Here is a 69,932-nt window from a genome sequence, read left to right on the forward strand (position 1 = left end):
TTGTCTGGCGAGAGTCTGGAAAGTTGTCTGGAAATTGTCTGGAGAGAGTCTGGAAAGTTGTCTGGAAATTGTCTGGAGAGAGTCTGGATAGTTGTCTGGAAAGTTGTCTTGAGAATCTGGAAAGTTGTCTTGAGAGTCTGGAAAGTTATCTGGAAATTGTTTTGAGAGTAAAGAAAGTTGTCTGGAAAGTTGTCTGGAAATTGTCTTGAGAGTCTGGAAAGTTGTCTGTAAATTGTTTTGGGAGTCTGGAAAGTTGTCAGGAATGTTGTCTTGAGAGTCTGGAAAGTTATCTGTAAATTGTTTTGAGAGTCTGAAAAGTTGTCTGTAAATTGTCATGGGAGTAAAGAAAGTTGTCTGTAAATTGTCTTGAGTGTAAAGAAAGTTGTCTGTAAATTGTCTTGATAATCTGGAAAGTTGTCTGTAAATTGTTTTGAGAGTCTGGAAAGTTGTCTTGAGAGTCTGGAAAGTTGTCTGTAAATTATTTTGAGAGTCTGGAAAGTTGTCAGGAAAGTTGTCTTGAGAGTCTGGAAAGTTGTCTTGAGAGTCTGGAAAGTTGTCTGTAAATTGTTTTGAGAGTCTGAAAAGTTGTCTGAAAAGTTGTCTGTAAATTGTTTTGAGAGTCTGGAAAGTTGTCTGTAAATTGTCTTGAGTGTCTGGAAAGTTGTCTGTAAATTGTCTTGAGAGTCTGGAAAGTTGTCTGTAAATTGTCTTGAGAGTCTGGAAAGTTATCTGGAAATTGTTTTGATAGTCTGGAAAGTTGTCTGTAAATTGTCTTGAGAGTCTGGAAAGTTGTCTGTAAATTGTCTTGATAGTCTGGAAAGTTGTCTGTAAATTGTCTTGAGAGTCTGGAAAGTTGTCTGTAAATTGTTTTGAGAGTCTGAAAAGTTGTCTGAAAAGTTGTCTGTAAATTGTTTTGAGAGTCTGAAAAGTTGTCTGTAAATTGTTTTGAGAGTCTGGAAAGTTGTCTGTAAATTGTCTTGAGTGTCTGGAAAGTTGTCTGTAAATTGTCTTGAGAGTCTGGAAAGTTGTCTGTAAATTGTCTTGAGAGTCTGGAAAGTTATCTGGAAATTGTTTTGATAGTCTGGAAAGTTGTCTGTAAATTGTCTTGAGAGTCTGGAAAGTTGTCTGTAAATTGTCTTGATAGTCTGGAAAGTTGTCTGTAAATTGTCTTGATAGTCTGGAAAGTTGTCTGTAAATTGTTTTGGGAGTCTAGAAAGTTGTCTGTAAATTGTCTTGAGAATCAGGAAACGACAACCGCCCTCTAACATGAATACTCAAAGGTCAGTTGCCCTGCACTGTCACATTATGATATGTACTAGGAAGTAAATACTGAGGCAATTTTCTGGTGTATTCGATGGAAGGCCTACTGCCGTGATGTCATTCAAGTAATTCTGTTCTTGCTGAAGAAAATTGCAGTCACTGGAGTTAAATAAGGTTTAGGCGTAGGTGGAGGTCGATGGTTCTTCGTGCGTCAGTCTTACGCCTTTGTGATGGTATTTTAATCATTTCTGGCACATTTGGTGTCCTTAGATTTTTTTTTATATATTAGGATTTGATGTTGTTTGATGTTCTTTTTCCTTAGTCTTCCTCAGGGTGTGGGCAGATGATCGGTGGAAGGAGGCTAACCTACAAAACTGAACTTAGAGCTAGCTCACCCGCTCATTGTCAAAGTGAGAATATCGAACCCTCTTCATTTTTGAAAGATGACTTTTCTAAGACCCGGTTAGTGGAATTCAGATTGGCCACTCTACTGACTAAGCCCAGCAGGGAATAGGTGAAATCAGAGGTACATTACTTGGGGTTTGCAACTACGGTGACATGATACCAAGATCCTGTTACAATCTCGCTCTCGCATAAACGTTTCAACTCAGAAAAATGCGAATGCGCATGCCCGAGGTAACTAGGATACTGGGATGTCCAGGTGGATCAAAATAGCTGCCCACGATATGACGGATTACGAGAACTATATTTTCTGTACATTTTCGATGTATTACATTTTTCACTAGTGGCAAGAAAAGTTTTATTTTTTCATTACAAACCTTGAACATTGATATATATCATGTCAGAATGTCGTAGCCTCAGTCTCGCTATCTACGAGATGAGACTTCAATGGGATCTTGACATGATGTCACCATACAGTACTATGCGAAAAAGATTGGCCCGTCATACCATATGCAGGCGTACCAAGTGAGCCATGTACACCCACCTTACCAGATTATCGGACCACTATTTATTTGGAAAGTGTGTTATATAACATACACATGGAGAATCCATGAATAAAAAACCTCAAAATTAGCGGTATAACACACTCGACCAAAATACAACATGTACAGTTTCTTTGGTAAACCTCCTCACAGCTGTGAGCATCATAGTTTTACCAAAAAAATCTACAGCCTATATCCGTAAACTTGCTCACTCCCTGTTGCTTAATGTTTAGTACCTGTCGTGATCATCTTTTTCACTGCATTGTGGGTAATGAGTACATCAATCTGTCAAACTTTCGGCTGTACCATGGAAACATCTTTGTGTGATCAAAAAATATTGTCGCCAACTCTGATGTTCACAATGATGCACAAACTCAATGTTGTGTGGTTACGTATACATATATATTTACTCATTTATTAATGTATTAGCTCGGGTAACTTCAATACCCATCATTAAAGAATTTGGATTTAGAAATAATGTCATCAAATTACGTCAAGTTCGTTGCCCTCTACAATCACCATTCTACAGTTCTAAGCGACAGATAAAAAGCGCCCTCTGGGGTCACTCAATCTCAAATCTTATTTGCAGTCACCCAACCACTAATAACGCGGTATCTATAATTTTGCAGTGTGGGTCATCCAAATGTCAGAGCTGCAGTCTCCACCTGGGTAACGGATTTCGTGAGCCAAGACTGGTCCCTCGGGTTCGTTGCCAAAGTCCACCAGGAAGTCCTTGTTAAGAGTGAGTCCCCCAGTCGCTGTATTGACATCGATTTGCAGCATCACACTGCCTTGTCTGAAATAAAGTAATAAATTTATTGACTACAGACAAGTTGTATTGAAGATTTGTGCAATGCACTACAACTACCTTGATGTGATGTAATAGAGTACGATATCCCTAATGCAATGTACACATGTACTGATAGGATATTATGTAATAGAATGTTCTATTCCATAGTGCAATGTACTCGTATACTGACAGGATATGATGTAATGAAGTATGGTATCTCAAATGCAATGTACACATATACTGACAGGATATGATGTAATAGAATGTTCTATCCCATAATGCAATGTACATGTACTTGTATACTGACAGGATATGGTGTAAAGGAATGTGCTATCCCATAATGCAAAGTACTTGTATACTGACAGGATGTGATATAATGGAATGTGCTATCCCATAATGCAAAGTACTTGTATACTGACAGGATATGGTGTAAAGGAATGCACTATCTCATAATGCAATGTACTCGTATACTGACAGGATATGATGTAATGAAGTATGGTATCTCAAATGCAATGTACACATATACTGACAGGATATGATGTAATATAATGTTCTATCCCATAATGCAATGTACATGTACTTGTATACTGACAGGATATGGTGTAAAGGAATGTGCTATCCCATAATGCGAAGTACTTGTATACTGACAGGATGTGATGTAATGGAATGTCCCGTCCCGTCCCATAATGCAAAGTACTTGTATACTGACAAGATGTGATGTGATGTGATGTAATGAAATGTCCCATCCCATAATGCAATGTACTCGTATACTGACAGGATGTGATGTAACATAGTGTGCTATCCTATTATTGGAACTGTTTGTCGCATCCTCTGCAAAAACAAAGGTGCATGCTTACTTGACCATATCAGGATAAAACTGTTTGTCCCATCCGCTGTATAGTGACGTGGTGACGTACAGTCGTTTACCATCCAAGCTGAGTTGTATCATTTGTGGTCCTCCTGCAACTCGTTTACCGTTCATGTACAATGGTTCTGGCTGTGATGTCAATTCTTTGTCTTCAAGTACTTTTACACCACTGTCTGTTGTTATACTGCCGCCAAGGAAAATCTGAAAAACAAGAAAACATTTGTTTTTATTGCCATATTACAACGCAAAGGTTGATAGATTGATGTACTCATTACCCACAATACAACAAAAAAGTTGACAGATTGACGTACTCATTACCCACAATACAACAAAAAAGTTGACAGATTGACGTACTCATTACCCACAATACAACAAAAAAGTTGACAGATTGTTGTGCCCATTAAACACTCATTACGCACCTGTCCAACCAAGCGTGGATTGCTGGTATCAGTGACATCATACTGACGTATGTCCCCATGTACCCAATTGGAGAAGTACAGATATTTGTCGTCCAAAGAAAGCAGTATGTCGGTTATCAAACCTATAAAAGATTCACAAAAACTATATTATTATACATCTGTCACCGTAACGCCATAACTTGCAGTGTGCCGTAAGTTTGCGGTATTTTACGGGATATTTTCATCCTACCATATTAGGAAATCGAATTCTAAATATGGAATGATTACGCGTGTCCTCTAATAATAAAAACAAACATGGCTGCCACAAAAGACCTGCCTCCACACAAAGAAGTTCGCTGATTCTGTTCTAAACATTTTGGATTTTGACATTCCCATAATGTATCCTTGGAGGGAAAAGATGTATAATAACAAGGTTATTACGAGAATACCTTACGAGAATACCGCCGCGCATCGACCTCTGCTGCGCATCGGTCGATACTCCAGCTGTACTGTCTTCGTGCATACTTTGAGGTATTCTCGTAATAACCTCACATTATTGATATATTCTGGTAATACATATCTGAAGGTTCAAATACTGTGTAATGTGCCGTTAATTAGCCGATTAGTTGTTTGCTTTCATTCAGATTGCAAAATAGGCGTTTGAATGACAAAAGATTACTGATATTGACTACGTACTTGGCATTTCTGGGTAAAACCAGCCCTCCACTTTCTTGGCAGGTATGTCAATCACTTTTTCCGTCGCATATTTACCATCCTAAAAGAAATAACATTTGAAACAAAATAACGTATATGGCACTGGAACAGGCATATATTTCGTACAATTCGCCGGTTTGAAGTGAGAGTGTTGTATTTGTCGCTTACAGTGACAATTTGAGTAACAACAACAAATCACTGACAAATATTTTGAATAACTCTGGACGTCTACAAGTGAAAGTATAGTAATGCCACGCATTGGCTGGTTCCCGCCTCAAGTGTCATGGCGTACAAGCCACAAGAGGTCGGTAACTAGTAACGAATCGGGCATTCTGATTGGTCCATCACTTTCTCGTTGCTTGTCTAAGCAGGCAGAATGTATGAGCATGGCTTTATTGTAGTAATACAGACACGTTTACGCAGAACGGAACTTGGAATGTTTTCAAATTACGTCACTCAGTCACGTGCCTTCCGGCCGGAAAACCAACCCAGTGGAACAATATGGCGATTACTAGTTACCTGCGTCCTACTTGCCATTCGCAAAGGACGCCGGGAACCAGCGAATGCCACGCAATGAAAGGTATTTCAAAATGGCGCCGTGGTCGTGATTTATTAGAAAGTCAAATTGTTACTCACGTCTGTTTTAAAAAATCGAATTATGTTACTAGAGAATGCGGCGCCGACGAAACCTTCTGTAGATATGGGGTCATGCAAAAATCGGATCTCCAATGGCATGATGCCGTCAGGTCCAAGGTCAATGTCCTGGATTCGTTTATGTGTGGTCCAATCCCATACGTGCAGTGACTGGCTGTACTCGCCTGAAAAAGGGATATTGCGTTTTATATTAGTTAAAGCAGGAGGGTCGTCACCTGCGCACGCGCGGGAATTGAATCCCAAGCGACTCCCTCGCTTTAACCGTTTTAGCGCTTTAATTTTCACTGACTAAATGCTCATGATGACTTTGTCAATTCTGGAAACAGTTTTGAAAATTATAGCCAAACAAAAGTTGTGAAAGATATAGATTAAAATGATAAGTTAAAAAAACTGATAAATTGATGAATTACTGCGTGCCAAAGTCATGTGCGAAGATGCGATCGTATATTTTACGTAATATAGCAAATTTGGAAATGGCCGCCGAGGTCTCGCTGAGAGCGAGAGAGAGAGAGACGAGATTTGTTTTTGTCACCTTCGCGTTTACTGCTACAAAAACCATGATTACGGAATAGTCTCAACAATTTAGATTATCATTTCGGAGCGCAACTATAGACGGTGATCTATTTTGATTCAATCTGATTCGATATTACCCACCTTTCTTTATGTCTTCCGGATCAAATCCACCCATCAGGGCCCTTGGGGCGCCCCAGCCAGAGCTGATAAGAACGTTATGGTATGGTTGGTACCAAAAATCATAACCAAATGGGGCTGCGTCTCCGCTGGCTTCCCAGTTACCTTTCAAGTCGTTGTTTTTGTTTTCGCCGTGAAGAAGAATAAAGCCACCTATAAGATATAATCATTACTCAATCAATCAATCAATCAATCACACACATCATAGCAACCATGACGCACACGTACGTCTACGTGCAATGAATTCTCGCGAATCTCGAGACTGTATGAACGTACACAGTTTGTTCTTTCATTTTTTATTTTATTTTTTTTAGTAATTTTAACCTTTTCCGCCTCCTTCTCCGTCTCCAATAGCGCTGATCATAATGTCACCGTTACCAAGGCAATGAGTTGTATGGGGATTGCTCAGACCTGTCTTTGATATCACTTCTTCTGGCTCAATTACCTGCAAAGAAATACAACATATTAAAATTATAATATGTAAAGTCGCAATTATAATCTATCTCAACCATATGTCATATCACAGCCTTAATATATTAACATGATCAAATGTTACCTAGTCCACTTTTTTTGCAAACGCCCGCCGAGATCTCGTTGAAGTCGAGAGAACCCCACAAGATGGGTTTTACCCTCCAACTGAATAGTGTTCTATCATCTGCTGCTGTTACATCTACTGTTCCACTTGCTATGCAACAACGTAACAGTGGAGGTGATTGCAGCAGAAAATGAAAAACTATAACAGGGGAAAAAACAAATCGCGTGGCTCTATCTCGCTCTCAACGAGACCTTGGCGGTCATTTTCCACTATGATCTATTTTTTTCACAGCTCAGTGCGACATCACATATCGACGATATATAAACAAGATTGTGGTTTATCGTTATCTCAAACACGTTATATTAAAGCGGGGGAGTCGTCAACTGAGCATGCGTCAGATGGCCATAGCGTGTCATTGTTTACAAAACATGCGTCTATCCATGAGCCTTTGCGTTTTTAGCGCGTGTTATTGTCTTTTGGGACTCAATTCCCGCGCGTGCACAGGTGACGATCCCTTCGCTTTAACAACATAAAACGTAATCGTTGTAGGAAACATTGAAATTATAGATATACGCGATACTTTTTGCCAATCGGGCGGGCGAAAATTAGACGCAGTTTTGGCTATTGCACGCCATGTGGTCACGCAGTCGGCGAGATATGACAGAAACGTGAGATCTTACCTTTGCGAGTGCTGGACGCCTTGGATTGGTTTCCACGTCAACCAAATAAATTCGACTCGAATAAAGCGACGGCAGCACCAAACGGTTTCTTTTTCTGCAGCAGTTGTCATAGCAACTACTGCATGCATTCCAACCACTGTGATGCAATTCATCTCCCACATATGGCATGGGTAAGCGATGGATGACCTGGTGAATTGTGGGTGAATGGGGTTAGTCACGTGGTACAACTTTGACACAATAGAAGAACGTATCAGAAGAGAAACGGATAAATCACATCATTTGCACCACATACGGGCATTTCGTCTTCCTGGATTATGTATAATGTAGACAATGCTATAAACACTGCGGCTCATTATTAATAATAACTTCCGAAACGCGAGTTTTGAATGTTCGGCACCATTCGGAACATATACGTAAATCTTTCAGAATCGAAGTAAAAAGAACAGAATCGTTCACGCAAAACACAGCATTCGTCGTTACCAGGGATTTAGCCTTTTCAGTACCAGACTTTCTCATCAAAATGTGTCTGCCCTTTTTTCTATTATTCTTCAATATTTCTGGAAATAAACCCCAATTTTTGAGCCAACAGATATATTTGGGTCAATTTTCAGTTTTTACTCAAATAATTTGGCTATTTTTGTTCAAAACTTTCGAGAAAAAGTGCAGACTATAAACGGGTCTTTTTTGGGAATTTGTAATAAAACGAAGGAACTGATGGTTAAAAGATTAGTTGAGTCATGTGACCTGGCTTCTTTTAGACTGTTGACGAATGGCTCACTTACATACCTGACTGTAAGTGCTTGACCTAGGGTCAACATCAACGGTAGCCAGGTAATCGGGTTTCTTAGTCTCAGTGTTGCGATAGATACACGGCAAGTAAACGATCTCCTCTCTGGTTCCAGACTTGAACGCCGCCAACGGTGTGGCATATCCCGGTCCACGTCCTGGGTGATTGACAGCTGAAAAAAAAAACATAACACAAGACGTGCTTGATCAGTCACGTTTAGATAGCCCGCTACCTACTGTTCAATATAACAGTTTAATAAGGGACGACGTCAAAAGATCGATGTCGGATAAAAAACTTATTTCCTTTAGTTTGGGGTGGGGGTTTGGACCTCAAAAAGTTTCCATCCTACAAAAACGATTTTATTTTTTAATGAAGTCAAAAAAATCTTGGAGTATTTGTAGTTCGTTTTTTTCTACTATCCAATCATGGATAGAAATAACCGTAAAGGAAAAAAAATATCCAAGACGAGAGAATGGTTTGGTTGGAGTGTAAATCTGTGCGTCAAAAGAGGTGCATTTGTAAAATCTTTTTACACCCACCCCAATATTTATCAATTAAGTTTCAGTGGGGGGTAGGGGGGTTTGGAAAAAAACTAAAGGAATTAAGTTTTTTATCCGACATCGATCTTTTGACGTCGTCCCTAATAAAGTTCAGTATTTGTTTGTATCGGATTCGATTCGTCAGTCTGCCGTGGTGTGCATCGCCTGTCTGAGTGGTACTGTAGTGTCGCAGCTTTGCTGGTTCCCAGCGTCTTTTGCGAATAGCAAATAACGCAGTTAACCGAACAGTTCGATACGCGTTACTTATTATTATTAGCATAGAGCTCATTTGCATATTTGCATAGAACTCATTTGCATATTCGAATATGTTCCCTGTCGGTAAACATAGTTTTGTTCAAGTCATCCAATTACCCAAATCAGTTTTATAACATGTTTTACGCCCTAATTCTGAAATAGATGTTCGGTTAATTTAATTTAATTTAAACGTACATGATTCATGCTAGCGTTTAGTGTAACACGTGCGTCATTTCACTACAGTAACATTACATTGCACAAAATAGTCCGTGCTAAAATTGTTGGTATTTACGTTTCCACATAAGTCAGATATTAATAAATAGTTCGGCTGTCACAAACATTTTTCCACGTTTTAGGGTAAAAAGCCTAGTGAGGTGATTGGCCACAAAATTGAAGGCTGCTTGAGGCAGAGTTACTATTGCGTAAAGCGCAAAGACTTATGGGAAGGAGATTGGCAGGTAAGGCCACACCGACTTAATTTTATGGATGACATCCACGCGCACATTAGTTTTCGCCTGTTCTCAAAACAAAACAAAAAATCTCCGACGACGAGTCTCTACAGATCGGTTTTCTTTCCGAAACTTGCCGACTCGTATTGTCGCAAAGCGCCGGCTTGTCGTAAAACTGTTTTTGGACTATCTAAAAACGTGCCAATTTTGTCGTAAATGATCTTCTGGAAATGCGTATTGCGTTGCCGGGAATACGTGAGCATAAAAGTTCAGAAGAAAAACTGAGGGATTGTTGTAGACTGGTACGCGGCCAGGGAGATGCGACTTTTACACAGCTATACGAGAGATTGGTTAAAGCTAACCCCTACTGTGTAGAGAGGAGCAAGCAAGGACATTTCTGTATCATTGCAATGGTTAGTTAGTTATTGTCATAAAGTAGTGATATGTACATTCCGCCTTGACTTGTACTGAAAATGATGTTCATGTTGTACCTTGAATGCAGTGTTTTGACTGAAGGTACTTCATCATGACTACATGTACTAGAGCTTGTCTGAAATGGTTATACCTGTGACAGTAATACAGTACGAGATGTGTATATCAACATGTGCCTCCTACAAATAAAGACTTCTTGTTGTCTTTAGATACATTGTGTTCTGTGGTTCAATTCGTAATAGCAGCTCCGTAGTCCTGTGGTTTCAGCGGGATTTTTTTTTTTGGCATGATTTTTTTTTCGCCCTCTCGCATTAGTTTTGGGGTCTCCAGAGGATGTCATCCATAAAATTAAATCAGTATAGCCTAACAAGTAATCGCCATATCGTCAATCGCTTGGCTTGGTGCGCCATGACGCTCCAGGCGAGAACCAGCCAATGACGCAACAATCGTGTGCCGACTGAGGGCGCACTCGACAATTTTCACTGTCACGGTGATCGCATTCACCTAATGTCGGTGGATTGTTGAATCCAATCTATTTACAGGGATGGACCCGGCCACACCCTTCTATCATTCCCATGATTATGCTCAGTTAAAAAGATTACTACAGATCACGAAGTTTGCCAGACGGAAGTCGATTTAAAGTCTTTTTCATTTGCATATTCTATCATGCCGTGGGTTGTTCTAATTTGAATACACGACACGTTAAAGCGGGAGGGGGGGGGTCGTCACCTGCGCATGCAGCAGACGGCCATAGCGTGTCGATGTTTTCAAACAAACGTGCATTGTTGGCGTCGATTGGAATGTAATTCCCACGCGTGCGCAGGTGACGATCCCTGTGCTTTTAATACCACAGTCGGACAGGATGCGAATCCGTATTTTTTTCTGAATTGTCACGGATGTTATAATTAATTCGTTCCAGCGTGATCAGCGAAATAAATGTGTTTGTGCCAGGCGACAGTTCTGGACATTGGGTGTCACTGCTGTCTCTCCTGACTTTTTTGTATGTGCAAATGCTAGTGCTGACACATAGTGCATTTTTGCCAAAGAGGTCATCTCTTTGTCAAATGGCAAATTTAATGCGCTATCCGGGCATTAACCAGGCTCCGTCGAACACAAGAACCTGCGGACCTTAACCAAGGTTCCCCCAAAGTCACATTCGTTAGTGAATGAATCTCAGCCAGTGGAATTGGCCATCCCATTGAGTCTGTGGCACACTCACCCAGGGTAGGGGTCGACCCTTTTGATGTTCAGCCTAAGGTAGGATTTGAACTTGGGTCTAGCGATCATGAGTCTGATGCGACAACCTACCAGTGACCGGAATGCCTTCAAATATGACGCTGGTAGCAACTGATTGGCATTTACCAGACAATTTCTAGACAATGCGATCTGTCCGGTTGACTACTACCCAATCTTGACCAACGAACATTTGTGTCATGGTAACCCATTTACGCCGCGGAAGCTTTTCGTCACTAGAGGGCGCGATTGATAGGACAGGTGTATTGAAAGAGGGTCATTAATGCTACTGGCTCACTTTTGTCAAAGTGAAGTCGCCCTGGCTGATCAAGGTGAAGGACGAAGTGGGAAACTAACCAGGTCGTTATTCACGGTCGACTGCTACGTTTTCACTTTGACAGTCTTTCATAAAAGTGACCTCTGGCCACGTCAACGGAATAACATGACGAGCGTTCTAATTTTTCAAAAAGGCCGTTTTTTCTTGAAATAAAAACGTAATTTAATAAAAAAAAAACGAGGTCGTATGGCTGCTTATATGTATAAGTCACCATTTAATAAAAGGAAAGAAAAATGAAGAAAAAATTACCACGAAAGTCTACTACATCCTTAAATGGGGTTGACTGTTAGAGGTTTGGGAACGTCAGCTCATCATACGACTTGCATGACTGTAAAACCATTGTTGCGTTTAGAATATATTCTCTTGAACCAACAACGGTGAGGAATAATGCATCTTAGTACGTGCCTACTAGATTTTGTATGGGGTCTATCTTAGTACATTATCATGATTTATATTTCAGTCAGTTTGACAGTGGTTGTCATGACATATACTGATAAAGGTTAATGACAAGACCAGATGGCGAGCTGGTCGAAATCAACCAAAAACATCTTATGACTCTGCAGTTTTTAAGATACAAGACAGTAGCTGTAATTCTAAACCAATGTTGTTTGCGAGTTTAAAAAAGGTAGTATCTTGGTGGAATGTTAGTGCGAGATTATTACCCCATCAATATTAGTTAGTGTTGACAATGTATAGAAATGTTTTCTCTAGACAGCTTGACGAGTAATTAATTGATTATGATGTGTAAAACTTTCATGTGATTGGTTGTTTGTTGGAAGGCAAGGCCTTGGAGTCTCTTATACTGATTGTAATTGGTTAAGGGGTGACAAGAAATAAAAATGGATTTAATGCTGTCTCGGGTGAAAACCAGGGACGTGGCAGAGAATCGTTTTGGGAACATGAACGAAGCTTGTGTGTGTCTTTTGTCAGCCTAGCGTGGAAACGACCGAATCCCGGTTACCTAAGTGAAAGGTTTTTAACCATCAAAAATACCTATCACACGTGGTGGAGAACCCGGGCATTGTGTTCAACACAAAACTCATCCTGTGAAGAAAAGTGAAATGACGAAGAGGTGTCTTTCTTGTGAACCGAACTAACAGCTCCATGGCAGAGACGACTCAGAAACCGCGCTCGAAGACTAACACCGTTACCAGTATGGCACCGATGTACAACGCTGAAGAGATGAAGATTTCAGAACCCCTTCGGAAGGACCAGTACCGGATAGGACTGTATAATTAAGAATTGTGTGACATTAAAGACAAGAAGAAGAGAAAGAACGACCCGGACTAACGCGACGAAAGAAGAAGACGCTATATAGACTTTGAATTAGAACTTTAGCTATCTGTGTATTGCTTAGAGAACTGCTCGCTGGACACTGTAACTGACACTGTGTAACTCAAGGACGTTGAACTCTTTTCCAGAACCCTAACCCTATTGCTCAGTAATGTAATGTATTGCTTGCTTTTCTATCTTTTTTCTTACCGTTTTTTGTTGTTGTTGTTGTGGTATTGAATTGTATGTATGCTCAGAGACACAGAGATGAATAGTAAGAATAGCGGATATTTTGGTATCGAAAAGATTATTAAGGGTAGGCTAAAGAACGGTAGAAAAGAGTATCTTATTAAATGGGTGGGGTACCCAAAAGATCAAAATTCTTGGGAATGTTATGAGAATTTAAACGAACAGGCGAGATTATTTTTAGAAGACCATCCGATACCCCTTATGGGATCGACAAAAGCGAACAAAAGAAGGCGGGAAAAGTTGATTAATGGTTTAGAAGTATATTAAAAAGAGATTAGTGTGTGACAAGACGAGTGTTATTTAGGCCCTGGGACGCACATCATTCATTACTAACGACAATACTTAACGAATTCATTCATACGAGATAATTTCTCAAGGAGCGTGGAAAGAATCCATGATAAAGCCTAAGTTTAAATTACATGGAAGTGTTATGTCCGCACTATAGCTACGTACGGGTTTGGTGTTGGGGGTCACACTTTCATGAAGACGCCGGGCGGTGACGCCATGGACAATTTGATGAGAACATAGGAACGCTTTAGGTGGGTACTTAATTCTACCATTCGACCACGCAAATTGAGAATTGGCCACGAATTTTTCATTTATCATGTGTCATACCCCTTTCTTTTCATTTCATTACTAATTTATAGTGCGTCTCCCGAGAAATTGATGTCAAGATGAGAATAGCGTTGATATTTATTAGTGTATTACTGGTCGTACGATGGAAACCGTCTGTGCAGATGAGAGATTATGTTCTGCGCCCCAATTATGGAGTATTGTTTGAACGGGTAGCAAACATCGATAACAGCCTAACGTACTGGCATCATACGTTCGCAATACCTTATTTAGATATTCCTATGATGAGTGTGAATGAGTCATTATGTTCGAACGAAACAGTTCACCTCATTCCGAAGTTTTGTGAAGAATACGGGGAAACTTTGAAGTTAGTCGAACAACAGAATAAGTTCTATATGTATCATATTTCGAGAGATGAACGAGCGATTCGTGTGTTATTTCCAAAGATAGAGAAAAGGAAGTTGGGAAATGAACGGCAGAAGAGGGGATTATTAGACTTTGTAGGGAAGGTATCGAAATCTTTATTCGGAACGGCCACGTCGAACGACGTAAATATTTTGAGACGGCATGTAGCGGCATTGGAAAGTTCCACCGAGGTTATGACAGATCAAATTGTTGCGTACGAAGATGATTTAAACTCATATGTTTTCACAACGAATAAAAGAATAGGGAATGCTCTGAATGGGATTAAGGAAAATCATGAGGCCATTTATTCGATCGTATCTGATTTATCGCAATGGAGAAAGCGCTTGAACAGAATGGAACTAAATCAAGAGGCGTTAGAAAAAGAATTAAATTATGAACGGCGATCCACACATTTAATGTTTCGATAAACTATCCAACGCCTACAAGCGTTACAGTTACTTGAAAGGGAGACACAACGTAGGGTGAGTTCGATTGACGTGTTATTACAAGAAAGGTTACCTTTGCAGTTGGTAGGACCGAGAGTGTTAGGGGATGCTTTAAGGGCAGTGCGAAAGAAACTACGAAAGAAATATCCTAATTTTGATATAGCATACACGAATTTGAATTATTATTACCATAATGCGAGAGTGACATTTCGGCGTACAGACAATAATGTGTACATAAAGGTTGGAATTCCCATTACTATAAAAAACGACATATTCGAAGTGTATAAAGTGATAGTCATGCCTATGCCCCTCCCTTATGATTTAGGTGATAAACCTCAGCATTTCGACAATAATACAGCAAAGAACGGGCGCACGAAGGTAACGTCAGTTGCAGAGTATTTTGGGGTTAATGAAGATGAAACTTACTACGTTGAAATGAGTGCAGACCAAATTTCGTCTTGTACTGGTCTGACAGTAAAAGATTGTCCCTCTGTGATTACCATGATAAATATGCGTAAGTCGTCGTGTACGAAGGCTTTGTTCTATGATAATAAAGAGGAAATTCGTAACACATGTAAAATAGATTTAATACTCAACCCAGTATACGACCCTAAGATTCTCGAAATCGGACAGGGGAATATTTTGGTAAATAGCAATGATACTAAATGGTTAATAGCATGCGGGGATAAAAGCCCTGAGCCTATTGAAGGTTGTACAATGTGTATAATTAAATTGCCCTGTGGATGCGCTATAAATTCCGACAATCTCTATGTATCGCCATTGTTAACCAGTTGCACAGAAGACGAGGCCCCCACGTTTCTGCATCCGGTAAATTTGCCATTCTTAATACCCTTTTATGACCCAGATGATTTGACAGAAATTACGGGGGAATCGATGTATGAAAACCCGTGGCGAGTACAACTCCCTAACATCACCATTAACAGAGGGAATTTCGAAGAAATTGTACGTTCTGATGCACGTTTGGTGGTAGATTTAAACAGAACGGCAGATTTATTAAGAAAAAATAAACCAATTTATTATTCAAAAGTAGACAAATTATTTAGCGACATTACGGATGAAACCCCTGCCTTACCGTTTTTGGAAGTCAAAACTATTACTATAATTGAAACCATTCTGGCTATTATAAGCACAGGGTCACTGATTTTGTCAGTATATACAGTTTGTAAGGTGAGAACTTTGAGCATATTGATTGCAACCCTTCCCAGGGCCCGGGCTAAAACGTTATATTTGCCAGTAGACGAGTTAATTACGGACCACCCCTTGCGAGATTTGAAGAGTTCCATGATCCAACTTCGAAATGAAACGTTAATTCTGATTTTAATGTGTTCAGGATTCTTATTAATATTGGCGGTTATTCGATTGTGCAAGTGTTATCATAATCGCTCTATAATGTATCGTGCACCTAAATTGCCCCGTACTAAGTTAATTTTAGAGATATCCAATGACAAGCTGTATGTCTTGGTAAATGTTATGACCCTGTACGTGTCTCCGAGCCATTTGGCCTTTGCAAAGCGACCCGTGATCGAGAATTTAACAGTTGAACGTGGTATAATTTCGTCCGTGTTGAATATCGAATGGGGTGATTTAAAATACAAATTTCATGGTGTAGAACGTGTAATTCCTTTGCCCAAAGCCGTTAAGATACCAAAGTGGAAAGATAGTAAGTGCATGGCTGTGGAAGGGGTAGGGAATCATTATAGATTATTGGTAGGTCTATCTGAAGTATATACCGAGATTCCCAGGGATATTATTAGTATGCAGTAGATAGGGAACCCAATACTGAATAATTGGGATAGCAAGTGAAGTGCTGGCACCTCTCCTTGATAGAGTAGGATATTCGAAAATATAACCAATGTATTTAACCTCATAATCTTTTTATTTAAATATATATAACTATTGTATTTTAGAATCATAACAGTAGTGTTTAAATTTATAGCTTTTTATTTGAAATTATAATTACCATATGTAATCATTGTATTTACTCATTTGAAACTATGTATTTTGTTATATTAGAGTGTATTTTACTTGCTTAACAATTGTTGATGTATTTGACGTGTGAAATATAAATGTGATGACATCCTTGGTATTGGAACGGTATGTTCGGAGAACATGCAGAATGTAAAACAGGGGGTTGTATCATGATTTATATTTCAGTCAGTTTGACAGTGGTTGTCATGACATATACTGATAAAGGTTAATGACAAGACCAGATGGCGAGCTGGTCGAAATCAACCAAAAACATCTTATGACTCTGCAGTTTTTAAGATACAAGACAGTAGCTGTAATTCTAAACCAATGTTGTTTGCGAGTTTAAAAAAGGTAGTATCTTGGTGGAATGTTAGTGCGAGATTATTACCCCATCAATATTAGTTAGTGTTGACAATGTATAGAAATGTTTTCTCTAGACAGCTTGACGAGTAATTAATTGATTATGATGTGTAAAACTTTCATGTGATTGGTTGTTTGTTGGAAGGCAAGGCCTTGGAGTCTCTTATACTGATTGTAATTGGTTAAGGGGTGACAAGAAATAAAAATGGATTTAATGCTGTCTCGGGTGAAAACCAGGGACGTGGCAGAGAATCGTTTTGGGAACATGAACGAAGCTTGTGTGTGTCTTTTGTCAGCCTAGCGTGGAAACGACCGAATCCCGGTTACCTAAGTGAAAGGTTTTTAACCATCAAAAATACCTATCACAACATTTTGGCAATATTTTTCAAAAAAAAAAGTTTTAACATTTCAGCTCTAAATTATGAAGATCAGAAACCTCCCAGTCGAACACAATAAAAAGTTGCCAATGGCGTAGTCCGAAATATCGGTAAACAACTATAATAAGCACGACCTTGACCTGACCTCTATCCCTCTCTCTCTCTCTCCCGGGGTCGAATAATGAAGTGTATCACAGTGCATCAGTACGGAACGTTATTAACCAAACAAAGCTATCTGCTCTGATTTGTTCAGCCTGTCAAATGAACAAGAGCGCGCGTGATAATTCATAACTGGTAGCATGCCAATTCCCTGCACGTATCACGTAGTCACCACGTGTTTACGGAGTTAAAAAACCAGGCAGAACAATGTGCCTCAGCAAATCACGAAAGAAATCCACGGGGGGGGGGGGGGGGGTCCTCCGGAAGCACATAGGTTGCGTTCATGCAAATCTTCTCGGCATGGATTAAAGCCGGTTTGTACGATAAGATTCAACTACGTCAAATTGATGTGATGCTTACAAAAGTTCACACGATCGAAACAGCTTTAACAAATTGAACATTTCCGATATTGTAAAGAGGGTAGGTCTGACGTGTTGGAACTACTTTATTGCATGCGTCAGAATACCTAATCTTGTAATGGTGTTATATGTCACCTGATCACCCGAGTGTATTGATATGTAAAAGTAGTGCCGCTGGGGTAACTGAGATTGGCGTAATAAACAAGAAGTTAAACTTGAAAGCTCTCCGGTTTTTTTGATGTTTTTTGTGTTCCTAAGTCAACACATCACAGTAGGCAAGGGGTAATTTGTAAGATGTAATCAGTTGTTTTCAAGTTATTTTCGTTATAATGTAATTTAAATAAATAAAAAACGTAAATTTGTAGACATGGGTAAAGTGTAAAATGTAATCAGCTATTTCATTCGTTCGTAATTTGTACAAAGATATTATTTTTTTGTAAGCGTATAAAACATTTTCCGAATTAAATGTCGTAATTCGTACACAATTTCCTATTTCGATTCTTTAACACAAATTATCAAAAGTATTATAAAAATGTAAAATGTAATTAGGAAGTTTTTTTTTTACTGTTAAAATGGACCTTTCATTTTATTTCACGTGAAAACGTAAAATGTCGTTTTTATTTCCTGTAACCTATACCATCTATTCCCCTGTAATATTATCTGATTCTAAAATACTGTTTACGCGATCAAATGAGATTAAAGCGGGCGGGTCGTCACCTGCGCACGCGCGGGAATTGAGTCCCAAGCGACGATAACAACACACGCTAAAAACGCAAAGGCTCACAGGCAGACGATTGTTTGTAAACAGTGACACGCTATGGCCATCTAACGCATGCACAGGTGACGACTCCCCCGCTTTAAACAAATTGAATATTTCCGATATTCTAAACATTAAGATCAGATATCAGATTATGTGGTTCACACGGACAAATTAATCTCAATGATCAGATAAAACAGAAGCCAAAGTTCAAGTACGTCCGATTTGTTTACAAATCCGTTCAGATCCTGAACAGATTAACGCGACAAGATAAATCTGATCGTGTAATTCAGTCCTTAGAGGTCAAAAACGTTAGCCCGTCATTGGTCAATCACTTTAGTTAACCTCGGAAAACATATAAGTAGCAGTCACATGGTACTACATTTTGTATAAAATACAGTCGAGTAAAAATACTAATTAAGCTATATACGAAAAAATGAAATAGATTACATCACAAATCATGACATAGCGAGATAAGAAAGTAATAAAAGCACAGCATGCACGCTGCACAAAATTTACAATGACAGTCAATAAACGTGCTATGAAAACGACGTGCACGGACGCTAAGTACGGGCTGAGAAACGTCAGATACAGGCCTGGGGGTCACTTAATGCAAATCGCATTTTGGGGTCGTAATTTTTAGCTATTTGGTCTAGAATGGGGTATAGATTTGCTTGCCTTTTGGTTCAATATCAGGTTTCAGCGAAATTAAAACCCACCGATAGAATAACTGACAATGTTCGAAAATAAGACCGCCGATAGAGGGCGTAACTTGGCGACTTCCATGTTGACTAACGTTCTGCCTACACAGAAGTTTTTATAGAAAAAATCTGTTTCTGTGAGGCGAGATTTATACAACCCTACTTTCTCTGTACTGCCTTTGTGCATACTTTGAGGTATCCTCATAATAGCCTCATAGTATTTGTACATTTGTACATTTCATATTGGGTATTTTTTTAGTGAGTTTTTGTCAAAATGCCTTAAAGATGCAATATGGACGAGAACATGAAATTTTCCTTTTTGTTTTTTTATATTGTATATTGAAGATTATATTAATCTTAAAAAGTTATAATAGTATTCATTCGATGAAATAGAAACATTCTAATACGCATGCGCACCCGTTATTTTGGAACATACAATAAAGAGTTATTGCATATGCGCATTAGGGGTTTTGATTTTTTGAAGGAATAGTTCATGTGCCCTGTGAACGCAAGATTTTCAGTAAAAAACAAACATTTAAAACTGGACAGAGTAAACTGTTGTCAGTAAAAGGGAATGTTGTCGTCTTGGGACAATTATTTGAAATTATGAGGGCGGGCGGTAGATTTGTTAGCAACAGGATGCAAGCTAGGCACTGAGGCAAAACAAGATGTATGCACATAATACAACGCGAAATAAATTGTACTGGTCACCCTCTTCCAGCCTACTCCCTCCCCGTGATTCCAAATGGTTGCCTTCTGATTGTTTCGTATTAGTGCGCTCCTATCAAACTGACACGCAATTGAGAATATCTAGGGCACTCGCTTGAACAGGGGGGGGGGTCACGCGTTAGGCATGGGTGCAAATCATGATACTAGTATATGCTTACCATTGTTGTGCATACACTGTGCCCCCATTATTAAGGTCACGCATCGCTAACAACCTTCACGGTTAAAGGCCAACTTCGCCTGGTTACAAGATAACCGCTCTGATTGCTCGTCAGTGGACGCGCAAGACGTTGATTGGCTTAAAAATATAGCATGTTGATAATTTGAATATGCTAATTTGATGACAGTTGTGCGTATTCCAGCCAGGCGAGCCAACTCGGCTGTGACGTAATGTTTAAGATAAAAATAAGTTGCTCGAAATAAATAAGCAATCAGTCTGTGGTAGAAAATATCTAATTTTGGAGGGAACCCCCGGCTGTTTACTAGATAAGATATGCAATAGGGGTTAAATTGAGTTTACCGAGCAGTGCTATTTCATCATTTTTTTTTACACAACGAGAATTTCAAAAGATTCGACGTAACTGATAAAAAAAAAAAATATGTCGAACTGAAGCAGAAATTTTTCACCGAACAATTTGACGAGGTAAGGTGACGTGGCACCTCACATGTGCCGGTCACTGGACTCACGTGCATAAACAGGCACGACTATGTCAATTCCAGAGACAATTACAGTTAATTTCACGAAGGCACCATTGCATGCATTTAGCATTACCCATAAGTCTTTGCGAGTTTACCGCCTATTTAAGTTGTTTTCGGTCAAATTGATTTCAATCGTCAATTTGAATATTTTATATATGAGAAAATTTACAGCTTGACATTTTAAAATTGAATTATATTTTTCCAGATTATTCGCACGGTCTGTCGACATGTGGTTTTCCATATACTATACTTAGACTATACAATATTAACTTGAATGTTACGGCGGACGAGCAATGAACTTAGCTCCGTGAAGTCAATAATCACGGAAACATCGTAGAGCCCTGTGGTTGTCCGCAGTTCTACTTTATTCATCTTCGTCAGAAAAGTCCTCCTAATTCGGTCTCCATCCGATATACTTTCGCAGATTCTATTTGTTTAAATAGAGCCGCTTAAAGTCGACAAGGCGCCATTTTGTGTCACGTCCATCGCCACATGGTAGGACAATTCTGATTGGGGTACAAGTTTTAGAGACGCTTCCAATCAGATCTATGTAGAAGCAAAGCACCCTGGGATTGAGCTGAATTCACTTAACTGTGAAATTTGCTGACCTGGAAGTTGAATACCACTTCGTATTAATTTGTGAATATACTAAGAATGAAAAATGTTTCGAACAGTATAGTAATTAAAACCAACTACTATTACATTCCACCAGTTAATGAGCTCAGGGCATTATATACAGTTACGATTTTGCCGTTTTGTGTACAGGGCAATCTAGAAGAAGTTATCTCAGCATTTACAATTACTCCGATGTTTGTTTTCCTAGTTATTTTTTTATCGTTGTGTTTGTGTGATTATTGTGATTGTGGGAAATTATATGTACTTATATATGAACCAGATGCCTTAGAACGCAATATGTACATTTTTATTGTATTGTATTTTACCGAGGCCGAATGCCCGAGACTTCAATAGAATCACGTACGGGTTCATGGGGGCAGGTGTTTACACCGAGTTCACTAAACCTTGCGATTTAGACAATGGTTCTTATTTACCACCAATCTATGCAATGTTCGTGTGAACTTTCGCACTGCGACTCAATGGATCACGACACTATATTTTGACCTAAATCATGCCGGCAATTTTAGAGAAGCAGTCATGTAACGTTACGCCTCGGATTCTGAGATAAATCTCTCAGCCAATCAGATTGTTTTAATTTTAGCCTATCACAGGCGAGATGTTATTGACCTATCGTACACATTCCCGCCAATTTATATTTGCGTTACGATTACTACTTTATAGAGTTGTGTTTTCTATCACGCTCGTTCAGAGAGTATATATACTCAGAATTTGTGTATTTCACGAGTGTTCATCTGTTGTTACTACTTACTATATCAGTCTATCTGGCAATAAACCACCACTGTGTTTTTTGTATACAACTGATCTGTCTGGTTCTGTTCCGGTATAGTCTTCCCGAATCCTACCCCGGGGAGTTAACTGCTACACCCTACATTTACTCCCCAACATTTTGGTGCCGAGACCAGGATCTACAAGCAAGATGCCGGAGTCAGAACAACCCGCCGGGCAAGGAGAAAACGCCAATGGTGATCAACAAGCTGCAGCGTTACAGAAACTAAAAAGATCGCGTCGAGGTCAACGCTCACAGATGACCAGACTATTCAACAAAGCCGATGCACTCACGGCCAAGTACGAAGAAGACAGCACCGATAAACAGGCCACGCTCGACACGCTGGAAGGGCTTAATGATCAACTTACAAGTAAGTTCCATCTACTTGCCGACCTAGAAGTTAACATTTTGGATCTCACCTCAGACGAAGACTTTGATGCGGAAAACGAAACGTCCGGTGACTATCAAGCTGATATATATGAACGCAATCACAATATCGCCATGTTTGTGAGAAAGAACAGACTGAAGACGACGCCTGAGACAACAAACAGCAGTAACACTCAACCACATCCAACGCGGAAAACAGTCGCGCTACCAAAGATCGAATTACAAACCTTTTCCGGTAATGTTTTAGAATGGGCAAGTTTCTTTGATATCTTCAAGTCATCCATTCACTCTGACACTACCTTAGATAACATTCAAAAGTTTGTTTATTTACGAAGTATGTTGAAAGATGAAGCTGCAAGAACTGTCGGCGGTTTGACGCTGACGGATGCTAACTACTCACACGCAATCGAGCTACTAGAGGAAAGATACGGACAAAAGCATCAAATTATTGACGCCCATATGACTGCGTTATGGAATCTAAGTAAACCCGTGGATGACGCGAACAGTTTGAGACACTTCTATGACTCACTCGAGAGTCACGTCCGAGGACTACAATCGTTGGGGAAGGATGAGCTTACCTATGGCGAACTTTTAGTTCCTATGATAAGAGAGAAACTACCTCCAAGCATACGCAAACAGATTGCCAGAGATCATGGTAGTTCAGCCTGGACCTTACCTGACCTACGCAAAGCAATTCTACGTGAAATAGACACACTGCAAGCCGGTAAGCCAATAGACGGTTTATTCACCATGAATGATACATTGCAGCCGGAATTAACCGCTGCGTTTCACACAACAGCACAGTCAACGAAAAAGAGACCGCAAACTTGTCCCTTTTGCAAGGGTACGCACTTCGCATCGAACTGTACGATAATTACTGATACACGTAAGAGACTGGACATTGTTAAGAAAGATCGACTTTGCTTCAATTGTTTCGGTAAGCACAGAGTTTCTGAGTGCAAATCGAAATACTCGTGTCGCGTCTGCAAGAAACGCCATCATACCGCTCTACACTACGACGCGAACAAGCCTGAACGGTCATCTACATCGTCAACTACTACTTCTGAAATCACCGTGACCCTGACCAAAGCTAACCCTTTGCTAAATAAGAAAACCGCCATCGGACCCGTGCTGTTGAAAACCGCGCTTGTGCCGATATCAGCCGGGAACGGAAATCCTATACGCGCTGTTGTTCTTTTCGATGAAGGGGCAAATATGACATTCACAACAGAGAAATTTGCCCGAGAGTTGTCCGCGAAAACGACACGCCGCGAGCACATCAAACTATCAACATTTGGCGACAAAACGTCCAATGTACGCGCCATGGCATTCACTGAGTTAACCGCACATGAATTGAATGGAAATACCTCGACGATCGACGCAATGATTATACCTGAAATATCTTCGGACTTGACTAATCACATTTCCCAGGAAATTCATAACATGAGCCATTTGAAGGGATTACATTTCGCTCATCCAGTTTCTGATGATGAGAAACTTCCTATTGATATATTAATAGGGGCTGATCAATATTGGAATTACGTTGGATCTCAAGTAATTTCTGGTATGGTCGGTCCAACCGCCGTATCCTCCAAATTTGGATATTTGCTCTCCGGGCCCTCTGGAACTACTAATACAGTGGATCCTAATGTACGTATGCTTCACGTGATTTCTACTCCGGACAATTATGTTACCAAGAATACTATTGTAACGGAAAATGGCCGCGAAATTGTTGATAACGTGGATATTCAATATACTCGCCGAGGCGACGACGCAAAAGTCCAAAATGTGTGGGACTTGGAACTAATTGGAATTAAAGAAAGTCCGGAAACTGACAAACGTATGAGCTACGAATCGTATAAAGACACGCATCTGAGGGTCGACCAAGGAAAATACGTCGCACGACTACCATGGAAAGAGGATCACCCACCACTGCCGACGAACTATAGTGTTACTGTGAACCGTACACGTAACATGATTCGCCGACTAACACCCGATGTAATCAAAAAGTATGATGACATCATCGCCGAACAACGACGTCGTGATTTCATCGAAGAAGTTAACGAAGACGATACAAGAATCGGACACTATTTACCGCATAGAGCGATAAAGAAGGACTCGGCAACTACACCCATTAGAATTGTGTATGACTGCAGTTGTAGTCAGGGTGCTAGCTTTCCGAGCTTGAATGACTGTCTACAAACCGGCCCATCGTTGATAAATGACCTACCAGCCATTCTACTACGATTTCGCTCAAATAACATTGCATTAACGAGTGACATTGAAAAGGCCTTTCTGAATGTTAGATTGGAAGAAGACGAGAGGAAATTCACGAAATTTCTGTGGCTGTTAGACGCGTCTGACCCAGAAGGTAAATTCATAACATTACAATTTAAAACAGTATTGTTTGGCGCTGTTTGCTCGCCGTTTATCTTAAATGCGGTTATAAAAACGCATTTAGACGCCAACAACACACTTTCTACAGCCAAAACATTAAAGAACAATATTTATGTTGATAATGTGATCGATGGTGTTGATACTACGGAAAATGCCATAAAATACTATAAAGAAGCCAACAAGCTAATGACGACGAGCGGATTTAAACTCAGGGCGTGGTCTTCTAATTGTGAACAATTGAACGAACTTTCCAAACGCGACAACCTCAATGAGCCCGCCGAAACTGTGTCTGTTTTGGGAATGCGATGGTCGACAAAATCGGATAAGTTGACCTACCCCAAAGTTAATAATGTACCGCTATTAACTGATCTAATTACGAAACGCGACGTTGTCAGTTTCACTTCCGCGTTATACGACCCGATTGGTTACCTAACTCCAGTCCACGTTAAAGCCCGGTTATTCATACAGTTGTTATGGAAACTCGAACTAGGCTGGGACGAACCTCTTAACTCGGACCTATGTTCGATGTGGATGCATATTGCTGAGGATCTAAACGATGCAAGAAATATTCCGGTGAAACGTCACTATTTCCCTGAAGTCAATCCTGATGCCGAGTTCGAATTACACGCTTTCGCCGACGCCAGTCCCAAAGCATATGGTGCGGTGATCTACCTAAGATGTGCACAACAAACTTCCTTTGTGATGGCGAAAACCAGAATCGCGCCAATGACCGAAACTACGCTACCAAGATTGGAACTTATGGCAACATTAATTGCTACACGTCTCAGTAAATATGTCAAAGATGCGCTATCTGACACGTATAACATTACTAATTTCTATTTGTGGTCAGACAGCCAAATCACGCTTCACTGGTTAAATAGTGACAAGAAACTGCCGATCTTCGTGAAAAATCGTGTGGATGAAATTTGTGAATTTCAGTCTACTAGGAAATATTGTCCCACCGAAGAAAATCCCGCTGACTTACTAACCAGAGGGATTACCTACGAAAACCTGGAAAATTCTGATTTGTGGTGGAAAGGCCCAAAATGGCTACCAACAACAAGCGATTGGCCGAGTTGTCCTGCCTTTGATGCAAATGTATTGCATTCTGCGATTGAGCCAAATGAAACTGATCTAATTAACCCACGCACGAGAGATGGGGTCAATGAACTACCTGCCCATGATGTTGGAATTATCACTACTCCAGCACGGGAAAATACTATTGATAATCAATCGTGTGCTGTTACTAATCCTACTGATCGGGGAATTCATCGTATTATGGATATTTCCAGATATAACGATTTAGACAAATTATTACGTGTGACCAGCTATGTGCTACGTTTTATCAACCGGATTAAGTCTAACGATATAAACACTGGAATGATAACCGCTGATGAACTGAACCGCGCTGAAAATATGTGGGTCAAACATATTCAACGTCAATACTACGGCGATACAATCCAATCCGTTAAATTTAATTTAACTCGATGTGCTCCCATCGTTCAACAACTGAATTTGTTCGTGGACGAAGATGATATACTCCGCTGTGGGAGTAGAATCCATAATGCTGCATTAGATTTTGTGACGAAATTTCCAGCATTAATACCCTCGCATCACAAACTAACGGACTTGATCATTTGGAAAGCACACAATCTGATGTGTCATGAAGGAGTTCAATCTACAGTGACGCATATACGACAGAAATATTGGATACCTAAAATACGGATTATTGTGCGTAACGTCATTCACAAGTGTGTGAAATGCAATAAAGTTACAGGGAAACCGTACGCAAACCCAGTTCAGGCACCGTTGCCGAGTTACCGAGTGAACATTGTCCCTGCTTTCACTATAACTGGTGTAGATTTCACGGGAAATCTATTTACGAAATCAGCTGATGGAACACGCGATAAAGCGTACGTTTGTTTATTTACTTGTGGGGTGACACGTGCGATTCACCTCGAACTTGTGCCTGATTTGTCAACAAAAACGTTCATGCACGCATTCAGAAGATTTGCTGCCAGACGTTCACTTCCAAGTCGCATGTTGTCTGATAATGCATCGACCTACATTTCCGCGGCTGATGAAATTCGCACACTATTTGATACACCGGAAGTCCGAGACTTTCTCGCTGCACACCGAGTGCAATGGACTTTTATACCGAAACGTGCCCCGTGGTATGGAGGTTTTTGGGAGAGATTAATTGGGCTAACAAAAAATGCTATTAAGAAGACACTGGGTCGAGCGTTAATATCATTCGACGAACTCTCAACATTAGTAACAGAAATTGAAGTCGTTCTCAATGATCGACCCCTTACGTACGTGTCATCAAGTATTAATGACAACATAGCATTGACTCCGAATCACCTACTTCACGGGCGGACATTGACCTCATTGCCATATATCGAAGTCACTGACGACGAAATACGCGATCCTACTTATCAGTTCTCAGACCACCGTGAAATGAATAATCGTTATGTCCACTTGTCAAGATTACATGCTCAATTTTGGCGAAGATGGTCGACCGAATATTTGACTGCCCTTCGAGAGAGACACCCAACTACAGGAAGTAAAGGGAATACAATAAAAGTTGGAGATGTTGTGATAATCCACAGTGATGTGGATAAACGCCAGAAATGGCATCTTGGCACCGTAACTAAATTAGTTTACGGCAACGACCAACTTGTGAGATCCGCTGAGTTAAATACAGCTAACGGACCTACCAATCGGCCGATACATAAATTGTATCCGTTAGAAGTTGTTTCCAAGGAATTAACGTCGCCTGAAAGTAATAATCAATCAGATGTTAGATTACCTGCAGAGACAATACAAAATATTGGACTAACCGCTGACAAAGATGTCACCACCACCCAGATGACTGGTGACACTATTCCTAAGCGACCAACCAGGGATTCTGCCGTGGCAGCCCGAATAAGAATTGCTGATTTAATGTGACTTTCGAAATTTCAATTTCATTTTCATTATTATGTTTTTATTCGTAATATTCAACCAAATAAATATGGACAGTCGGCTGAAATGCCTTCCGTGGACACTTTATTTACTTGAATCTTTTATCCAATACCGTTATTATTGTTCGAGGTACATGATTTCATTGATAATGTAGTAGACATACATTTTCATATGTTTTTATTTTTGAGGCGCGGAGAATTTAGAGAAGCAGTCATGTAACGTTACGTCTCGGATTCTGAGATAAATCTCTCAGCCAATCAGATTGTTTTAATTTTAGCCTATCACAGGCGAGATGTTATTGACCTATCGTACACATTCCCGCCAATTTATATTTGCGTTACGATTACTACTTTATAGAGTTGTGTTTTCTATCACGCTCGTTCAGAGAGTATATATACTCAGAATTTGTGTATTTCACGAGTGTTCATCTGTTGTTACTACTTACTATATCAGTCTATCTGGCAATAAACCACCACTGTGTTTTTTGTATACAACTGATCTGTCTGGTTCTGTTCCGGTATAGTCTTCCCGAATCCTACCCCGGGGAGTTAACTGCTACACCCTACATTTACTCCCCAACAGCAATAACTAAATTGTATGTGTGTTTCATCGCTAAAAAAACACAGGAAATTAACGCTGAATATATTAGCAATAACCATCGCTGAAATTGAGTACTAGTATACAACTCGACATTGTACAAAACACGCCGTTTACGCACGCACACTCACCTATGCGGCTCGTGCATTAAGTGTGCAATATCTCGAAGTATTGCCCTCGGAACAATCTCCTGTTTTGTATAATCTGAAATCTGTGTAACACTAGAGTTTTTTTTTCTGCATATTTGTGAACATTGTGTTGTAAATGTTACTCGTTTGCTTTGACCCCCACATCTGGCGCATGCGTGTAGCTACGACCACGTCCCTCGAGTCTGATTAGGTTATCCTAAAGCTGGAGGGTCGTCACCTGCGCACGCGATCAACGATAACAACACACGCTAAAAACGCAAAGGTTCGTGGGTAGACGCTTGTTCGTAAACAATGACACGCCATGGCCATCTGACGCATGCGCAGGTGACGACTCTCCTGCTTTAATAATTAGTGTCGATTTTAGCGCCATAAATCCAAACCTTTCACAGTTGATAACTGTCTACAATCATGAACGGAAAACCTATGCACTTTGAGTCACGTAACATTTCAATTTGTGTTTCCGCGAAGTAAGGTTTGAAATACTGCACGTCTGCTTCATTACCAATGATTTTAAAACACGCTGTGTCCGCACAAAACAAATCTGGCTATTATTAATCGACTAAATGCAGATCACTTGAAATTAGTTTGCGGCCGTCACTGACCGCCGTATATAGACGTCAAATGACGTCACTTATCATTACGTCATGTAGTTTATTACTCACATGAGTGCATTTGATTCGAAAAAAATAAATAAAAATAAACACAAATTATCATGCATTTTTATAACTGTTGTGTCATTGACATCATTTCTCAAGGTTTTTGTTCAGACAATATATTTCCCGGGAGTCACAACAAATCACTAAAAAATCTAATAAAATATCACAGTTGGGGGTTGAATGAATATATCGTCTGCGCACGTTGTCCTCATTTGATCTGTTTTTATTTCAACCAGATTAAAGCGGGGGAGTCGTCATCTACGCATGCGGCAAACGGTCAAAGCGTGTCGTCACGATTGTTTAGAAACAAGCGCCTACCCACAAGCCTTAGCGTTTTTAGCGTGCGTTGTTATCATCGCTTAGGACTCAATTCCCGTGCATGCGCAGGTGACGACCCCTCCGCTTTAAGTCGAGCCGGTCATATCTGTTGACTATTTTCACTTTCAATTTCTTCGTTTTGACAGAGCAGTAGTACAGGAAGTAAACTTTGACCCCCAATCAAGTCGATCTATTGATTTGTGTTAACTCTTGATTTCAAAAGACCTTTTCACTATTGTTGTAATTGTTTGGCGAGATCAGTTCGGGCATGGTTCGGGTGACGTGGCGTTTCTAGTACCATAGCGGTTTTCATACGTACTGAATAGACCATTTTCCGTACACTGTGAGAATCACGCGTTATGCGTGAAATCGAACGTAAAAACAGGACAAACAAAGGTCATAGCGTCGTAGTGGCGTCAAACATCGCGTGGGATTCGACAAACGCGAAAGTATTTTGGGGACATTTCCATGCTTAATAATGTGCTGTCCACATTTGATGATAGGCAATTTCGATTAAGTAAGGGTATTCTGAAGCAATATTCCTCTGTCGAAGATCGGCCGGTCGGTGTGAGCTACGAAATAAGGAAATTCGAGTTCAAAATCAAATCGTTCGATTTTTGCGGCAGACGTTCAGCGCGCGTCTTTCATGCATCTCGCGAGATCTCGCAATTGTACGGAAAATCACCTATTGCATTCTGTTGATGGGACATTGCTGTCAAAATGAAGGAGACTGTCTTAAATTTATTGAGTACGGTACAAGTCCCGACTGTGTGCGAGGTATGCAGGTAATTCGTCACTCGGCTTGATACCTGTCAAATGCAAGTAAAGTGGACTATAAGTCTCAGCGAAATGTCTAAAAACAATGCGTAATGTACGGCTTTGCTGACCTCTATCGAGGTGCAATGTACTCGAATACTCGCATGCGATCTTTCGTTCTTTTGAGTGGAGAAGACCTGCCTGCACGGCATTGTACCTGTAATAAATGAGGAAATCTGGTCTTCGAGCCACGCATGCGCAAAAGATGGGTCTCACATTAACAATGACCAACGAGTACAAACTGCGACATTACCTAATTTTAATTAGTTGATTTCTCTGGTGATTGGAAGGTTTCGAAGGAGTCACCGGTGGTAATCAGTGCAAGTCGCGCCCGTGTCAGAACTTGTACTCGTGATTATAATAGCGCATTGGATTGTGGGAAATCATTTTTTATCAACACAAAACAACCCCATCATTAAAGCTCGAAAATAATCACGTGTTTTGTTTTAAAGGCGATACATAATTGTTAATATAGACGTGATTCATCGATTGTTTTGTTTTTATTTTTAGCCAGTAGGAAATATTTTTCGGTGGGTGAGAAAATCTCTAAAATTATGCAAAAATGAGCCGTTTTGGAACTATTTCCATTCATGTTAAAGCATTATTTCATAAAAAAAGTATCCGTTTGTAATGTCATCATATATATAGCCGAACTAAATGTTGAGTGATGGCGAAAATGATTTTCACCATGGGAACCACTGGGGGGGGGGGCGCTCACAATTTTCATGGTATTTTGTGAATCTCTCTGGCAAAAAAACATTTCAGTGACCAAACCTTTTTTATCTGGTTCTTGTAGCATGAAGCCTTGCGTTAAAAGTCAAAGAAATGTGGCGACAAGTTTTAAAGAACGGCAGTCGTCGTGCCGCGTCCTGTTCGATATGGGACTCACAACGGTGACGACGTATACAACGCGTGTAAAATACATTGTTTATTTACATGAAATTCGAACACGCGCTGCGCGACGATCACCGCGCGTTAATGGTATCCAACGAGGTTAAAGGCATACGTTAGGAAGGGAAAAACAAAGCCACGTGGCGGCATATAGTTACGCTAGCCACAAGGTCGGATTGTTGACGTTTAGCGAGTTTAAAAGGTTGATACTGTGTAATTGGTAACTCATTCGAGGTCTGGTAAATATTGGAAAAACAAACAAATTGTCACATATCTGTAGATAAACTGTTAAAAGTTCACGTGGCGTAGGTGTTACCTAGATCCAATTCGAAGGATAACGACCTCATTCGTTCGATAGCTGCAGGATAGATCATATCATTTGAGCCTAAACTCTGTCCACAATTTGCGGAATTTGTTTTTTCTATCACAATTTTCGTTTCAAACAATTTTAATTTTAATTAAATTTAATTGTTTAAATTGTTTAAAAATTTTAATTGTTTTAATTTAATTTGTCTTCGATGTTTAGATTTCAGGTTAGAAATACTGTGAGGTAGCTTGTCATTTTCCACGAATGTATCACACTAGCATGTCACAGGAGAGTCGAAACATGTATACAGAACAGGATCTCGTATGTGAACAAAAACTGTGAAACAAACAAGCCGCTCTCAGATCATGATTGGACCATGGAGGTAATAAGAACCGACTGTTGGGGGTTGGTAGTCAGGCCCAATCTTGTAAGTAGATCACGCGGATTATCTCTCTGCATGCGGTGTGTGCGAACTAGATTTGATTTTACAAGCTATTGTATTGTATAGTCATAGTTCAATGTGACTGGTCCCCCGGGAATTAGTTTGGGTGGAACACAAAACATAGCGGGGAAATTACATAACGCCGCCGCGAAAGACTGATACATCACTGAGCAAGAGAACGTACATTTCGTATAGGCATGGAACTTTCCCGAAAGTCGAGAGATGCGGCGCAAACTATGCAGTCGATTCGAAACTTACAAACAAACAAGGTGCTCTCCGATTAGTCGGAATTTTAGGTGTTAGGATTGGGTAGCCAATCAGGCACAATCTTTGTTATGTTATGAATCACCTGTACCGCGATCGGCATACTTGGAACAAGACGTATCACCAAGCTGCTTCCACCGTAGGTAGTTGTATTACCTAATTTGCTGGCCTAGATCGGGTGAACGAAATCAACACGTGATAACTGAGCCTGTTTACGCATCATTGTCACATAAACACCATATACAATGTGGGTATGTACATCGAACCTGTGGTAGTGACCTTCAAACCATGCATCAGTCAAGTTCATATCATATAAGCACTTACCCATATTCGGTAGATGAATACACGGTAGCTTGGTACGCTCTGGAACGGGCAGCAGTGTCTAGTCGCACTGGCGGAGAGTACAGTCTGGCCGAGAACACGACTGACAACCAACTCTAACGTGGATATAACCACGTGATGCGACACGCCCCCACCAAACAGGAACTGGAGGGTTAATACAAACTGGTTATTCAAGGCTTTTTGAAAAATATGGGTTTATACATTGCGAACAAAGACACGCTATGGTCGTCTGACGCATGCACAGGTGACTTTAATTCTGCTTTTAATAAAAAACAACAGCAATTTTTTTTGTGCAAACTGTTCTCTGATTGGTCAGACTGTTAGGTGGTATGGTTGGGTAACCAATCAGAAACAATCTTGTATGTAGATTCGCATTGATTCGATTAATTACCGGCATGTGTGTAGGTTATAGTAAATGGTCCCGTTTTCACTATTAAGCTACCAGTGCCTGATAATTTCGCAAAATAGCTTGGTCATTGAGGCCGTCCATTGAAATACGGCATCGTCCGCCTGCACGGTGTTGCTCCGTTCGGACATTCCTCCCTCTACAACACCGTGCGGTAATTCTATTCATAACCGTGTATGTCACGTGGTTGCCCGATAGAAAGTTTACCGACCAATAGAAAGCTTTGTTACAATGACTGCCAGTAAGCGCTTGGAGCTTTGCGTTTCCGATGTCTTTGGCTTCATTTCTGCCAATATATGTTGCAGTGACATCATGGGCTTTGAAATATAACACCTAGTCTTCTATAATACTCAGCAGTGGCGACAACACTATTACCACGCTCGATGGTCTAAAGACCGGTAAACCATAATAACATAAGGATTTACTATTTCCAGTGCGACAAAAAACGAACACATCAGACTCGGCACTAAGTATAGTTTGAATAGCTTTGGTCTGAATATCTGTGAGTTGCATGATGTATGGACGTCGTCGCTGTATTGCCTCGACATCCAAGCCAAAAAAGCTTCCACTGTGCGCAGCGACATTCATTCTCAGGTCAGGCATTTTCACCGCCTGGCAGAAAACGGTATTTTGGGACGGTTGTTGACACCCCCTGAACAGTGTAACAAGATTATCCCTACATATGCAACATATTTAAATTTGGTTGTTTAGGATTTCTTCAAATTTATGTTTGTGCTGTTTCCTCGATTTTAGCTATTTTCACCGGCTCGCACAGAGCCCATAGAAATACATGGTAGAGTGGTGCGCGTCTCGTGACTTTGCTCCGCCTTGAAGATTTTGAGAGCTTTCCAAGCGCGTTGTAGAAAGAAGCAATATGATTGGCTGTTGGTAAACTGATTCTAAACTCTGAGGGCATTGTCACATACACATAGTTCTAATGAAATACTTCAAGGTGATAGTGGAGTGCTTCGCCGGAACATTCACCTTGAAAATTCAAGATGGAAATACGGTGGAAGACTGGGATTCTATTGTGTCGGGCAGGCAAGGTTATTGTCCGTGCCACGCTAAACTCCAATATCTTGTTTATTTTCCATTGAGATCGAAATTCTATTTGCTAAGTTTTGTTCAACCGAGTGTTACTATAACGCGTTGTTTTGGTCAGCGCTTTGCAAAGTGCATATCTACCGGAGCTGCACCGTCTCCATGTTCCTTTAACCATGGACGTACAAGTTCGGCACTTTTTCTTGTACTCTTCAATATTTTTGGAAATAAATCCCAATTTTGGAGCCAACAGACAAAACTTGAGTAAATTTTGAGTTTTCTGTTATGATAGCGACTTCACGTTCGCACATTCGGTTCACATTCCCTTGCCCTATTGTTTAGAATCAACAACTTGCATGTTTAGGGTGGAGATACTAGTAACATATACTGCAAAATGACTAATTTTCACTGGGTTTAAATTTCGGTTTATCATTTAGATAATGTGTTCTATGCTAAATTTTACATATTCATTGGGTTTTAATTTAGCGCATTTTCCAGTCCGCGAAATAAGCAAAATTAAAACCCAGTGAATAATTAATCCTTTTACAGTATTACAGGAATTTAATAGATTGTTTACTTATTACCAAACGCTTCAGCGTGGTATTAAGAGTTTGTTTTCAGGGGTGGGTGATACCAAGGTGGGAAATGGATGCACATATGGGGTTAATTCCTTGAATTGCAATATAGAGGGTTCAAGCTGAAATACAATATATAGTGTTTTCATGTTTCGTCTGATATTTCTGTTGTATTCTGCTGCTGTAAGTAATGCACGATTTGTTCCGAAATTCAGTATATTGTGTGTATTCCAGGGTTATTCGTTTTTTGCTGAAAACACCCCTATTTTTTTAGTGACATAGTCGAATAGTCTCACTCCCACTGGGAAATCTGCATTGTTGCTTGAATGTGAGTTAATTAAACACATTTTCCAGACCGGCGAAAGAGTATACAACAGCCAATTTTAACAGCCTGTCACGTGATTTTAGTCTGAATGTCAACATGAAGAGGCTAGTCCATTTTACGCAGGAGTAATTGGGAGTAGAATATGTGAGGGATAGTATCAACAGAGATGTGTATAGTGAAAAGTAATATCTATCCTTCATTTACATCTCTGAGCATTTCTGTTTTAGTATATTGGTTTGAAAATGTTGAACTTGCATGATTTGCAATGTGTTTTTTTAATGGGACTCCCCTATTGATCGAATCCCGGGTTTGAACGAGAACGGCACACCACGTGATTCGTTTGAATACAATGCTGATGGCAAACATGCCGTGTTACTGCAGTACTGCACTGACGGGATGACTTACTGGTACTGCATGCTACAACTTCGCTTGTGATGTTGCTTGTTAGCCATGGATTACATGAATCTTGATTACCAGTCAAATGTTGCTCATTTGACGTTGGTAATCTTTATTTGGAACTGAGTAACTTCCTGGTACTTCGTACTATGATAAAAATCAGTCAACATACATCAAGTTCTCTCAATCGTAGTATTCCATGTGATGTACACCTAATATGCCAAAAATGTTGCTGAACGATTTGAACTGAATAAAAATAGCAGACGAAAATTTGTTTACAAAATAAAAATACTTCGGTTGCCAATGAAAACCGGTAAAAAACAAGCAATATGTTTTCGGCTGTTATCATGGAAGGGACATGAACGTGAAGCTAACGTCTGTTTATAACTAAAACCGGGCACCTTATACGAGGTTCGCAAAATAACACGGCAGTCATTAGAAGTCACTTTATTTTATTGTTAGGACGTATTCAGCCGTTAAATGTATTATTTCCAACCGTTTTGCGATAGTATTTTCTAGATTGGAGGCAGCATTTACATTTTATTCAAAGTTCAAAGCTGCGTTGGAATTCCGTTGACAGTGGTAACAATGTCGGCGCCGGTGATCTCTTACCAGTGCGCAACGTAGCCACAATAAAAGGCATGATCATTTGGGCACTGCTATTACAAGACTTTGGCTGTTGCCATGGTAGCGGTGGGTCAGGATTGTTTTTCCAATTAGTGATGGTACGACCTGCCTGTCAAGTATGAACCGTGACAAAATCAGCCAAGCCAAAAAAAAATCACAGAAGAGTTAAAAAGCCATTCCTGCTGAACAGTTACTCTAACTTCGGGGTCAACTTTCTCATTAATGAAAACAGATATCAAAAATTCAAATAGTAACTTTTTGCCCACACTCAAGCCGAGTACAATGAGCTATGTCTGAGGTGTTGTATCACAGGGAGTTGGACAAACTTATGTATTTTAATAAATTATTGAATAATAAAATGTTATATAACTTTTCTTTTACCCCCCTCCCCTTCCTGGTATCTATTTCAAGTATTTTTGTCAGGTTCAAATCGTTCACCAGCATTTTTGGCATGTTAGATGTACATCACATAGAATACTAGGATTGGGAGAACTTAATGTTTGTTGACCACCTGGAATCTGAGTTTTATAAATCTTGAAGGGCTCTCGGAAGATCCACCCGCTGCCTGGACCCGCAGTAAAATCTCCGATTAATATGGAGCCGCAACCATCAACATCGATATACCATGAGGTTTCTGTTGGCGACGTTGCGGCGTTACTCAGTTCCAAATAAAGATTACCAACGCCAAATTAGCAAAATTTAACCGGTAACCAAGACTCAGTCCATCCACGACAAGCAAGCAACATCACAAACGAGGTTGTAGTGTGCAGCTCACCAGTCAGCGACGACCGATTTCAACGAAAGTCATTCCGTCAGTGGAGTACTGCAGTTGCACGGCATGTTTGCCAATGCACAGATCTGTGGAGGAACTTTTAACTTCAACATCAACCGTGTATCGTAGTCGCCCAGTTTAAGTTCTGGTTCTGTCGTGGTCCCAACTAAAGGGCGACAGTCGTCGTGTCGCGTCCTGTTCGATATGGGACTCATAGCGACGTATACAACGCGTGTAAAATACATTGTTTATTTACATGAAATTCGAACACGCGCTGCGCTACGACCACCGCGCTTAAACATCCACAAGTTATTTATTCGGACAATGACTTAAATTAGATGTCTGATTATTTTATTTTCACACGTACAGCGACACGCGTTCTACACTGACAAGCGTTGCTAGGTCGCAGCACTGTCTTGGAGCATATTAATGGGCAATTGGGTTCCCCGATCTAAATTTCTATCCCGGTTTGTTGCACGTTCTTTTTTTAATATGAAATAATCAAATATGGGACATGTGTATAATAACAGAACCCCACACCCTCCCCGTGGCTTCGCTCGTGAAAGTACGGCAGCAGGATACACCGCATCACTCGTGAAAATAACTTCCATACGCAATGAAAGCCACGGGGAGGGTATCTGTCATAATACTACATTATCACTAAAAACATTTTTCCCCTGAAATAAATTCCAGTGAATATGCCATTTCCCTCATACTCTATTGAGACACAGCGCAGTGAAAATTGGATTCACATGTAATGCTTGAAAACATGTCAGAAAAAATAAATTAAGTGAAATTCTACGTGACTTCATAATACTAGTAGTTGGAAATGAACACATTACACCCGACCCTACCACTCTATATACAATGTAAACTACACCCCAAAACATCCTTTCACCCACAGTTACTACCGTGTTTCACTAGTGTATTCTATTTGACGTCAGGAGAAATTGAAATAAACAAATTAATTATAATTTCAGCCTCTAGTTGACCACTGATTAAATAAACTACCTCGTCTTTATGTCAACTTGCAGTTATTCGTTGCCTACACCAGTGACTTCAAAATATATGTTTCAATCCCAGGAATTTCACTCGCTGTTAATTGCATGGGAGTGGCAGTCTTTAATGAATTTCTATTGTCATGTCAATTTCTTGCGATTACTCGAACATTAAGCTGTAACCACATACCGCCTAGGTGCTGTAATTAAATCCTGGTGTAAGCACCATATGAACTATGAACAATGCATGTGAAGCCAGCTGTGGGGTATATTCAATCCTATAGATTTCTCATTGTTTGGTAACTATTTGCTGCAAATGCAACAAAAATCAATATAAAAAATATTACCCACACAGTATTCTACAGGTTACTTGTTGTATTTAGTAGTAGCAATTGTGCAAGACACGTCCCTGGTAATCACGTGATCGGTCCAACGACTGCAGCGATTGGCTAATCGCATGTTCACTCTGCCGCGGCTTAGAGACTTGACCTTTAAGATAAAGAGTTTGTAAACTTTTGTAAGAGGGAGAGATCATAAAGGTTTTTGATTTTTTCGAAAGTCCGCATTTTATCAAAAATGGGGTAAATTTGTATTTAGAAATCAGTGAAATGCAGAACACTCATATCGATTTCATATGTCCCACTTTAAAGATCGATTGTCGTCGCACCGCGTCCTGTTCGATATGGGACTCATAGCGACGTATACAACGCGTGTAAAATACATTGTTTGTCCCCTGGGAATTCGGGTATCTACGCTATAAAGCTAAAATATCCATTGCAAGCTGTCTGGGAATCAAGTACCGATTTATTTTATAATGTCACTGCGCATGCGTCAGATGCCCATAGCGTGTCATTGTTTACAAACAAGCATCTACCCATGAGCCTTTGCGTCTTTAGCATGTGTTGTTATCGTCGCCTGGGACTCAATTCCTGCGTATACTTTTCGGGAAAGTGCCTTGCTCCCATTTTTTTCACGATTTTTTGGAAAGACGTGTGAAAAGAAATAAGTGGCGAGTTGGCACAATTTGACAACACAAAAAACAGATTTCGGTCGCTACACATACTTCGTATGTTATGGTTTCATATTCTCTCATACAGATTATTTGGCAATTTGTTTTACTCTATTTCTTTGTTATAAATAATATCCCTGACAATTTACCATCCACCCCTCCTTCTGAAAAAAAAATAACGGACCATCCATAATAATGGTACTTCGACTGTCATTCACCCCCTACATATAATGGACCACCCCTAGAATATTATATATAGATGTACGCCCGCCAGACAAACAAACTTCCAACAATGACACAGGTCTGTCATTCAAACTACCTGTACAAATAATGGACAACTTCCAACCCATGTACAGATCTGCTATAAATTGGTCAAACCCCTAGCACACAAACAAATGGTTCACTCCTAACAGTGGTGCATATCTGTCATTCACCCCCGTACAAATAACGGGCTACCCCCTAATAATGGTACAAATCTGTCATCCACCCCCTTATAAAAAACGGACCACCCCTTAAAGATGTCAAGGAAGCGTGTATCGTAATCTTACCCAACATCTTTCATATCTAATTCGCTCACTGCCCGACTAGACCTGTCACTCACTCTGTGTTGACGTACACGCGATAGGGATCAACGTGACCTTCGTAAAGGTCACAACATTGAGTATATCTAATAATATTTTAAAGGGCGGTGGTCGTCGCGCCGCGTTCTGTTCGACATGGGACTCATAGCGACGTATACAACGCGTGCGGTATACATTGTTTATTTACATGAAATTCGAACACAAGCTGTGCGACGACCACCGCGCTTTAAGTAGTTGTACCGATGACCATCTAACTGCAACTTTTGAAACAGGAAAATGTACTCAACAAAACACCTTTCTACTATACCATTTCACAACACAAAGGCTTACCCTCTGGTGATTGAACACTTCTGTGACGTCACAATACCGTATATGCGTTTGGTTGTTTGCGTAGTCGCTCAACATATACTGTAGAATACTTTATTTTAACTGGAATTAATTTTCGCTGAAAAGACTTTTTGGGTGTTCTTATGGAATTTATTTTCACTGATTTTTTGGCGAGTTGAATGTAAAATATAGGAAAAAAAGTTATATTTGCAGGATTTTATTTTCAGCGAAAATTAATTCAAAGCAAAAATAAAGTATTTTACAGTAGTCAAATCTCTCAAAAACATAATCAGGTCACTCTAATTCAGAACAAATCTTTCGTCACTAGAGGGCGCAATTAAGGACTGATTACTCCGTGATGTATACAGGAAAGAATATATCTTATGCAAGTTGTCATCGATCTTATAACCTGGTAAACATAAAATATAATATTGGAAATTATTGCTGTAATAGAGGAGAGAAGTTTCTTCTATCGACTATCAGCAAACGGACATGTTTGATTTCCCGCCATGACAAAGCAGTATTTCTGCACCCGGTCCCAGTGAGTCGATTCTGCATTATATTTTGTCAAGTCCGATATAATCCCGCCATGGTTTCTAAAGCAAAAAGGCAGGAAGTTGATAATGAGCTGGGTTCGGAAAACGATGCGTATTCGCAAGATTCTACTGGATTCGTTCAGCTTAACAATTCTCGCTCTGTGAATTCTACATCATAAGAACCAATTTTCACAGCAATCTATTCGTTAAGTAACTGAATTCGCATGTTGGTATCTCATTCGAGTCATTGTTCGAATGTAGCATTCGCCGAGCGATATTCTTCACTCTCCATTTGGAAAGACTTCTCGTACCCAAACCGACCCTAAGCCAGCAACGCCCTCAAGTTTGATAGCGTTTGTCACAATTACAAGTTGTTGCGAAAAATAAAACTGACGTAATCATATAACGCGCTGAAGATCGTGAATAAGGTCAGACGAGGAGTACATTTGCAGACGCCCAAGGTCATTTACCCCAACTAAGTCCACGAGATATCATTTGAGTTGTGCCCCTGTCGTTATTTTTGTTTATTCATTTGTTTATTTTCCGAATCGAAATTCTTAATAAATAATAATAAAATTGACATGACGTAATGATTATTTACGCAATTTAAAACAAATGTACATGTCCCTTTTTAGGCCACCTATAGTCATCTTGCGGAGAGGATTAGGGTTCGAGATGATGTCTACTCAAGTTATTAGTCTTTCGGTTCTGATTGCCCCAGCTTCCTCAGTCTGTTTTTTTTCCGCTTCTCTGGCAAATATGAATTAGCGAAGCGGAGCAACAGACTGAGGAAGCCGGGGTAGGTTCTAATATCCTTGGGGTACTCACATTGAAGTGCTATATGTACATGTGCCGGGGTTCCAAATTCACCACTTCTGTCTGAAAAGGGGTATGTTATTTTACCCTGTCTGTCTGAAAAGGGGTATCCTTTTTTTCCAAAGACTCTCTAGAGCTTGAGTGATCCAACAATCAGAAGAATGAAGCTGATATTTTCTTTCTGTGACTTCATTTCGATCGTCAAAGCATTTTGCATTTTTTCTTCCATGCCCACCTGCTTTTCCCTTGGTACCATTTATGCTTACTGTCTGGAAAGTGGTGTCAAATATCCACAGTTTGTCTGAAAAGCGGTAGGCAATTTGAGTTTATTTCTGTCTGATAGGGGTAGTGGTTTCAAACAACCAGCTACACACCCCTTGTCAGTATTTTTTGCAAGTACCGCCCGGGCATAATATACAACTGTGTGTTTCGCCCGTTTGAGCGCTATTGTCAACTTTTGGCACCGTCTACAAATTGATTTTGTATAGTCTGCTGTAGGAGGGATATAAAATACTGACAAAAAATGCCAAATCTTTTGATAAAAAATTAAACGCAATATCTTAAACTATATGTATGGACCAAAATAATGATGAAATTTGGTGAAAATTTTACGGAATGGGAACATATTTGCACTGAATTTTAGGCGGGAGAAATATCTGGCACCCAAAATGTTAAAGTTTAAAAAAAAGTTTAATAAAACAAAATTGTTGGTAATAACTCAAAAACAGTGCCCGGATGTGTGTAGTCAAAGGTCGCACATTATATCTAAATCAACAATTTGCATATAAATCTAATTATATGCAGCAAATTCGTAAGCACTGTTAAAACCAGAAAATGTTAAAATTCAAAACCAGATAAAAAAGTTACATTGTTTACAGACAAATCTGATGCGCATGGTGACATTTTTGCGCAGACGATAATGTTTACAATTGTTATTGTGTGGTGGTTGTCACTGTATGTCTGCAGAAATTCGGTCACTGTTCGTGTGTACTTGAGTTTGTCCGAATATCTTCATGTGGTAATATTGGTTAGCCAGCTAATATTGGCTAATTATAATTGTCTGCTAATTAGCCAGTGTTACGTGACTATCGACTTGGGTGGCAGCCATTGTCGAGGGACAACCATGACAGTTCTCGGAGTTTTGAAATCTACCCACCCACTCTTTAACTAGAGTTTTATTCAGTGTTATCAGATATTTTGCTTCCTTTCACTTTCAGTTTAAAGATTGTGTTCGTGCTGTTTTGTCGTGTTAGTATGTGCCTGCTCTTCACGTTTGCAAAATAAGGCACAATTTCCCGCCAATAAGTCTTCTCTGTGTATAATTAATAAGTAATAACATAAGGCAACGTTTTCTTTATGAATTCATTTATAACTAGCACCACTAAGAGTTCATTCCATTTTGCAATTTCATATAATGCAGATATGAAGCCTTGTTTCAGTCGTGTCGACCCCTGAACTAGGTCCAATACTAGTTACGGTTACTAGGAAAACCGTGGTATTGCGTACTTAGGAACTGCTATCGATGCTTGTACGAATACGTGGTACGGTAAGTGACTCACCACCGACCACTTATTAAGACCAGTGTCATACACTTCAACGACGTCGACGACGCCCTTCCATAGTGGTTCACGGAGTCCGCCAATAGCGTACACTTTTCCATTGCACGTGACACCAGTGCACCGTTGTCGACCCGCGTTTAACGTGGCCACGTCGCTCCAAACATTTGCTATGACGTCATACTGGAAGACAGAGTCCATACACTCGTCTTGATTGCCAAATACATAGATTTTACTCTCCGTGGCCGCTGCGGCCGCGTGCGCGCACTTCACCGGAATCTCCGCGCGCAATGACCAGACATTTTCATCCACGTCATACATTTGAACTGCTTTTGTTATAGCGCCCCCATTTCCCATTCCTCCGATCACAAACAGATTGCCGTTACATGACGTCAGAGCATGGTAGCACACAGCTTTCGGCATAGAGGGTGCTTCAGACCACTTATCGTTTCCAGGATTGTATACTTCCATAGTTTGGCATCTCCTAGCAACGCCGGGAATAAATACACGCCCTGCAATACTGGCTGATTTGTGCCCGACGTTTCTTTCATGCATATGTAATGGTGGTGCCCTCCTCGTCCACTCGTTGCCCGGAATACTATAAACCCAGGAATGCCCAGCATTCGTTGTACACAATACGTCATTTCCGAGAATGGATGCCGTGATTATTTGCTCTCGGCTAACCAACGGGAAAATAGTCAGGTCAAACCATCGGTTATCCTCGGGATCAAACACCAAAATTGGCCCTGATGATGTAACGACGATGATGACGTGGATGTATACGCGTGACGTCATGCGCAAGTTGAAATGATGCTTTAATCGTTCTTTATATTTCATGTGACGATAGTCATCTGCCTCCTCCATGTACATTTGCGTGTCGACAATATCTTTTAATTCTCTCTCTATTTGTTGTAAGTATTCGGGCGCCATGAACGGATAGCGGATATGCTGGAGGAGACGAGGTAGATGCGCACGCCGATCAGCCTCGCTTTCGTGATACCATCTCATTAAAGATTCGTAAACATCTTCTTCGCGGAGCACAAACAATGGCGCACTCATCAGTGTCTCCAGTTTATCGGACGCCAGACAAAGAAACTCCTCATGTTCGCTCACTGCTGAGAAGTTTTTCACCGCAAACTGCCAGGCGGTTTGACTTAGTGTATCATGTGAAATGACCTGGGCAAACTCCCAAACTCCAAGACAATTCGACGAATGAAGATTCTGTTGCATATAATGAACGCACAGGTCAACGACCTCTGTGAAATTCAACCGGTCAGCAGCTAACACCAGGTTCTGCACGTTTTCATTCGTAATTGTGACCTTGCCGGTGTACGAGAAACGAACCAGCGAGTCGAATATGTAAGGATCGGTTTCTTTGATCGTGATGTGATCTAACTCGTTCTCGAGCATTTCATGCGTGAACATGGCTTTAAAGTAACTACTTGATGCCGATAATACAGTCTTGTGGCATTGAATCACGTGATCGCCAACACGAAAGGTGACGTCAGTCAGACAACTTTCCTCCCGTAAGATATTCAAATGAAGATGCAAGAATTGTGCATGAGCTTCGTCGTCAAACTTGAACTCACGTCCGTATTTGATAGTATCTCGGAAGGCCTCACAAACTGTTTCGAGAGTTTTAAGCTTTAACAACTTTGAGGTTTTCCTAAGCGCTTTTACATATTGGGCACCAATACAAACATGTCCGGTGTAAATGTAGTCCACTATTGTTCCCAGCATATCCAGATCTGTGATCACAACTTCTCTTGCAGACGTCACATCCTCTCGATCTTGTTCAATCAGATCATAAAGATATAGACTTGCTGCGGCGAGAACGACGCCATGACACCGAAAGTACTCGTCGCCGGCACTGAGAGTGACGTCAGTGTTCCAGTTTTCATTTCTCAGCTCATTAATTATGCGTAAACTTTTCTTAGCATGTGATAAATGATGATACTCATCGCCTCGGTTCACATACGGGGATTTTATCTCTGTCGTCATTTCCTGCAAATCTATAAATGAATAAACAATTAAAAATCACTTATAAGCATCCTCAATCGGTAAAGCTTTTTGGATTGTAGGAAAACCAATATGTTTATCAACACACGTGTCACGCATGCGCGGCGTGACGACCAAGTGAATATGCCCGAAATGTTAACTTCGTGAAATTAAATGTCAGTGAAAATAATTTATATTTTTTTACATTATTTTACATATAATGAAAATAATGAAAGTCTGTACTAGTATTTAATTGAACTGAGATCTTTAAGTTTTAAAAACTTCGCTAAATCATCTATAAGGCCAAAAAAATGTTTTGTCGACCGACCGAAAAATATGAAATATCGGGTCGCGTTTTTCTTTTCTTTTTTTTAAATAGGCCCAAATATTAAAAACTCACCATTTTTAGCAGTAAAAAAGTGTTTCCTCTAAAAATTAATGATCCCGGACCGTTGTTTGGTCCCCGGAGAGATAAGTGGCGACTTTGAACCTCGGGTTGATCTGTATTTCTCTGAATACTATGAAGTTTAAAAAAAATCCGACTTACCGACTCAATTTTTCAATTTTCCGACTTGAGGGCAACATAGTTTTTTTTTTTTTTTTTGGCCCAATGTGTGAGAGACGGCAGTAAACATGTGACGCATTTTACATGTTGACCTAATCCCGGTCGCCCTATCTCCCTACGTACACCCTTTTTATACTAAATTCCACTAAAAAGAACACTAAGTTTCTTAAAATTCATAGCTAACTCTATATCATTTAAAATATGGTCAAATATAGAATATGTAAATCCATTGTTTCGGTTTTTGAATACTTTTAGTACGGAGGAAAACTAAATTGCAGCGACTCATAGCGATGAAATTCGAACAAGTGCTGCGCGAACGCCACCATACGTGGGCAAAATAAACGAAAGTATCTGAGAATAGTTAGAGTGGCGGTGATGGAATCACGAACTCACTGACCCACTTCAAACGATGAACCGAGTACTAGTATACGTTAGTCACGACGTATTCACATTGAGACTGATTGTTCAACCTAGAACGTCACACATGATTCGAGTATTGTCTCATGCCACGGAGACACAGAAGAGAGTGAACAGAAATACTGACTACAGTTGATTCAATAATCTAGGAATGCAATGAACGTCGCCATGTAAATGGCTATCTAGCAATATAAAATCCCAACTTCCCGACGCGTTCGGTTACGGAATGATTATAATAACGACGGAGCACCGTGGTCAGGCATTTAAGGGTATCAGATCCAGAAAACGGCAGTGATGTGACGGTACACATAACCGTATTTTAAACTTATTCTAGACCGGTGTGTACAGCGGATTGTAAGTCAGCGACTGTAATACGTACTATCAGCATTTAGATTCGCAGTGACTTTTTGGCGTCTAATTCGTTAGACACCAGGCCCGTATGAATTATTACCACAAAAGCTAATTACCTTAATTATGACATTGAATAGAATGACGTCATCCGTGCAGTTAAACAATGATCATCACCAACGTGTATCGCTCACTGCAATCCGAAGTCGTACAATGATTTGTTTCCGGGTCATCCGGGTCATTTCAAGGACATTAGATGTATCTGTTAGCGTGGCGGCTTTTGTTTCATAAAGATTGTTATATAGTACAAGGACTTTATGAAATTCATCCCGGGATTTTTATCTCGATTACTCAGGATGCCAAAATGGGAACACGACCACGTCTTTTAGGCACCGCTAATGTATGTAAAGGCTTCAATTCACATATAATTGCGCCACCAACGTTGATAGTATAGCAACACCTACTGATCGCCGAGTTCACACGGTATAAATCTTTATTTTAGCGGGAATCAATTTTCATTGAAAGGACATTTTGACTATTTTATATAAAGTTTAGCTTCACCGATTTTTGATGAGTTGAATTTAAAATGAAGACAAGGGATTACTTTCACTGGATTTTATTTCCACTGATTCATCCTTTGAGCGGAAATAGCGAAAATAAATTCCGCTGTACGATGTATTTGTATGGACTGTTGAGGAACGCCGGTCGAAGAGTTGGTGAAAATAGCTAAATTCGAAGAAACAGCACAAACTTAACTTTGAATTAATCCCGAGCAATAAAATGTATATTGTACATATAGGAGGCAATTTTGTTACACTGTTCAAAACAGTCTCAACAACTATCCCAAAGTATAAGTTTCTTTCGAAAGTTTTTGGCCTTTGTTTTCACCGTGATGGTTGCTATGCGATGAAAATGCCCGGATGTCCGTCCCAGAGAATTGGTATATTACGATAAAATGATAAATAGAGGCGGCAGCATGCGTTTGATGCAGGATAACTGTAGAAAATGCATGGCGCAAGCAAAACTCGTATGGACGGGTTGTCGCTTGAAGGGCGCTCGTCGTCGTGCCGCGCATGAGCATGAGATGATAAATATTGATTTTCCCACAACCCAATGCGGTTTTCAAATTAAATCATAAGTACTAGTTATGCCCTGGGCGCCACCTGCACCAATTACCGCCGGCAACTATTTCGATACCTTCCAATCACTCAAACATTATTACCTAATCATATCTTGGTAACCTCTCAGTTTCTATTCATTGGTCGGCGCAACATTCAAACTGATCGCCATCTTTGTGTATATGAGACCCATATTTCGCGCATGCGTGGCTCGACGGCCACCGCTCTTTCAAGTTATTATTTCAAGTCATTATACGTACATTGTCACTGAATAAGCACAAAAAAATCACTTGAAAACAACTGATTGATTTTTTATTACAATGGTAGATCACTGTATAAAGTATCTCTTATTCTACACAAAATAAGCTATCTGATCGACTGTTCGAATCTATGAACGGCGACCCCGGGGGGTTAGTTTCTGAATTCTATGATTACAGTTAGTTAACTAGTATATCAACTTGAAACAATGCCGTCAACTCTCGCTAACGGAAAAGTAATGCTTGCATTGCGTGCACAAGTTCAGGCCATTATTATGTACGTACTGCATTCTACAGCCATATACCACTTTCCCGGAAATAGCAAAACTGGGGTGTAAAAATACTCCTGCTTTGTCACGGCGGAAAATACAAACATATCAGTTTACTAATAGTCGATAGAAGGGAATTCTATTTTTGTTACGTCGATTGGTACACCCAGAAGCATAATATCACGCGTGCAAATTTACGTTACATCCCAAAACGGATGCGCGCATGCGAAACACCGTCACCATCTTCGACTTCCGGGAAAGTGGTCTATGCGACCATTCTTTACTTTGTGTACTATCTCCGTAGTAGCCATAATAGAAACCATGGTATATGGAATGGTGGATGCGATGACGGAAGGAAATGACGCAAAACAAGTCACGTGGCCCTATTGATCTCAAAGAGCTCGACTGGCATTAGCGAATCTCGTCTGACATGTAGACGTGAGATTCCACTAACGGGTTGGAGCACCGCGGAGGGCGCAGCTCACGCGACTTTGTCAGATTATAACGAATCATGTATATTCTGTTCCAATGTTCGTAGAAAACCCTGTTAATGTTACTTTCCAAATTTGTACGATTTTTCGCAAAGCCTTTTACTGAATCCTGTATAAGTACATTTTAAAATTACAAGAATCGATTCTAGGAAATCTAATGATCTATTTTAATAGTAGTAGACAACTACGTCCGTGTCCCGTCAGCTTTATGAAGCAATCCTGAATCGCGCCCTCTAGTGACATAACGCGTCTGTGACGTCAAAATGACGTATATGGGTGAAGACCAAGTCGTTTTAATCGACCACCGTGATTGGTTGTGTTGTTGTTTCATATTAGGGTGCGAAAGAGCGGTACTTATCAGCCAGTTACTGTAAAATACTTAATTTTCGCTCGGAATTTATTTTCTCTATTTTCGCTAAAGGAATATTTCAGTGAAAATAACATCCAGCGAATATACTTTTTTTCCTATATTTTGCATTCAACTCATCAAAAATAAGCAAAAAGTCTGTTTCTGTGAAAATTAATTCCAGCTGAAATCAGTATATCACAGTACTTCTCTAGTGCGTAAATCGCCCTCTATATACCAGTGGCCCGAGGATCTGTGTGTCACTTGTTTTATGCTGAATTCATTTTTCTGCCAATTTATATTATTTTACAAGTTGTAATCGTTGAGTTCCGGGTGTAAATCCGAAAACAGTATGCAAATCAGTGCAGATATTGGGATATCACTCCATTTTTTTGCGCGTGTTAATGTTAGTAGAGATAATTAAGACCTAAAAAAAAAGAAATGGCATCCGACATCAAAGCGTTTTTTTTTACCTGTATATTGAATCTGAGATTGTCGGTACATTTTGAAAAAAAAATCGCTATTAACTAATTACTGAGGAAGCATAGACTTAATTCGACTATGAATGGTATTCTAAAATAGTAAACCATGAGTCGAGGAAAGGTAAATTATGTTAACAGGGTAAGTTGCGAAGATGGTAAATGGCGTCCTCTATGAACCACGTATTTCAGGTTATTGCATCATCAAGCCTATGCACGCTAGGTTCGGTTGACGGTCGTCTCATGAAGAACGAAATAAGGTGAGGTTTTACGAAAACGACTAAAATTGACTGTTTCTAAACAATAAAATGTATTTTTAGATCTTAAGTTCGATCAATACAGTTTCCCGTACGCGATTAATTCGATGTGGACGCACATGATCATGATGACGGCGTTGACATGACAACACGCTCCACCGTCCATGTGTTAGCATACAACAAATTACTAAAACTAGTTCATCTTTACAAATTGGTCCACACTCCTCTTTTTCCTCTGTTTTTTTAAATAGTTCGATACACATTGTTTCATGTCGAGTTTGAAAAAAATGCAAATTTGTTTTTAATAGAACGAATAGTGTGTCATTTTCGCAATCCGCATAAAGTATTATCACTTTTTTTAAATGGTTCGTAACGCCATTGTTAGTTTTCACTTATGATCTTGATAGCATTAAGCAATCCATAAGTAAAATATATAAAAACAAATTCAAAGACTTTCATAAAACCGTAGTCAACGACCTATAATAGCTTTAGTAAGCCAAGAAAATGACAATTGTTAAATTGTTTCTGATCAAATTGTAGCTAAAATTAATGCGGGTAGCTTTTTCATTTTTATTCAGAAACTGTCTTTAAACTTTCAATTTCTGACAAATATAGTAACAGCAAAGCTGTGACGTGCACGGTTACTATGTTTGGGTCTATGACGTCAGTACTCCAAACATGGAATACCGACATACGTAGTTGCTCGATTGCTTGTAACTTACACGCGCACCGGAAATCGACGAATGGTCGATAATATCTGATTAGATTTTGATTTATTGAGTTCCATGAAAATATACAGAACATGAAGTATGCTGTACACGTCTGTGTGATAATTTTACAATACGGTTGATTCTGCTGAAGGTGCTAAAAACATGAAAATCGGTAAAATTAAAAATCACTCGATAGATTATAACCTGTCGCAATGCATTCAGGGTAACTGGAGAATCTACATTGGTTTTCGCTAGTTTTTTTGTTGATTTTTTTTTTCAAACTTTTAAACTTTACTTTTTCATAATAAAAGCTTGAAGAAAACAAGAATACGACACAATTCGTTTGTTACATTTTTTTCTACACGGCCACAATCTCGAATTCAAGTCACGAACTTTCAAAACTTGCACCCGTGTCACGTGACTCAACAGTGACGTCATTACATCCAGTTGACGCAGGTTTGTTTCATTCATGACTTACCGGTTCATCAATAAATCAACACTTCCGGTTGTTTAATGACAGGCGACAAACACACCAACGGCAGGTTATGCTGTAATAAACAACCGGCGACGGTGGTATCGCTGTTGGTGACAGGTGGCGCGAACGGTTCATTAGCTTCGTGTTCACATAGTGGGCACTGGTGCGATAAGGTGGATGCCGTTTTCGTTGAAACGCAATCCAAGAAGACAACTGCACATACAGCTAAGAAATAAAACAACAATTCGTTTGTTTTATTGCGTAATCCCGCGAAGAAAACTCGTTTGTATTTTCATTAACGAAGCTTCGCAGCCGCTGTGCAGAGCAGCGCAAGTTTAAAGGGTGGCGACGTATACAACGCGTGTAAAATACATTGTTTATTTACATGAAATTCTAACACGCGCTGCGCGACGACCACCGCGATTTAAATTCCATGTTGTGTGTTGCCTTATATGTTCACGTGCTTGTAATTAGATTATTATTAATTAAATGAATTATAAATCACACAACAAGTCAGGGATTTAAACGGCATATAATTCACACGTATCATAATGCTGGGCAGTTATAATCGGGGTTCCGACCTTCTTCCTAGCCCCGTGCAAAATCAGACAGCATTTTTGACAAGAAATACACCTAGAAGCCGACACGGAGCTAACGTGGGGTCTACTAATACGTTCAAATACTGCAAAATATTTTAGCTGGAATTAATTTTCGCTGAAAACACATTTTAAGCGTTTTGTATGGATTTTATTTTCACTGAATCATCCCTTCAGCGAAAATTAATTCCAAGCTAAAATAAAGTATTCTACAGTAAGCTATTTTAGGTATCTTGTATATTTCAACTCGACATTTGCATATTGTCTGTATAAATTAAAGAAACATTTACGAACAGACGAACGCGTAACGCGGGATGAATCGAACACATAACCACGACAAATTCGCCCAAGCACTGAGTATGTTCACGGATACTGTATATTTGGTATGTTGTAGTGTTTATTGTCAGCTTGGGCGACCGTCCACTTGCGCGGTGGTCGCTGTGGTCACGCAGATTACTCCACACAATATTAGCAAAGAGACATTTCTTGATATAGGAAGTTCATGTTTTATTCACATTATCGAGAGACATTGAGCTGAGAAACAAAGGCGATGTTTTTCTAAAACAATTCATTTTAAAATAATCAACATACTAGTTTGTGTACCGGTATATGTGGGTAGTTCGCCGGATGTGGTACTTCGCCGGAAAAAGTAGTTCGCCGGAAGTGGCAGAGATATGATTTACACGAACGCCCAGAAATGGGGGACACAACTCCAATCTGTGATAAAAAAACACGGTTCATGGTCTCAATATATTTTTAAGTAAATTATCAAAATATCTATGAGACACAAACACGACTAGTGGTTAAATAATGTATATGCTCCCAAGTTTGAATGCATCGTCAATCAGAGAGTCTTTCCACATTTTTCTGTAAGCATCTGGAACGGTATCCCCATCGTCGTTAAAAAAATGACATCACACTCCGGAGTTTGAGTCTGAAGCATGAATATCGTAAATGTGTACATGATACCACGTGACATTACTAGTAATCTGTTCTACTGTGAACGTCTAAATTGTATTCGTATTTGCTTTGTAATTATCGTAATCTGTAAATATTATATTCGGGGTTTCTAACACAAATTTATATAACTACTGCAGACTACTCTCTTTAAATAAAGTATAAAGTATAACTACATTACTATCCCATGGGGTTCCATTCACGAATTCTTCCGAATTTGCATAAGACATTTACGCATCTGGGCCCACGTAAGTGTCAATTTCCGGTGGGAGCACATTGGGGATGGCCTCGGTGAAGGGCCGACCTTTTGAATTCATGGTGGCTTAACAAATTCTTTAAAAAATAGAATTTTGATTGAGAGAAAAAAACAAATCATGCAAGGCGCTGCTGGGAAAAAACTATTGGCATATTCAAAAAAAATAAATAAACAAGTACACATGAGACAACACGACAAAAATGCTGTGGTTACCCCGTGAGTTCGAATGGCTGTTCACTTCGTTTTCTGTACATGATTTTATGAATGGAACCTACAATCAGGCTTGTGGTTTCAGCGTTTCCAACAACTTTGAAGCAACATTAAAGGAAGGCTACAAGGAAATTGCTCCAGTTTCCAGTTTTGGGGTTTGCACGTAGTTCATAGCAAAAATAACTACTGTAAAATGACTAATTTTCACTGGGTTTAAAATTCTCTGATTTACCATTTCAGGCATATTCAGTGGGTTTTAAATTCACGGTTTCGTCATTTAGATAATGTGTTCTATGCTAAATTTTACATATTCACTGTGTTTTAATTTAGCGCATTTTTACGTCAGCGAAATAAGCTAAATTAAAACCCAATGAATAATTAACCATTTTACAGTATTAAGCCTTCCAAGCTGGAGATTAAATATAAGGAATATCAGAGTTTCGATATATTGATTTCAGAAGGTTCTTCTCACACGTGAGACAGACATGTAAAACTCGTGTACATCAGAAGCGACCACGTACCTCACGCGTGACTCACTGCGGGGTATCCATGCAACTCTCACGTGACAACCACATGTTATCAATATGACATTCAGGCGAATAATCCTGACTATCTGCCTGGTACATCAGGTATTTAAACCTCGTTCAAGTTTAAACTGTCAAATTTATATTATACAACTTCAATAGTTGAATCCATGAGAAAACATGTAATGAATATTCTTCCTGCAAATTGACAATAGCTTTTGTTTCAAATTACGCCACTAAACTTGACCAACAAATAAGTGAAACCTGAGACAACTCTTAAATTATTAGTTATCTGAAGTGAAACAGAACCTAAAATAAAGAAACAACAAAAAAACTTCCTTCATCTTCAGAAATTTTACAATTCAATTTGAAACGAAGGGTTTATTTTGACCGATTGAATGACATTGAACAATTTTAAAATGACGTCGTAGCGCGCTGGGCTCGTTGGATGGTTTTTATTCAACTGATATTGAAATATTTTAAAAAAAGGATGAAGGAAATGCCTTTGTTGCGCTGAGTGTAGAGAACAGCTGTGTCGTCAAACTAAACTAGCAGTAACTTTGTTCGGGCAATAAACTACCTTGGCATTCAAAGGAAATCACAGATATTAAGCCAGAGCGAAGTGACAGTTGAAACTGTCGTTACCATCCGCGCATGCGCACTTTGTTCCACATTTGACCCGATTCATGGGATGAGTGACGTTCCACAATTACGTCAGTGTTTTTTGTGGTCATAATAAACGTTATGAATACTCCATAGCATTAACAAAAATAAACAAAATAAAATAATATATCGTGGGCACATTCATCCACGCCACAATGCAGCTGACAGCGCACCATTTTGTCTAAGCGTGTTGGTCTTGGAAATGCAACTCGATGTATTGAAATTACATGTAGCATACTTTGCAGCGCGTTCGAATTTCGTGTATGAATTAATTGTGTTTTACATGCGCGGTTTACGTCACGTGGCACCCACGACGCGTTAAACGCACTGAACAACCTCCAATACGTCTTCTGCTTCAAAATTGACGACCAGGTGAACGACATTTGTATTCTAGTAGCGTTTTCAGGTACATGAGTACGGAGATTTGTCGCGCTGAAATGTGATGGTCCCTCGGCGGCAATGTACATAATAAGAAGATTATTCTGCTGTTCTAAAATGAATTAATACAAAAAAAAAAAAAATTTTGCTGTTCTCGGTCAAGGATTCCCATGTTGTTAAAAACCCCTACGTGAATAACGCGCATTGATGGTGACATTCTCAATTAATTATTAATCGGATGTTTGACCGATTAATTATTTAAATGTTAAATGTTTAATTTAATTAATTTCGGCAATTGGTCTTAATACATTTCACATTGGAAGAATTTTGTGTCCACACCCGTGCACACTCAGTATATTAATTATATATCCCTGTTATTGACAACATAAGATCGGTAAAGGAGAATTATTAAGAATACTTTTCGTGTCAACCGTCAAGGTCTTAGTACGATTGTGCTGATTGGCTGCCGATTTCTAACACCTAATAGTCAGACCAATCAAGAAGCTTTTTTCTTGATTGATTTTTTTTCGACGTATCAAATTCTGACTTGTGTACACGCTTCACGTCATACAGCGGACGGAAATGAATCAAATCTTTGTCTGATTTCGTCTTAGTTATTTCGGTGACTGTTTCAAGTTGTCACTGCCTGACGTACTCCGAATCATTCCAAACGCGAGTATACCATTTTTCATTCACCCCGAGATCACGCGTTATTCGTGAAATCGAACATATAAAAAAAGGACAAACGGATGTCGCAGTAGCGTTAACACTTCCCGTGGGTCTCAGGATACGCGAAAGTATTTGGGAGTATTTTCTCGCTTAATAATATCTCTTAGACATTTAATGACGTAAATTTTGATAAAGCAAATTATCTCAACGCCGAACGTCTGCCACAAAAATCGAACGATTTTATTTTGAACTTGATATTCAATTGTCAGGGAAGGATTGAGACTGAACGGGGATGGTGTGAACCGGAGATCTTTATTCGGAGTCGTGACATCATATAAGTACAAATGTTGTATCTGGGCTTTGGCCCAACGGCCAAGCCCAGAGAGCAAACAAGCGGACTCTGTCCGGTGTGTCTCCCCGAGTCTATATCTGTGTCTCCCTAAGTCTCAAGTAACATGTCTTTTTATAAGCTAAATCACGTGATCCAAATTGAACACCTTTTATGATAGGAAAGTGATTCAATACACCCGCATAAGTTTCCCGAAATACATTGAATAAAATACATTGAATACAAATTACAAAAAAGATTTTAGATCCTCCACATCGTGGGTAAATTTGTCGCAGGTGATAATGTTTAACGAATTATATTGTTACAAGTGGTGTCATATACTGTCAGCTGCCCATATAACACATACTTGCTAAAAGCGACACGAATATTGTTTTATAAACCACGCTTGTAGATAGCAATGTGAAGATACGCTTGATATTGTTTCAATACAAGCGCCACCCGTGGGAATCCTGACCAAGTCCATGACGGGTGTCAGTACGAGCGATATGGCACTATGTTGGGATACCTTTTCTTCATCAAAATTGACGTTCATCAAATGTATATAGCACATTAAAGTGCGTGGATATTCACCGAAAAATACGTTTGTCGAATCCTTTGCGACGTCCTAAGACGCTATGATCTTTGTTTGTCCGTTTTTTTTGCGTTCGTTTTTTTACGCGGGATCTCGCAATGAACGTAAAATAGAAGTTCAAACGCGAATCAGTCGATTTTTGCAGCAGCAATCAATCCGCGCCTTTCACGCAATACGATAGATAGAAAATTACCAATCCGCGGGGCTGAGCTACGTCACAGAACGTTATACGTTGCCAAGACGCGGGGCTGAGCTACGTCACAGAACGTTATACGTTGCCAAGACGCGGGGCTGAGCTACGTCACAGAACGTTATACGTTGCCAAGACGCGGGGCTGAGCTACGTCACAGAACGTTATACGTTGCCAAGACGCGGGACTGAGCTACGTCACAGAACGTTATACGTTGCCAAGACGCGGGGCTGAGCTACGTCACAGAACGTTATACGTTGCCAAGACGCGCACCACAGCTAAAGTCGAGAAAACAGCACAAACTAAACTTTGAAGTAATTCCGAGCATTCAAATTTATATACATTGCACATGTAGGGGTAATCTTGTTACACTGCTCAGTAGAGTCTCGACAACCATCCCAAAGTGAGTTTTCTGGGAGTTTCGGCCTTTGTTTTCACCGTGATGGTTGCCAGGCGGTGAAAATGCCCGGATGCCCGCCCCGAGGATTGCACATTGGTAATAAGAATCATACGAAATCATATATCTGTCACCGTAACGCCATAAGCTACAGCGTGCCGTAATTTTGCGGCATTGCACTGGGTATTTTCATTCTACCACAAATGCGAAATGCGAATTCCAAATATGGAACGATTACGCGCGTAAGCGTCTTCTAATATTAAAAAAACAAACATGGCAGCTCCAACAGTTTGACCGGACCCCATACAAAGAAGTTCGCTCAATCTGTTCTAAACTCTTGGTATTTCGGCATTCCCATGACGTATCCTTGGGAAGAAAAGATGTATAATACCAATACCGGTAATAAGGTTATTACGAGAATGCCGAAAAGGTATGCACTCAGACAGCGCGTCGGTCGATACTCCTGCTGTACTGTCTTCGTGCATACCTTTCGGTATCCTCGTAATAACCTCATAGTACATGTATGTGTGTAAATGTATAGAAGACTCATCCTATAAAAAAGATTGAACACAATTGAAGAATACATGTCATGTTTGTTAGGTTTTTATTCATATGCTTCCATGCCATCAAGATCACGAAAACAAATAATTGGGGTTATGGAAAATGTCAAAATTGGAATTTTTACACTGGTTTCTATGATGAGATTATTTCTTACCTAACAATTGTGCTCGATGACATATGAAAAATGTATAAATTTGTGCTTATACGAATCGTGATAATTTTAAAAGGTTTCGAAAAATTACATATCATTTAGTGAGAAGCCAGTATATGGTTAGTTTTTTATATTATAAACAGTATAACGCTCTCTGCCAAAATATAATGCATGTATGTATGTACAGTAAAACTACTTCACTCGTCTCCATCGTCCAAACAGTCCACTAACCTTCGATTGCGGACAGTTTTTCGGCATTTACTAGGGAATACGCTTTTTACAGTTCCAAAAAGTAACCGTTTACTACTTTCTTTGTTCTCAAAAATGTTCGATTACAACTTTGCATTGTTATCATCGCTTGGGACTCAATTCTCGCGCGTGCGCAGGTGGCGACCCCTCGCTTTAACTACGCGTTCGAAGCCGTTTCTTAACTATCAGTAACATGTTCAATAGTGCAAAAAATGCCTTGAATGCCAAATGTATCTTCGACGCCAGGTATAGGGGTATTCATGTGTAGGTCTCGTGCAACCAATCACCGTTCGTAGCCCGTTCATTTAAAAGCCTTGTAAGAACCAATGAAACTGTTGTTTTTTCAGGTGACCTGGGCCCAAGGTGAGACCAACACTTTTTTTTTTACTACTTAGCGGCTGTGTACCTGTGGGTTTATTCTATTGTATGTTCTAAATTTAGTGTTGTTTTGAGTGATTTCTCTAGGTGCAATCCCACTACAGTAGGTGTGTATTGTTTACCTCAGTTTTGTCAAAGTTTGAGCTGGTCAACATGTGTGTGTGTGTTTTTATGTGGTTGTTTACTGGCATGTTGATTTTCCATTTTAGAACCATCATGTTGCTTACTTATTGTTTTCAGATGGCAATCTGCTCTTATATTAAAGCGGGAGGGTCGCCATCTGCGCACGCGCGGGAATTGAGTCCCAAGCGACGATAACAACACACGCTAAAAGCGCAAAGGCCCATGGGTAGACGCTTGTTAGTAAACAATGACACGCTATGGCCATCTGACGCATGCGCATGTGACGACACGCCCGCTTTAACAATGTCGTCTTATCTATGGAGTTGCAAATAGTGGTATGAGCCTTAAATAACTGTTACTGTGACATTCACTAACACTCTGGAAAATAGTAATAGTTTACATAACATGTCGTGGGATATTAAAAACAAACACACGTATTTTTATTCCAATTATTTGACATCAAAATGATTGTTTGATATTCATTCATGCAAGTTTATTAAATTGCTATGCTACTGAAATGACGATGAAGCGAGTGACCTCGTTCCTCGTTCCTCTCCATAGTATTACAACAAAATTAAAATTAAGCCATCACTTGCAATACTTTCAACGATTTTTAGCATTACAGCTCGTGATTCAATGCGAAGCTACTTGCAACAGTGTGCCTGATTGGCCACACAACTCTAACATCAAACAGTCAGACCAATCAGAGAGCAGCTTGCTTACTGGCTAATTTATTCGACGTATCAAATCGTGTCTTGCATATAAGCTACGACTGCAGCCTGTTGATTATTGACGACCGACTCTTCGAAAGTACAACTTTCACAATTATAGCGTCCTATCAAATGCGCATGGGTGCCAAGAGAACGACCCTTGGACTGTGCCTGTTCTCACTGAATTACCAAATAGACATACATGTAGCCGAATTCTGTGACACGATCTCTCTTCGATTTCAAACAAACTGCCAATAACACATTGGTTGTTTATTAGAATGACGAATTAATAAACAAACAAAACAAACAACCAAATAAAGAAATCAATTAATTAATCAATCAATCAATCAATCAATCAAAACTATGCAAGCAGCAATTTATGTCGTTTTTCCACCATCTTTCCATTCATAAATGAGCTGTGCATACATCAATCGTAACCCGGAAGAGTATAGAGGATTACGTCACACATGGACGCTGTCATCTGCAGTATCACGTTAATGGTACGTAACCTTGTTATGCACTGATGTAAAAGTAAGTATTTGAGTTTCACAACAGTACAACTGTTTTGCCAATTGTTTGTCTGAATAATATGTCTCTCAATGCAGTAATTATCTCCATTACATTTTCTTCTAACTGACCTTTCAAGGGCCGCCATCTTGAATTGTTTATGATATACTTTGTTTATATAACAAACAATATCTATCCGCCAACAAGACCCCGACATCATATCCTACCGAAGAAATGATCCGACCTTTCAAGAGCCGCCATCTTGAATTGTTTATGATATACTAGTACTGTAAAGGGGTTAATTATTCACTGGGTTTTAATTTGACTTATTTCGCTGACTGGAAAATGCGCTAAATTAAAACCCAGTGAATATGTAAAATTTAGCATAGAACACATCATCTAAATGATAAAGCCATGAATTTAAAACCCAAAGAATATGCCTGAAATGGCAAATCAGTGAAATTTAAACCCAGTGAAAATTAGTCATTTTACAGTACTTTTGTTTATAAAACAAACAATATATATCCGCCAACAAGACCCCGACATCATATCCTACCGAAGAAATGATCCGGCATTCTCTAGATCCAGATTTATCTGTAAGTTAGCAAAATTCATAAATTAGCACAGTTATTTAGTGTGGTGTATGAGTAAGAGAGCTAGTGTTCTATAAAAAAAAAAACCGGAACAGTCTGAGAGACAATGCAAAGCAACTTAATTGGTAGCCTGACAAGGTCGCGTGAATGTTGCCCTCCGTGGTGCTCCAAACCCAACCTGATGCTGCTTGGTCGGCGAAGGCGCCACTCACGCCTACATGTCCGGCTCATAGTTGCTGTTGACATAGGAAGTAAAGTAAGCAAATAGCACCGAATAAACGGCAAGGTAAATACTACGTCGAATTATAGTAAACACGGCGCTCGCGTACGGCACCTAATCGCCGAGCTTCACGCCACTACACGTCTTCCCCTCGGCCACCGGGCATCCCCAATAAAGGATGCTTAATAACCGACCTTATTACGTGCAGAGAACATGAAACCCGTCCACGCGATCCGCGCCACACAGCGTGGACAGAATGCGGCAAAGGCCTTCAGATCTGGCTGTAGTAGGATGGTGAAAGTAATTACTTATTAGGTAAGTAATATTTAATTATTAGGTGCCGTCCGCGAGCGCCGGTTCGAGTCACGCACGCAGTACGTGTTTACTATAATTAGACATAGTCTTTACCTTGCCGTTTATTCGGTGCTATTTGCTTACATGTCAGGCTACTTGATTGGCTACCTAACCCTAACACGTTCACTCCTTGCTGTGCAATATAAAAAAAAGTCGGGGGTCACCAGCTTAATTTTCGAGAAAATGATGGTTGTATATTAGTGGATAGTGGCCATTTGGACAGTATTATGACGTTTTTACCACAGGTTCGTGTGACAGAAATAGTATGCCATATCTCAAGATGTAGGCCGATGGTATAAGCTGAAAATATCACGTATTGTTATATTTATATACTGTTAGTTTTGTTGACCTGAATTATTTCAAAAATCTGTTCTAAAGCGGGGGAGTCGTCACCTGCGCATGCGTCAGTTGGCCGTAGCGTGTCAATGTTTACAAACAAGCGTCTACCCATGAGTCTTTGCGTTTTTAGCGTGTTGTTATCGTCGCTTGAGACTCGATTCCCACGCGTGCGCAGGTGACGATCCTCCCGCTTAAAAATGCAATGCCGTCTATATGTATGGAAATGTAGGATGATGTGCCTTCCCATTCAGTAGAATTTAAAAAAAATATTTAGTCAACCTGAAACCAAAGCAGTTTTAAATTAAAATTGCCAGTGGATCACGTCAGTGGATAACAATTTATGAAGCGATTTGTAAAATATATGCTATTTTCGGCAGCGGACATCCGGGCATTTTCACCGCCTGGCAACCATCGCGGTGAAAACAAAAGCCAAAATCTCTCAGAAAACGGTACTTTGGAATGGTTGTTCAGACTCCCCTGAACAGTGTAACAAGATTAGCCCTACGTGTGTAACATAATAAAGATAATTTATTGCATCCTTAGAAATACAGTGTTTCCATCAGTTTATAGCAACAAAAGTAAGATATTAAAAAAACAAAATAACAAAATAACTATAGCAAATAATAAATGATAGATTTTAGTGTTTTGTTAAGTATCTTTCTCGTTTCTCATTAAGAACGAGCTGTGTATAAATTCTCCAACAAGTTTGATTACATTTGTGTTAGAATTTTTCATTAAGTATGTAAATTTCTGTTGGTCAGTTTTTGTTTCATCAGGAAACTGTATATTTGAGAATATATCCATTCGCAGTGTGTTATATTTTGGGCATTTGATGAGGAGATGCATTTCATCTTCTATGTCTGCTAAAGTACATTGTTTACAAATCCTGTTTTCCAAAGAAATTTTAGGTTGGGTATGTCTACCCTTTTCTATTGCTAGGCTGTGATTACTTGTTCGGAATCTAGAGACAGAAATTCTATTTTTAGATTCAGTATAATTAAGTAACTTTCAAAGTTGTAGTTTGTTTTGAATTGAGTATATGTTCTCAACTTAGGTTTATCCATAATTGTCTCCTTCCAGAATTCAATATATTTTTGTTTAATATTGTTTCCTATTCTCTTTATATTTTGTTTTGTTGCATTCAATTTGTCAATGATATTCTTTATATCTAATGTGTTATCTTCCTTATTTAACTCTTTGTAAATTGACATAATCCATGGGAGTTTGCAGTTTATCTGTTCATGGTATGCCTGTTTTGTTAAATTACATTCTGGAAGTTCTTTGATCCGTGCCAAATACTTTATAAGATTTATTTTGATGTCTACTAGTAATGGTAGTTCACCTATTTCTGCTCTACAAGCTAGATTTGATGAAAATTTATTCAATCCAAGCATTCTTTTACTAAATTTCAGATGGGTTTTCTCGATTGGTGTAATGTCCCATTTATTATTTTCTTGAATTTCGAAGCCCCATACATCTGATCCATATAATAGTATTGGTCTTATACATGTTTTGAATAGGTGTAACATTGTTTTGCAGTCAGTTTCTTTTGGCACAGAAGTCATCATTGCATATAAAGCTCTTGTGGCTTTGTCTGCCAAATTATTTCTTGTGTCGCTGAATTTACCATTCGACTGTAATGATACCCCAAGGTAGTTGTATGAAAATACACAACTAATACTTGACCTTGATATGTAAATTTTTCAGCATTTCTCAAGTATCCTCTTTTAAATATTACAATTTTACTTTTTGACATATTCACTTGGAGTTTCCAATTTTGGCAATATTTCTCCAAATTATTGATTGATCTCTGTAGACCTTTATTTGTTTCTGATATTAAAACTAGATCATCTGCATAAAACAGTGAGCTAATTTTGATGTTATTAAGTTGAACTTGATCTATGTCATTGTTTTGTATTGGACTATTTAAGTCATTGACGTATAGATTGAAAAGCATTGGACTCATAACACATCCCTGTCTTACACCTGTGATAGTTTCAAATATCGGAGATATCTTAACACCGAAACGAATGCATGCCTTTGTATTCTGGTACATATTTTGAATTAATTTGTATATATTTCCAGTAATACCATTATTTAGCAGTTTATAGAATAATCCTTCTCTCCACACTTTGTCAAACGCTTTTTTATAATCGATGAAGCAAGTATAAATTTTTTTGTTTTGTTTCAGATATTTATGAACTATTGTTTTTAAGACAAAAATGTGATCAGTTGTCCGGTACCCTTTTCTGAATCCTGCCTGATTGTTGTTTATGATATTCTTGCTTTCTATGAATAGCCTAATATTTATTATTGTGCAAAATGTTTTGCCTATACAACTTGAAACTGCGACTCCCCTGTAATTATCTGGTTCAGATCTGTCTCCTTTTTTTTATAAATATGAGAAATTATACTGATATTCCATATATCTGGGTAAATAGCAGAATGTAATATATTATTAAATAATTTTTTCAGAGGTTTAATTAAATAATCTGAGCTGTCTTTCAATAATTCAGGGCAATACCCATCATATCCTGCTGCCTTTCTGGGTTTAAGTTTACTAATTGCTATTTTTATTTCCTTATCTGTTATTTCTTTGTTTAGTATATATAAATATATACTAAATTTACTATATATAAATATATACTAAATTTACTATATATAAATATATACTAAAAATATTAAACCATATATAAATTTGGTTGTTCAGGGTTACTTCAAAGTTAAGTTTGTGTTGTTTACTCGAATTTAGCTATTTTCACTGACTCTTCGACCGGCGTTCCACACCAGCTCGCGCGGAGCCCATAGAAATGCATGGTGGAGTGGAGCGCGTCTTAGCAACGTGGATGTGTTCAACAAATACGAATGGGGTAATAAGCTATACAATGTGATCACTGAATTCTCTACATTTTGTGTTTTTTTCTTTTTGCCTACTACGTAAACATTTAATATTACAAAACATGGTTTCAGACTTTCTTCTAAGTTCTCAAGGCTTGTGGCAGACATCCGGGCATTTTCACCGCCTGCTAACCATCATGGTGGAAACAAAGACCGAAGACTCTAAGAAAACTGTACTTTCAGCTAGTTGTTGAGACTCCTCTGAACATGTGCTCGGAACGTTTCACATGTTTATTTTGTACTTTGAATTAGAATCTGAGAGCCTTTATGGGAGAACTATGATAGTTTAAACAATGTTAGGCCAGACTTTTTTTATTCCTTGTTTCTCGAGTTTTTATAAGTCAATTTTTTTGAGGAGGGCGGAAAATAAAATAAAATTAATTCTTTTTTCCATTGGATTTGTGTGATTCTCAGAGAATTGTAAGTGAGATCCGTCATTGATCGGAGAGAAGAAATGAAATAAAATGTTATTCCATGTATAACGTTGTTTCTCATCTGCGCGAGACTTCGGTACTTTGATACTCATGATACTCCCACGAAAATGCAACTTGAATTTGTTATGCGGCGGGCGGTAAAAAAATGAAGATAAAAATAATATTTTTTTAGCATTTTTTTGCGCTTACAACTTGAAATCAGCGGGCGCGAGAAATCACGCTGAAATAAAATTTTATTTTTATTTCATTTTCGGCTCCTGTTCATTCGGTGGGTTTGCGAAACAAGGGATAATAAACGTCTGGCCTTAGTTACATTTTCTCGAAGTTTGCAGACATTTTTCTCCCAAATACTGACTAGTAGCAATTTCGGCCATCTTGTTTTTATCCTGACCGCTGCCAGTGGCAGTGTAAGTGACACAGAAAGTTGTACGGTTTCATAGTGCGGTTTTAATCTGAATATATATATATATTTTCATTTCAGTGGTTATATTCATACCAAATCCTGACAATGCTGTATAAATCGGAAAAAACGTTAGGAAAAAAAAAAACATTACATAAAACTCAAATCGATGGAACGTAAATTACAAGCGCCGCAACGTCGGCAGTATGGGTAATTTCCTTTGTTTAGAATGTTAACGGAGGGAGTTTCCTAACTGTTCTTCTAGTAACCGTATATTAACTAATAGTTTTCACAGGGAAACACATACTGTAAATGCATTAATTTTTCGCTGGGTTTTAATTTCGCTATTTTTGCTGATGAGTAAAATCCGCTAAATCAAATCTATGTGAGCATGTAAAATTACAATAAATTTCATTGTTTCCTTGACAAATTCGTGAAATAAAAATACAGTGATTATGCTTAAAACATCAAAATAGTAAGAAAAAGAAAACGTCAGTGAAAATAAATGGTTTTACAGTATTAATTACAATTTTACTTTTTGACATATTCACTTGGAGTTTCCAATTTTGGCAATATTTCTCCAAATTATTGATTGATCTCTGTAGACCTTTATTTGTTTCTGATATTAAAACTAGATCATCTGCATAAAACAGTGAGCTAATTTTGATGTTATTAAGTTGAACTTGATCTATGTCATTGTTTTGTATTGGACTATTTAAGTCATTGACGTATAGATTGAAAAGCATTGGACTCATAACACATCCCTGTCTTACACCTGTGATAGTTTCAAATATCGGAGATATCTTAACACCGAAACGAATGCATGCCTTTGTATTCTGGTACATATTTTGAATTAATTTGTATATATTTCCAGTAATACCATTATTTAGCAGTTTATAGAATAATCCTTCTCTCCACACTTTGTCAAACGCTTTTTTATAATCGATGAAGCAAGTATAAATTTTTTTGTTTTGTTTCAGATATTTATGAACTATTGTTTTTAAGACAAAAATGTGATCAGTTGTCCGGTACCCTTTTCTGAATCCTGCCTGATTGTTGTTTATGATATTCTTGCTTTCTATGAATAGCCTAATATTTATTATTGTGCAAAATGTTTTGCCTATACAACTTGAAACTGCGACTCCCCTGTAATTATCTGGTTCAGATCTGTCTCCTTTTTTTTATAAATATGAGAAATTATACTGATATTCCATATATCTGGGTAAATAGCAGAATGTAATATATTATTAAATAATTTTTTCAGAGGTTTAATTAAATAATCTGAGCTGTCTTTCAATAATTCAGGGCAATACCCATCATATCCTGCTGCCTTTCTGGGTTTAAGTTTACTAATTGCTATTTTTATTTCCTTATCTGTTATTTCTTTGTTTAGTATATATAAATATATACTAAATTTACTATATATAAATATATACTAAATTTACTATATATAAATATATACTAAAAATATTAAACCATATATAAATTTGGTTGTTCAGGGTTACTTCAAAGTTAAGTTTGTGTTGTTTACTCGAATTTAGCTATTTTCACTGACTCTTCGACCGGCGTTCCACACCAGCTCGCGCGGAGCCCATAGAAATGCATGGTGGAGTGGAGCGCGTCTTAGCAACGTGGATGTGTTCAACAAATACGAATGGGGTAATAAGCTATACAATGTGATCACTGAATTCTCTACATTTTGTGTTTTTTTCTTTTTGCCTACTACGTAAACATTTAATATTACAAAACATGGTTTCAGACTTTCTTCTAAGTTCTCAAGGCTTGTGGCAGACATCCGGGCATTTTCACCGCCTGCTAACCATCATGGTGGAAACAAAGACCGAAGACTCTAAGAAAACTGTACTTTCAGCTAGTTGTTGAGACTCCTCTGAACATGTGCTCGGAACGTTTCACATGTTTATTTTGTACTTTGAATTAGAATCTGAGAGCCTTTATGGGAGAACTATGATAGTTTAAACAATGTTAGGCCAGACTTTTTTTATTCCTTGTTTCTCGAGTTTTTATAAGTCAATTTTTTTGAGGAGGGCGGAAAATAAAATAAAATTAATTCTTTTTTCCATTGGATTTGTGTGATTCTCAGAGAATTGTAAGTGAGATCCGTCATTGATCGGAGAGAAGAAATGAAATAAAATGTTATTCCATGTATAACGTTGTTTCTCATCTGCGCGAGACTTCGGTACTTTGATACTCATGATACTCCCACGAAAATGCAACTTGAATTTGTTATGCGGCGGGCGGTAAAAAAATGAAGATAAAAATAATATTTTTTTAGCATTTTTTTGCGCTTACAACTTGAAATCAGCGGGCGCGAGAAATCACGCTGAAATAAAATTTTATTTTTATTTCATTTTCGGCTCCTGTTCATTCGGTGGGTTTGCGAAACAAGGGATAATAAACGTCTGGCCTTAGTTACATTTTCTCGAAGTTTGCAGACATTTTTCTCCCAAATACTGACTAGTAGCAATTTCGGCCATCTTGTTTTTATCCTGACCGCTGCCAGTGGCAGTGTAAGTGACACAGAAAGTTGTACGGTTTCATAGTGCGGTTTTAATCTGAATATATATATATATTTTCATTTCAGTGGTTATATTCATACCAAATCCTGACAATGCTGTATAAATCGGAAAAAACGTTAGGAAAAAAAAAACATTACATAAAACTCAAATCGATGGAACGTAAATTACAAGCCTCGCAACGTCGGCAGTATGGGTAATTTCCTTTGTTTAGAATGTTAACGGAGGGAGTTTCCTAACTGTTCTTCTAGTAACCGTATATTAACTAATAGTTTTCACAGGGAAACACATACTGTAAATGCATTAATTTTTCGCTGGGTTTTAATTTCGCTATTTTTGCTGATGAGTAAAATCCGCTAAATCAAATCTATGTGAGCATGTAAAATTACAATAAATTTCATTGTTTCCTTGACAAATTCGTGAAATAAAAATACAGTGATTATGCTTAAAACATCAAAATAGTAAGAAAAAGAAAACGTCAGTGAAAATAAATGGTTTTACAGTATTAATTACAATTTTACTTTTTGACATATTCACTTGGAGTTTCCAATTTTGGCAATATTTCTCCAAATTATTGATTGATCTCTGTAGACCTTTATTTGTTTCTGATATTAAAACTAGATCATCTGCATAAAACAGTGAGCTAATTTTGATGTTATTAAGTTGAACTTGATCTATGTCATTGTTTTGTATTGGACTATTTAAGTCATTGACGTATAGATTGAAAAGCATTGGACTCATAACACATCCCTGTCTTACACCTGTGATAGTTTCAAATATCGGAGATATCTTAACACCGAAACGAATGCATGCCTTTGTATTCTGGTACATATTTTGAATTAATTTGTATATATTTCCAGTAATACCATTATTTAGCAGTTTATAGAATAATCCTTCTCTCCACACTTTGTCAAACGCTTTTTTATAATCGATGAAGCAAGTATAAATTTTTTTGTTTTGTTTCAGATATTTATGAACTATTGTTTTTAAGACAAAAATGTGATCAGTTGTCCGGTACCCTTTTCTGAATCCTGCCTGATTGTTGTTTATGATATTCTTGCTTTCTATGAATAGCCTAATATTTATTATTGTGCAAAATGTTTTGCCTATACAACTTGAAACTGCGACTCCCCTGTAATTATCTGGTTCAGATCTGTCTCCTTTTTTTTATAAATATGAGAAATTATACTGATATTCCATATATCTGGGTAAATAGCAGAATGTAATATATTATTAAATAATTTTTTCAGAGGTTTAATTAAATAATCTGAGCTGTCTTTCAATAATTCAGGGCAATACCCATCATATCCTGCTGCCTTTCTGGGTTTAAGTTTACTAATTGCTATTTTTATTTCCTTATCTGTTATTTCTTTGTTTAGTATATATAAATATATACTAAATTTACTATATATAAATATATACTAAATTTACTATATATAAATATATACTAAAAATATTAAACCATATATAAATTTGGTTGTTCAGGGTTACTTCAAAGTTAAGTTTGTGTTGTTTACTCGAATTTAGCTATTTTCACTGACTCTTCGACCGGCGTTCCACACCAGCTCGCGCGGAGCCCATAGAAATGCATGGTGGAGTGGAGCGCGTCTTAGCAACGTGGATGTGTTCAACAAATACGAATGGGGTAATAAGCTATACAATGTGATCACTGAATTCTCTACATTTTGTGTTTTTTTCTTTTTGCCTACTACGTAAACATTTAATATTACAAAACATGGTTTCAGACTTTCTTCTAAGTTCTCAAGGCTTGTGGCAGACATCCGGGCATTTTCACCGCCTGCTAACCATCATGGTGGAAACAAAGACCGAAGACTCTAAGAAAACTGTACTTTCAGCTAGTTGTTGAGACTCCTCTGAACATGTGCTCGGAACGTTTCACATGTTTATTTTGTACTTTGAATTAGAATCTGAGAGCCTTTATGGGAGAACTATGATAGTTTAAACAATGTTAGGCCAGACTTTTTTTATTCCTTGTTTCTCGAGTTTTTATAAGTCAATTTTTTTGAGGAGGGCGGAAAATAAAATAAAATTAATTCTTTTTTCCATTGGATTTGTGTGATTCTCAGAGAATTGTAAGTGAGATCCGTCATTGATCGGAGAGAAGAAATGAAATAAAATGTTATTCCATGTATAACGTTGTTTCTCATCTGCGCGAGACTTCGGTACTTTGATACTCATGATACTCCCACGAAAATGCAACTTGAATTTGTTATGCGGCGGGCGGTAAAAAAATGAAGATAAAAATAATATTTTTTTAGCATTTTTTTGCGCTTACAACTTGAAATCAGCGGGCGCGAGAAATCACGCTGAAATAAAATTTTATTTTTATTTCATTTTCGGCTCCTGTTCATTCGGTGGGTTTGCGAAACAAGGGATAATAAACGTCTGGCCTTAGTTACATTTTCTCGAAGTTTGCAGACATTTTTCTCCCAAATACTGACTAGTAGCAATTTCGGCCATCTTGTTTTTATCCTGACCGCTGCCAGTGGCAGTGTAAGTGACACAGAAAGTTGTACGGTTTCATAGTGCGGTTTTAATCTGAATATATATATATATTTTCATTTCAGTGGTTATATTCATACCAAATCCTGACAATGCTGTATAAATCGGAAAAAACGTTAGGAAAAAAAAAAACATTACATAAAACTCAAATCGATGGAACGTAAATTACAAGCGCTGCAACGTCGGCAGTATGGGTAATTTCCTTTGTTTAGAATGTTAACGGAGGGAGTTTCCTAACTGTTCTTCTAGTAACCGTATATTAACTAATAGTTTTCACAGGGAAACACATACTGTAAATGCATTAATTTTTCGCTGGGTTTTAATTTCGCTATTTTCGCTGATGAGTAAAATCCGCTAAATCAAATCTATGTGAGCATGTAAAATTACAATAAATTTCATTGTTTCCTTGACAAATTCGTGAAATAAAAATACAGTGATTATGCTTAAAACATCAAAATAGTAAGAAAAAGAAAACGTCAGTGAAAATAAATGGTTTTACAGTATTAATCGGACTAGTTACTCCATAAGGTCATATATAAGGTCACTTATTGTCAACATTCAGAATATTTGGGGCGTATATCATATTGTATAACATAGATTATGATTATATCGCCTGTATTATGTATAACACTCTGAAAGAATTTTCCCATGACCCGGAATCCTGAGACCTGGTAATCACGTGATCACATCAGTGTCTTGCAGCTATTGACCGATGTCGTGTTACCGCAAAACGACTTCAAGTTAAAGCAGGGGAGTCGTCACCCGCGCATGCGTCAGATGGCTATAGCGTGTCACTGTTTACAAACAAGCGTCTACCCATGAGCCTTTGTGTTATCATCCCTTGGGACTCAATTCCTGCGCGTGCGCGTGCGCAGGTGACGACCCTCCGTTTTCCATTTAGAACGAGATCCCGTGTTATGCTTTAAATTGA

At 38.9% G+C, this 69,932-nt stretch overlaps 2 protein-coding genes across 2 annotated transcripts; both read right to left on the minus strand.

Moving 5' to 3' along the window:
- Positions 1-2,584: 2,584 nt before the first annotated feature.
- LOC100370469 (methanethiol oxidase-like) lies at positions 2,585-32,792 on the minus strand. The gene is made up of 10 exons (XM_085494560.1): positions 32,555-32,792; positions 8,320-8,492; positions 7,534-7,719; positions 6,643-6,763; positions 6,283-6,471; positions 5,611-5,792; positions 4,957-5,035; positions 4,282-4,403; positions 3,852-4,063; positions 2,585-3,000 (listed from the first exon to the last, which is right to left on the minus strand). Exons 1-10 carry the CDS (start codon positions 32,556-32,558, stop codon positions 2,820-2,822), a joined length of 1,449 nt encoding a protein of 482 aa, XP_085350686.1. The 5' UTR covers positions 32,559-32,792; the 3' UTR covers positions 2,585-2,819.
- An 8,860-nt stretch (positions 32,793-41,652) lies between these two features.
- On the minus strand, positions 41,653-44,336 carry LOC100375235 (kelch-like protein 24a). The gene has a single exon (XM_002738807.3). The coding sequence runs from the start codon at positions 44,275-44,277 to the stop codon at positions 42,463-42,465; it is 1,815 nt and encodes a 604-aa protein (XP_002738853.2). The 5' UTR covers positions 44,278-44,336; the 3' UTR covers positions 41,653-42,462.
- Between the last annotated feature and the right edge of the window lie 25,596 nt (positions 44,337-69,932).

The sequence above is a fragment of the Saccoglossus kowalevskii genome, chromosome 20 (assembly GCF_978046115.1).
Source record: "Saccoglossus kowalevskii chromosome 20, keSacKowa6.1, whole genome shotgun sequence".
NCBI lineage: Eukaryota > Metazoa > Hemichordata > Enteropneusta > Harrimaniidae > Saccoglossus > Saccoglossus kowalevskii.

Bases quoted from the DNA above. Each gene is read 5' to 3' on its own strand.
- LOC100375235 (XM_002738807.3), bottom strand. From the start codon at position 44,277: ATGCTGGGAACAATAGTGGACTACATTTACACCGGACATGTTTGTATT.
- LOC100370469 (XM_085494560.1), bottom strand. The intron at 4,404-4,956 runs GTACGTAGTCAA...AATCTTTTATAG, and splicing joins GTTTTACCCAGAAATGCCAA to GTTTGATAACCGACATACTG. The intron at 3,001-3,851 runs GTAAGCATGCAC...ACTTTATTTCAG, and splicing joins TTTTATCCTGATATGGTCAA to ACAAGGCAGTGTGATGCTGC.